Here is a 71,005-nt window from a genome sequence, read left to right on the forward strand (position 1 = left end):
CTTCAGATATTGCACATGTCTAAACCCTCCCAACGGACCTTTTACTGTTCACACCCTCAAAAATAACTGGCTTAGAGTGGTGAGATAGCTGGATACCTTCACAACATAATAAACTGGGGGCAGATCACAAAGATAATGATGACAGTGACTAAGGTAAATAAAGAAGAGAGCTTACCATAATACATTAGGAAATAAAATCCAGATTGACAACTCATCACAGAATCTGAGAATTCATGATTACTTATTAATTCTTTGTCAAGATATCTGTTCTCTCTTATTATTAAGATTTCTCTTTATCCCATCAAATTGAATTCTTTAATCTTTATTTTTATAATCTTTGGTAACTTACTAAGATGGGCTGAAACTGTACATATAGCTTATATAAAATGTTTGTTTTACTTTTTGCATTATTTATGACTTTGTGGGGAAAGCTGACACATATATCAACTAAAAATACATTTTTTTCCAGGGATACACTGCTTCACATTAGCTGATCCAACAATCCAGTACATGAGTAATCAATAATTACTAATAATTTATTTAAATCTTTGATCTGCTCGGTAATTATAAATTCAAACTGTAAGCGGAGAAGAGTGCATACCTTCAAAACTTTAAGCTCAATCTTAGTGATCTCCCGGCCATTTACGAAAACTCTTGTGTTCCCATTGCTTGCATCAGATTGAAGTTTGCCGCCCACATTCAATTTTGAACTAATTATCTTATCAGGCTTCTCTCCCTCCTGAAAAAAAAAAAAAAAAAGAACCATTTTTTTTTTTTTCAGAAAAACAATAAATCAAAACCCAAGAACAAAACTTGAAAACCCCATTTCTAATCAAATGAAGAACAAGTTTTCTTCCTACCTTTCCCCAGAGTCCAGAATCCTTATCATACCAATACCTCCCTGGTTTTATCTTCTGAGGAGGATTGGGACACCCCAAAAGCTCTGCCAATTCCTCTTCCCTCAGCTGCCTATCATTCACAACCAGCTGCTCAGGCCTTAGCTGATTTGCAGGGCATTCTTTCTCTGCTTTCATTATCTGCCTCACCTCCAATGGGCTACAAGCCCTCGATAAAATTCTCGAACACTTTCCCAAACTCGATCTTTTATCTTCATCTATCGGTTTCCCAATGCAGCTCACGCATTTTCTTCCTTCAGGCATCGATCCCATTGCCTTCAACAAGCAGTTGCTACAGTACCTCGCATCGCATACCAAACACGCCTCTTTTTCCTTCAATCTATTCCCTTTCTCACATCTATAGCAAATCCCTTTCTTATTCTTCTCCTTCTGTCTTCTCCGACTCTCCGAAGCCAGCGATTCCACCGCATCAGTAGCGCTCGACATTGCAGATGAATACCTATCGTCATCATCTTCTTCTTCTTCGTTTTCCGAATCTTTCGGAGTAGCGAAAGTGACAACGCTCGCTCTCTTCCCTTCGTTCGTAGCTGCAGGTTCCGGCTCCGAGTTCAAATTCGAGTTCGAGTTCGAGTCGCTTCCTGGCAACTCCGAGTTGAATCCGAAATTCGATCCGCTTCCGTTTTGAAACTCCGAAACCAAATTCGATGCCGGTTCTTTCCGAACACCGCCATTTCTGATCCTATTGAACTTCGAAACCTTCGGACCTACCGGCAACGCGACGGGAATCGAAGACAGTTCGGAGACGGAAACCGAGACAACCGAAGAAGTGCGATAGGAGAGAGAATCGATGGTAAGCGGATCGACCCTAGGGATTTCATAAGGCAAGGGAGGACCTTCGTATTCAACGGCTATCGAGTAATCGAGCTGGTCTTCGTCCGGCATTGGAGCGCCGGGTGGTAGCATCTTCGCCAGCATCTCCTCCCAGGTTTTCTCATCCTCTGTCTCCGACGCCATCATTGGAGGGAAAACCTTGAGTTGGAATGCTGTTTGGTTCCCGAGAAAAAAGCTCGGGAATTGAAAGAAAGTTGGGTGAGAGAATCTTTCAAGTAAAAGGTTTGCTTAGCAAACAACAAGCGAGAGAGAGAGAGAGAGAGAGAGAGAGAGAGAGAGAAACAGAGACCGAGTTGGAGCGAGTTGGCGGAGCTGGCAAAGGGGAGTTGACGGTGTGAGAGACTAACGGAATACGTGCGCTGACGAGTCGTGATTCCGTTATTATCTGACGTCATGGTGGCTCATGATTTGGCTTTTAATTTAGATTTTAAGGGTAATTTGATAAGACATCTACCGGTGCGTGTAAAATTGGTGCTTCAAATCACGTCACGTTTAATGGATTTTTATTAAATAATGTTAAAATTATTAAAACAGTAATTAAATTTTATTTACTAAATAATATATAAAATTTATAAGGTAGTAATATTTAATTATTTATTTTTATAAATCAACTGTTTATTTAAAATTATTTTTTATATTTAAATCATTCAAATATATCAATTAATAATATTTTTTATATAAATATATTAACTAATAAATAAAGTTGATCCACATGCAACGTTAATGTGTTTTTTTTCTTAGTGTTGAGAAGCATACACGTGGGGTTTAGTTATTAGGTTGCATAAGTCCTCCTCTGTGTTCTTTCTTTAACTTCTTCATCCATACCAGCCTGTCGTCTTTCAAAATGTGTTCTCCCTCAATAATTTTCCCTTTTTGAATTTGATGCTTATTAGTCACATTTATCTTTTGACTTTTAACTTAAACAATCTTATCTTAATAATAAAACAAAAAAATAAATTACCGATAATACATACTATTCAACTCACTCAACACAAAGCATGAACACGTCCACGTGGAACAATTCAAATGTGTAAATTCAAGACCTTGATTTGATCATATGTGAATGAAAATCTGCTCTCATGCCTGTTCAAAAAGTATTGGAAATTTCTGTACTTATTTCTTGTATCCTAGCACTAGCATCCAAAGAGCTTTACTCAACTTTGATGCAAAACATATTCACCACAGAAAAAAAAAAAAATGATACAAAATATCTACATCTACTTCAATCTTTTTGAATTTTTAAGGAGTTCATTTTGGAATATTTTCCTTTGTTATCTACAATTGAATTTGAATATTAGGTAATTTAAGACCTTTACTCAATATGATAATGTTATTTAAACAATGAAACAATAAACAGCTCATAAACTTCATTTTATTTTGAATTTTTTAAATTTTGATCAACACAAACAACATCGTAATCGAAAATTTATCAATCTTTAAATTTAATCATTCAAAATTTTACGTTTTAGAAGGATAATATGAAACAAAAGCAATTAATTATTTTGTGCTTGAAGAATATTAAACTCCTCTATATTCGGCTTTAACAAACTATAAACATACATTCGGGAGGAGGAAAAAATAAAAATAAAAATAAAAATAAAAATAAAAAAGAAATAAAGATGATGGATATAATAGAAAATATGAAAAGTAATATATATGTATATGAATGAAAAACCATTTTCATGCCTATTCAAAAAGTTTTGGAAATTTCTCCTTACCTACTCAATATTGCTCTACATAATTGCTCTGTTTCCAGTATCCAAGCAATAGCGCACTAAAAAGCTAACTCAACTTTGATACAAAGTATCTACATTTACTTTAATCTTATTGAATGTGTAAGGAGTTCATTTTGAAACATTTCCTTTGTCATCTACAATTTGAGTTTGAACATTAATTGGGTAATTTAAGCATCCTAAGTTCCATATATTAGAGTATATAATTTTTCTATTGACTTACTTTTTTAGTAAGGTTAATTTATTTCTTTATTTTTCTTGTTAGTCTATACAAACTCCTTTTGTATTGTTATTTTGTATATAGTTTTATAATGACAAAGCCTTTTTTTTTAATTTTTTCCCCTTCCTCTCTTTTCCCTTATCTTTAATATCTTAATATAGTATGAGAATCTTGATAACGAGAGATCTTTTGTTTGATTTTTAATATATCTTTTGTATTTGTATTAAATTATTCTTTGAATTAGTTGACTAGTTGTTTACATGATTTGGCACATATAAAGTTCAATTTGTTCTCTCTCTCTCTTAATGAGTTTACACATGAAGAAGTGAGTTTAGTTATAAACTTGACATAGTGATTTAACACCATAAACTTTTACTTAATATTCTTTAAAAAAAAAAAAAAGAACATTTACTCAATATAGTTAGGCTCTTTTAACAATGAGAAATTAAAACTTGGATGCTCCATTTATTTTTAGTTTTCTACATTCTGATCAAACAAATAGTTCCTAACAATAAAACTTATCAACCTTTAAATTTAATCCATCAAAATATAACATTGTTTTATAAGGTTAACCTCGAACGGAACTTATTATTTTGTACTTGCTCCTCTTATATTCATTTTTAACGAAATATAAACTTACATTCGGTAAGAAGGGAAAGACCAAAAACGAAAAAAAAGAAAAAAAAAAAAGAAAAGAAGAAGATGGATATAATAGTAGATATGAAGAGCAAATATATATACATATATATATATGTATATAATGTACATACACAAAAATTCTATAATACATAGGTCAGCATTTTTTTTAACATGTAGACATATTCTAATGTATAACTGCACTATAAAATAACTATGTATGTATATATATAATATCTGCATTATTTGGTACGATATATACAAAGGATAGACTTACCTTCTCGACTTTTTACCCTACCAAACAAAGTATAAAGCTAGCTCCAGAAACACATATAATGTATTTCTTATAAGAAATACATTAATCTAATCTTCAATTCCTTGAACACACAGATTACAAGCTGAGTCAATCTCTCATAGTCTAGATTGCTAGCTATGAGCCAAAACATAAGCTTCAACCATTCATGAAGTAATTTCAGCTTCCAAATTTTGATTTAAAAAAACATAGAATCCGCATAATTAGGTCCATGACTTAATTTGATCCATGAAATAACCAGATTTAGAAGAAAAATTGACTTCTCACCAGACTAATTTCACTTCTTTTCTTCTTTGTTAAAGAATACAATAATATATTATTTATTTATTTATTTATTTTTATTATGTCGTAAAATCACTCCATGAATTTCTTAATCATTCCATTCACTAGAGTTCTTTTTTAATATGCAAATTAACAATTCTAGTTCATCCATATATATCTCTACCCTCTTCCTTAGCTTTAAATTTCTCATTCCATGGTGTATTATCCATAAATGATCGTTCCACATCATATAAAATAATTATAACCAACTCTAAAATAAAATACCTTTAAAGCTATCAAAACTTCTATGAATGCCTTAGCTCTTCAAAATCCTAACCTGCCCACACTTTTTAGTCAAGAAAGCGTCATTTCCTATAGAAATTTGATATTTCTTGGAAAAAAATTGCTAGTGTTTAGGTGGATTTCTAAAAGATGAAAAATGTCAGTCTATTAGAAAATCTAATTTTAAAAATTGAAAAAACAATGTGGAAAATAATTTTTTTAAAAATAGTATCATTATGAGATTTACATGGGAAAAAATTCTATATTTTTTTAAAATAATTTTATCATTAATTTGAACACACAAATTAATTTAATTACTTACAAATTTTGATAATTTATTACAAATTAAATATTAAAGAAGGAAACTGATAATTAAAAAATATTTCATTGGGACGTTTCCCTTAAGACTTCGATATTTCAAGTTTTAGATAACAAAATTTGTTTCATCCTTAAAGCCATAAAAAATTTTTGAGTAGAAACTTTGGCTTGATCACATAAAAACATAATTCTAGCACTTTATTATTATTATTATTCAAAAAACATAATTCCAAAACTATGTCTTGAGCCTAACAGCTTGCTAAAGCATGATTAGATTCGGTATTCCTTGTATACTTAGAGTCGCACAACTAACCAAATAAATTGTAATCATCATATGAAAGTGAAATTTTTAAGAAGACTAACATAAAAAGAAATGACAAAAGCAGATAGGACTGTTTTCGATTATACAGTAAATAGGATTTAATGTTTAAAAAGTCTTATTTTGTTTTATTTTTCTTTTGTTACAACTTTGGAGGAGGAGCTCTTTTTTAAACACGTTGAGGTTTGAATCTTAATTTAGAATGGTACTTTTAGCAGTTTTATTGGTGGACTAAACCTTATGAGTTATTATATATATATATATATATTAATATATGGAGTATCTAAGATGCGAACGGTTCATATATTAATTATGAATATTGATGATGATTTTTGAAAAAATCGTCGTCGATATTCTCACATAGAGATGAATATTGATGACAGTTTCTTAAAAAATTATCGTTATATTCATGTTCTGTATACGAATCGATTGTATTGTAAAATTTATTTATTTCTATATATATATATATATATATAGAAAGGCCATCTACAGTGTGGATCGTCATCATGCGGATCCTCAGTATTATCGACGATTTTTAAAAAACCAATCGTTAATATTATTACACAAAAACAATATTAATGATGATTTTTTTAAAAATCATCGTTAATAGTATAAGTTTGTATACGGATGGTCCGCACCATGATATTTATATATATATATTATAAAATAAATAGTGTTATTGTTGTTATTATTATTATTATAGAATCCTATACTATTACTTATTATGGATTTAATCTCATTATTATGTTTTTACTAAATGGAGTGTTATTTTTGGGATAGATTGGCAAGGGAATTTTAGGATTATACTTATAAAACGAGAGAGTAGAGTGTTAGTCTATAATCTAGTTATTGTCATTTGAATTGCTCATATACATTACATGAAATAGGGTTTAATTTATAAATTAAAACTCATATAAAAAAGAAAATAAATAAGTGTAACAAGGCTGGAAGCCAATTGATTCATAGGAAAGAAAAAAAAAAAAAAAAAGACCTGAAGCAACTTGTATTGGCGAAAATCATAAAAGAAAAATAATAATAATAAATAAATAAATATTATAACGGTGAAATAATAGGCCACAAGGTCTAAAAATTTCCAAACGCAACGGAAAGCCACAATAAATGAAGATCCACTTAAAACGAGACACGTGTTTGACCGAGGGCTTATATTTCCACAAAAAATAAAATCAGAAATTTTTTTTTTTAATAAAATCAGTATTCTCGTGGGCGGTAGCACACCGCAAAAAATAGAAGTCAAATTTGAAAGCAGAAAGTGAACACGTAAGCTTCCTAAGTGGGACCTACTTTTGCTCAATCCTTTACGCTTCTCTCTCTCTCTCTCTCTCTCTCTATCCTAGAGATTTCGCGAACAGAGATCCTATTTGTCCATTCTTTTGAAAACTAAAAGGAAAAATCTTCTTCTGTCAAAATTACCACACAGCCCCTTTGTGTTTATTCATTTTTTATTCACATATATATATATATTTATTTATTTATTTATAAGAAACATAACCCCTATTTTACTCTCGTTACTTTTGTCACCATGTTCAATAAAATTATATTCACAAGTTCATTTATAAATAATATGATTAATAATATGATAATATTTAATTTATTTATTTATATATATATATATATATTATAGATTATATAAATATATTAATTAATAATAATATTATGATTATTTTTAGATAAATTTGATAAATATTTTAATATTTATAATGTTAATAAATAAAATTTAGAAATTTCAAATTTGTTATTTTTTGGATGTAACTTCTCAAATCTAATCAAGAAGAAAATAATATCCTACTAATGTTTTACACCATAAAATTTAGTTATTTTTTGATAAAAATATTTAATTAATAATTTTATCAATTATATATTAATTTGGCACTTTACTTCTATTTCAATATAAAATAAATTATAAGAGAATTCTCCCTTGTGTCCTAGAGATATATCAAATATATGTTATATTTCATTCTCCTTCATAAACACACTCATACAATCCACAAAATGTGTTTTTTTATTTTTATTATTTTTTTTTTCGAAAAACAAAATCCACAACTGTGTTTTGAAATAGGGAAAAAAAAAAAGAAAAGAAAATTCTCTCATGTTTATTTCTTAAAATACTTGAACAAAAAATTACTAAACAATTTGAAAGTTATGAAAACAGTCATAGACATACAATATAATTATCCAAACTTTATTCATGTTACTAACAATGTAATTTGGATCCTTTCGTATTAAGAATTGAGAAGGAAAACAAAAACTGAGGGTGAAATATAGTTTTGTAATTATTGTAAAGAATGAAGGTTAGTTTAGTGAAAACAAGTGTTTTGATTGATTTTGTAGGTTTCGACCGCGGATATAATTTTAACAAAATAAAAGACAAAGCTTTGATGTGTTAAACCGTGTTGGTCACTTCTCAGAGACCGAAGAGGCAAAGACAACGTTCGTATCCGTCTCTCTCTCTCTCTCTCTCTTTCTCTCTCACACACACTCCATTTTTAGGGCTTTCTCTCGCTTCCCGATCTTCTTCATCTTCATCTCCTTCCAAGGTACGGACTTTGGGAATCTAATCTCTGAATTTCTGAAATTATTTTAGCTGATAAAAATTTAGGGTTTTGCTTTTATTGATTATTATTTTTTTATTAAAGTATTTTAGTTTGTTATCTTTGTGTAATGAATATATATATATATATATATATATATAGCTCTTTGGGTTTTCAGAGCTGAGCATGGAATCAGCAACAGCAACTGTTATCCAATCTCAATTCGGATCCTTTAGGCCTGCGAATTCAGTTTCCAGATCCGGTATATTGACGGCCAATGGACCCGATTTTGTGCGCTTCGGTACTAAATTCCGCTTCTCAACGAAGGTACCTTACTCTGCTCTTTTTTCTTTTTCTTTTTTTCTTTTTTTGCCCCCCTAATTTTTATTTTGTTCTTCCGGAAAAGCAAAATTTTGATTCCTATGAGAGAAATCAGCTGGCTTTGGTTATTTATTGAGATATCAGCTTCTTTTCTGTATTTTATTTTTTATTTTTGTTTATTTATTTTATATTGTTCTTCCCTAGACTCAGTTTTCGTTTTGGTTTGTAGCTTAATTTTCGTAATTTTTTGCCAGCTGCATATATTTCTGCACCAGCACGTGTAAATATATAGAATAGAGCATGATATGTTCAGAAAATACTTCATACTGGTTCTTTTGGCTGTTGATTAATGTGCAAAAAGTGCATATATGACGTTCTTAATTACGAGTTTTGTGTAATTTAAATAAACAAGCAGTGGGCTCTGCTTAAGAAGTATTCATATGGTTTTAAAAGCTTTTTTTTTTTTTTTAGTTATTGGGTTGGAGCTTTAGAATTTTGATTTAGATTTTAGCTTAGGAAGTTTTCAGTTGGGTTAGAAGCTAATTTGGTTTTTGGTGGACTTGGAGCTTTAGAATTTTAGAATTTGATTTTTATATATTTTATTTGAACCGCAGCACCATACTTCTATTTCTCAACCAAAGCTAGGGCACAGGAGACTGGGTTTTGGAAGTCGGAGATTCCCTGTTGTTAGAGCATCGGCATCGTCTTCTGACTCGGAAGGGTCTGTTGCCTCCATCGCTCCATTGCAGTTGGAGTCGCCGATTGGGCAGTTTTTGTCTGAATACTTGGTATACCATCCCCATCTTGTGCCTGCTGCAGTTGAGCAGCTGCTTCAACAACTTCAAACTGATCGTGATGCTGACAAGAACGAGGAACCTTCTGCTTCAGGAACAGACTTAGTTTTGTACAGGTGAGTTGCATTTCTGTTATGTTCTTGTAAGCTTAATTACTTTGTCTTATTGATTTGTAAAAGTGTTGCAACTTCATGGGACTACCAGGAAAATTGGGGGGGGGGGAGGAATTGTTCTGAGAGCCTTGTTGGAAACTAGTTGTAAAGAGGCAAGCAGCTAATCATGTTTTTAAAAAGCAGCTAAACATGTTTTGAAAACTATCTTTTTAAAAGAATGATTTAGAGAATGATTTTAAAATATAGATGGTATCAAATTGATGTTTTTGGAGAATGAGTTTAAAATGTAGATGGTATCAAATTGATGTTTTCAAACACTTTTTTCTGTATTTTCTAGTTAGTCAGTGTGAAAGAAATGTAGATGAAGGCCAAACTGAATAAATTTTCTTCATTGTCTTGTGATGCTGAAAGCTTGTCTGAGAAAGAAGTTTAAAAGTCTGATTATTAAAAACTTTTTCTTCATTGGCTTCAAGTTCATCGCTTTTTTATTTTATTTTGTTTCATTTTTTTTTAAAAAGAAAAGAAAGTTTTTTTCCATTATTAAAAACTTTTTCTTCATTGGCTTCAAGTTCATCGCTTTTTTATTTTATTTTGTTTCATTTTTTTTAAAAAGAAAAGAAAGCTTTTTTCCTGGTGCTTGAAACTTCAAGGCAAAATGATAAGATACCAGCCTCTTCTCTTTCCCAGTCCTTATTTCTTGTAGGCTTGTGGGCATGCTTGAGAATTCAAGTTTTGCAGGAGAAGTGTTGAGCCTTTGAAACCTTTTATTTATTATTATTATTATTTTGATATTATCAGGAGAATTGCTGAGGTTAAGGCAAATGATAGGAGGAAGGCTTTGGAAGAGATATTGTATACTTTGGTTGTGCAGAAGTTCCTGGATGCTAATGTTGATCTGGTACCAGCCATTCCCCCCTCTTCTTCAGATTCTGGCCCTGTTGACTCGTGGCCTTGTCAAGATGACAAGCTTGAGCAGCTTCACTCTCCTGAAGCCTATGAGATGATCCAGAACCACCTGGCTCTCATCTTGGGAAACCGTTTGGTAGACTCGAACTCTCTAGCACAGATAAGTAAACTTAGAGTTGGGCAGGTTTATGCAGCATCTGTGATGTATGGGTACTTCCTCAAGCGAGTTGACCAGAGGTTTCAGCTTGAGAAGACAATAAAGATCCTTCCAAATGTATCTGATGTAGAAGAAAACAATTTCCAAACTGTGGGGGAAGAAATCAAACCCGGTGGTGCAGATGTATATTCTCAAGCTGCATCTTCCCATCCTGAAGTTTCTTCCTTTGAAGCTGGGGGCATCAGTCCTGGGGGTTTTGGTGGTGGGATGAAGCCTTCTCGTCTGCGGAGCTATGTGATGTCTTTTGATGGGGAGACCCTTCAAAGATATGCAACAATAAGATCCAAAGAGGCTGTTAGTATCATTGAGAAGCACACTGAGGCATTGTTTGGAAAACCTGAGATTGTTATGACACCAATGGGAACTGTTGATTCTTCCAAGGATGAGCTCATCAAGATTAGCTTTGGTGGTTTGAAGAGGCTCGTTTTGGAAGCTGTTACTTTTGGTTCTTTTCTTTGGGATGTGGAGAGCTATGTGGATTCCAGGTACCATTTTGTGATGAATTGAGTCAATAGTCTCTTCTATTGTATCTCTGTCATAGCAAAACCTGGGAAGGGAGGGGGAAGGGAGAGAGGCAAGGCTGACTAATTTCCTTGAGATAACTGAGTGTACATTTGGTGAAATAGAACTAGTAATTTGGTGCTAATTGTCTGTATATAAGAGCTTCTTTCTTAAATTAAAACGTATTAAACATATTTAAATTTTTTATTTTTATTTTTCTTGGTGTGAAATTATGCATGTGTATGAACCTCTCATATTAGAGTTTCATTTTTTGTTTTTTCAATTTGGACACTGCTTCACAATATCTAATGTATATTTTTTAGGTTTCCACATCTCTTGACAATCTCTGTTTAGTCGTTCACCTTATAATTGGTTTATTAAAATCTCAACTTATTTTCTAATTTGATAGTGAAAATTCACCAAAAAAAACTAATTGATAGTACGACTTTTTTGTCCATATCGGTTTAGTTAGAAAATCATCTTAAAACATAATGAATCAAGTTTTTATTACCTAATTGGATTTTTATCTTTTTATTATAGGTAAGTTTGGCTATAGTTGGGTTTGGTTTTGAGCTTAACCAAGAAAATAATGATGGCTTTGACACTTTAAAACTCTCTTACTTAGGAAATTAGACTGCCTTAATTTGCAATTGTTTTAAAGTTTGTATGTGGAGTGAATGAATGGAGATATGCCGAGACTGTTGGTGAAACAGGAAGGTCTTGGAAATCAGATTGATCTTTGGGCATGACGTGATGATGATTCAGGAACATTCTGCTGAGGAAAGGAAGGATGGGACTGATGAAGGTGTTTTTGGAGAAGCTGCTGCTGATGGCACTGTGTGTAAAGCTGAGGAACAGCCGGCTCTGTTGGAGTGAGATGATTTTGGATGGAGTCCTAGTTGGGTCTTTGAGGAGAAGCTTGGTTTATGTGGAAGCTGGGACTGGAAGTGAATTTGAGGATATGATGATGGATAGTCGGACTCTGGATAGGGATTATGAGATAGTTTGGGAAGATGATACTTGGAGCCTTTGAGACAGCAATGAGACACCATCCAAAATCATCCTACTCCTACAGAGCCGGCTGTTTCTCAACCGTACACACTGTGCCATTGGCGGCAGCTTAGCTTCTCTTGCCTTCGTCAGCGCCATCCTTCTCCCTGGGATGTTCCTGAATCATCATGATTTCATGCACACGTTTGATTTCCAAGACCTTCATCAACTGTGTCACAGCGTATGTAGAAATACTTACAAACCAAAACTTTACTGTCCGGTTGGTGGGTCTTGATGGTTTTCTTTTTTTTTTTTTTTTTTGGGGTTATTTTATTATTATTATTATTATTATTATTTTTGGTTAAAGGTAAACCGTTATGCTAGATTCTGAGCATAAACAGTTGTAAAAATGTGAGCAGGATGCATAGAATTTCTTCCTAATGGCAATATTATATATGTTACTTTTTTGAAGATAAATAATACTATTTTTCTGAGCAAAATCTCTACATTGCATAGTTGAGCCCCTTGGACAAATGCAGATCATGCAAAACTCTGCCAAATACATCATAGAACACAATCTTTGCATTGGCTTGTGTAAGTTGCACAGACATGAATCCTTGGCCATCATAGTAGAACTTCAATCCTTCTTGATCCAGCCTATAAAAATCACCTTTCCATGCTTTTGAACCACCTCCACTGGTCAAAAACTGGATTGGGCTGCACCAAAATTTTGGGATTTTTTGAGTTTAAAATGCTTATGATTCTGCTCTAAATACAAGTATTTATGATGGGTTTGAACGACTAACCTTGTGGTGCTACTCATGTGCTCCAAGCAATGATCATGTCCATTTATGTAGAGATCGACATTGTTTGCCTGGAAAAGTATATTTTATTTTTGTCTTACAACTTGAGAACTGTATTGCAGTTAATTAATAAATTTTAAAACCAATTGACAATTTATTATAATTTTGGAAAAATTTCAATGTAATATTACCTCTAGGATTGGTAGGACCTGCTCTACAAGCTCTTTTGTATTACCATGATGTCCTACACTTTTGATTGTATGATGCCCAATGACTATTTTCCAATTTGCAGCCGAATTTCTCAATGCTGAATCAAGATCCTATTACCAAAATCCATAAGTGAATTCTTTTACTCTTTGACACGAAAGTTTCTTATGTTATTGAAACTTGAAAGTACAATGTTGTAAGGAAGATCTTTTAGCTCAATACCTTTACGAGATTTGAAAGATACTCCTTCCTAGGTAGTACTCCTCTCCAATCATAATGATGATGTTTTGGCCTTAGAAAGTATTTGTCCACAAAAGGAGTTGTATCAACAAAGAAGAACTCTGCAACCTCTGTTAATATTTGGCATACCCCATTAAAAAAAAAAAAAAAAAAAAAAGAAGAAGAAGAAGAAAAACCAAGGAAAAGCATAAGAAGAAAACCAGTTAAGGTATATAGTGGAAGCTTGAAAAGAGACTTCGTTTGACCTGTGTTTAGCACAAAAGATCTCTGGCAAAACCATCTGCTGTCGAGTTTTCCTAGTGTGGGGCTCAACTGTGCCTCTACATTTCCTCTGTAGTCATGGTTTCCAAGAACTGAAATCCATTGTTTCAAGCACACAAAAAAATGGAGAAGACAAATGAAAAAAAAAAATCACTTTCAATCAAGAAAGACCTATAAAGACTTGTTGTAAATAGGACTTTAAAGACTCGTCGAGGTGACAAAATGGTATTGACAGATTCATTGTTTTGTAATAAATGAAAAACTGCCCAACAACTTGTGATGTGATGTGTAACAATTTTTTTAACATCTTTTTGAGTAGAAAATAGTGGGCCCAATTCACATCAGTCGCAGTACACTGCCATAAGGTTCCCTGTCCTGCCACATGGCAGCATGTGAGTGGTGATGCTCCAACAGTGAATTTCTGCACTTAGGCGAAGAAGCATGTACTGCCTTGTGCTTGTTCACTTACCACTGTACCATTGCTTTTGCAGGCTCTCAGCAGTGTAAATTTGTGTGAAGGACTTATCAAATGCATGGTCATTTATGCTGCGCAATCCATCCTCATAAAAATTGTCCCCAGTCGAGACTATAAAGTCTATGTTCAGTTCATCTCCTATTTTTCCCATCTGTAAAATATCAAAGTAAGAAATTCAATTATCAAGTAATATTCATAACTTTATCATAAAAAAAATTAAAAGTAATATTCAAAACTGTGGAAATTTAAAAGGGTTCAGTGACAACTTATTTTTTTTCCCATTTTGTTACACATCATTCAATACTGATTGGAGGGAGGGAAAATTTACCTTTTTCTCTTTATAACTCCAATAAATATGCAACATATAAGCTCATATAGTTTAAGCTGAAATTTACTAATTTCTATCCTATAAATAAGTGAGAATTGTTAATTATTAATTAATTTAGACAGTGAAATGTGTACTACACACATATGTTCACATGAAATGTACATATAGATATATTAAAAGTGAAAAGTACAGCATCAATATGACATGGACATATATTGTCCCACTCAAGGGAATATCCAAATTCCAAAAAGAATTATACTTTCCATCGCCATACTTGCAACTGTTATTCTCAGAAATCTGGACAAATTCTCATGCATTATTATTAGGCAGAGATATGACATAAGCCTCTCCTATCCTTTTTCCACCATGTCATTTAACTTTGGATGTTATATGTATCAATCTCTCACGGCCTTTCCAATCATGAAAAATCAATACATATTTAAAGCGAATAAAATATCGAATATATATTATTATATTCTTTCAGACTGTTTTTATTTTTTGGAATTAATTAATATATTATTCATTTATATGTATGCTTCTACGTGTAGTAATTTAAAAATAGTAATAAAATAGGGAAATTTGCATTCCCATGGTTGAAACTTGAATTTCAGCATTATTTTGCTAGTAGAAGTTGATGCAAATTTTGGATGCCAAAATCTAAAGAGAGAAATTTAAAAAAAAAATGCATCTTTATTTTAATATAGTGTTTGCAAAACTTTTATTTATTATTTGTTTTTTTGGGGAAGAAAATGAAAGTATTGTACAAAAACTAAGACTATTAATCCATGAAAATACATAGCGAGGATGCTATTTTCATTTGTTTCTTTTAATTTTTTATTCTAATTTTTATTTCTTTATGGTTTCCAAATATAACATAGTAAAAGATATAAAGAAATTAATGAGAAAACCTGTTGAGCGACTTGGGACTGATTGTAATCTCCTTTTCTTCCCCAATCTCCAACAACCAAAAAGCTTAGAGACCCATCACTTTTAATGGGTTGCTCTAATAGTTGAAGCTCAGCTGACACAGAGAAAATACATAGACATATCCAAAAGATGAAAGACATGGCCATGGTTTCGTTTTACACAGAGCTATATGGTTATAGTCTCTGATTTTCTTCAAGTTGATACTCTCTATTTGAGCTAGAAAATAAGAAGAAGAAGAAGAAAATAAAACTAAGAAAACTTTGCATGGCCTGCATTATTTTAGCTCATAAGGTATATAAGAAGCAATGCGAAAATGAAATGCTGGACCCATTGATGATCAGTTATCTCCCAATCAAAATCCTGACCGTCCAAACAGAGGATCAAACAATTAATGGAACATGGCAATGATGGTGCGGTGCTGCTTATATGGGGGCCCCTCCTCTCTAGAGCTACTTTCAAATGGGGGTTTCCTTGAAGCTTCCTAGCTTTTGTTTTCTTTGTCAATTATTTTACAGGTTAGGTTGGTTTAGGCAACTTCCTGTGGTTTGGAATGTAGCTACTTTTTTAAGTATTATTCTAAAAGATTAGTTCATTTCTCAGTATATGCTATAATGTAAATCTAATGTTGTTAGTTTCCTCAATCTAACATGAGACTTAGATAATTGTCATAATTGAGTACATTGCCTAGTGTTGTTTTATGGTACAAAAAAATAATTGAAGTTAAGCTTTTAAGGGACAAACTCCATGTTTTAAGTAATAGCAATTTACCCTCCAATTGCCAAAAAAAAAAAAAAAAAAAAAAAAAGAGGGTTTAGTTTTTCTTCTTTTTACCAAGGATGCAAATTAAAGAATTTTAGGCTCTCCCTGGGGGGACTCCTGCAACTTGCAGTTGATATCTTCAATTGCAGCTTCTTTTTCTCTCTGTTTTCTTTTCTTGTTTTAACTTTCTAAGTTTGACCTTGATTTATTTATTAGTTTTTTACTTTGAGTTATGGGTCTAGATGAAATTGTTGAACTATAATTTTGCACTTCTCCAATGAAGTTATTACGTAATAAGTTATCACTGTGACATGTATGTGAGACTCTGAATATCAGAAAAAAATGGTTTACTTCAACTTAAATATGTTTATTAGTAGATTTCTTTAAACAAATAATGAAATCAAACTTATATTATTGGCACTTCAAAATATTTGTGGTGGATAATGGATTTAGAATTTTATCCAACTCTGATTCATCAATTTCAAAAACATAAAAAACAATACAATTCTGGATAGAGATAGCACATGGTCTACCCTTTTTTCTAATTCCTTCTATTTTCTTTTTTACTTCAATTTCATTTTATATTTTGAAATTGAAACTTGCAGCATGGATTCAAATCAGGTAAAAGGAACACCGATTCTGGAGTTACAATCACCAAAAATCTCCTAAATCTAACAACAAAAGAAAAGTGTAACAATATTCTCTAGCTCCAAATTTTTTTTATATAAATGAGTGAAGCTGCTTGGACGTGTTCAATCTATGTAAAACATTGCCAAAAACATCATAGAATGCAATCTCTGCATCAGTTGGTGTCAAATTCACAGACATGAAACCTTGCCCATCATAGAAGAAGTTGAGCCCTTTTTTGTTCAACCCTTTAATGTCTCCCCTCCATGCCTTTGATCCTGCTCCACTGGTCAGAAATTGTATTGGGCTGCAACAGTTTAGAGCATTATGTTAATGATCAAGTACATTTTGTTTCCAGTGTTGCGGAGAAATTCAATGCCTTGCAATTAAAAAATTTACCTGTTACTGTCACCGATATGTTCTAGGCAATGATCATGTCCATTCATGTAGAAATCAACATTATTGGCCTATGATTCATGAAGAATTTAGCAGAGTTAGGTCACAATCTTAATTGTCTATAAGACTAGACTTAAGGTGGAAGAAACAAGAACATGACTCGAAAACAACAGATTCAAGTTGAATGTAAATGGGTTTCTATCATAAGTGGAACAATATGCTTTTCAAAAGAAATAATGTTATCTGTATATAGATACATAGTTATATATACCTGAAGGATTGGAAGAAGCTGGTCTATGAGTTCCTGTGTATCACCATGATGTCCAACACTTCTAATTGCATGGTGACCAACAACTATCTTCCACTTTGCAGATGATTCTCTCACTGCCAATTCTACTTCCTATAATGCAAAATTAACACAAACCCATTCCATTTTAATCCCTATTGTACCAGATAAAAAGCATATTTTAGTGCACAAAATGTATATCATTAATTTATTAGGAAGGAAAATTTTAAGTTTCATGGCATAAAACGCTTTCCAATTGCCAAACTATTAAAGCGTATTTGTCAATGTTAATGTTACCTTTAACAAGTTTGAAACGTAAGCCTTTTGCGAGTTAATACCGCGCCAATCGTACGTATGGTCCTCAGTCTCAGAAAAATACATCCCAACAAATGGAGTTGTGTCCACAAAGAAAATCTCAGCTAATTCTACAAGAAAGGAGAAAAGCCAAGAAAATTACATATTGTTGAAATTTTCATAGATTTGAATTCATGTTTTGATGAATAACTTGAACGTTAAGAGATAAAACCAACCTGCATTGACCACAAAAGATCTGAGACAAAGCCATCTGCTATCAATTTTCCTAAGTAGAGGACTCAGTTGAGCCTCTGCATCTCCCCTGTAGTCATGGTTTCCCAACACTGCATGAAAATTGGAAGTTTGAACCCAAATGTCAAAAACCGATTTATAAAACAGATTTATTAAAACAGATTTTGTTTAAACAAACAGAAACATAAAAAAAGATGAGGTTTTCAGAACTTGCCACTGTACCACTGCTTTTGCAAGCTCTTTGCTGTGTAGATTTTGGTAAATGACTCTTCAAAAGCTGTGTCATGCTCACTGGTTAATCCATTGTCATAGAAATTATCTCCTGTTGAAACTACAAAATCTATGTCCAATTTTTCTCCAATCTTTCCCATCTATGTGGGAAAAAAAAAAAAGAAAAAAAGAAAAAGGAAAATAGCAATGGTCAATTCAAATTTGCTTTCAAAGCACAGAACAGAAGCAGGGGGAAAAACAGAAAACAAAAAAAAAGGTATCCCATAATATGAAAATCGAATTTATATATTTTTCTTTTGATTTAGAAAAAGAAAAGAGAAAATGAAAGGGAAAAAAAGAAAAAGAAAAAGAAGAAGAAGATAATGAACCTGAAAAGCAACTTGGGATTGGTTGAAAGCTCCTCTTCTTCCCCAATCTCCAAGTACCAAAAAGCTAAGTGACCCATCATCTTTTGCTGGGTGTTGGAACCTTTGTAGCTCTGCAGATATGAAAACTCCACCATAGCCAATGCTAATGAGAAAGAGAAGGTGAAGAGAAATGAATTTGTTATGAAGAACTGCCATGGCTCTTCTTCTGTATTTCAACAGAAACCAAAAGAGAAAAATATAGAATACACCAGAGGACAATACTATTTGAACTAAAAAGGTTTGCTTCACTTAGAAGCGAAAGTATACCAAATTCAAAACCAAAGGTCACACTTTATATTGGATTTGGCTACCTTGTGACGGTTGAATAATTTTCGTCTTTTATACAGTATTATTAAAATTTATTACGTTTTTAATCTTTTTAATATGATAACATGGTTTGCTACTTGCTAGTTGCTCATGCAAGCTGTGTGAATGGCTTTTTCCTGTCTGTTTTCGCTTTTTAATATTATGTATTATTTATTTTTTTTCGAAAACTACTAGGATAAATGGTGGTGGGCGAATAGAATTTGTCTCCATGGACCATGGTACTTTTGGTTTTTTGAAAGTGATTCACCAAACTATAGTTTTCACCATTCAGGAATCGAAATAGCTATATTTATATTATCATTAATATATGAAAAAAAAATTTAGAATTTGAACAAATATAGTATATAAAACATGTAAAAAAATTAATATGATTTTTTTTACATGAATTTAGGATATTTTAAAAATTTTGGGAGTATGATAAAAGATGTTCAACTATATTGTACCAAAAAAAAAAAAAAAAAAACTTCATATATATATATATATATTTATATTTATATTGGAAGAAGTATGTACAAATTTATAATCTAATTAGTATATGTTGGATTTATGTGAATGCATATTGCATTAAAAAAATGGTATTGTTTTGTTTGATGAGAGTGAGATTGATTGGGGTGAAAAAGCGGTTTTGGGTTCACACAAAAATGAGAAAGGTGGAGATTTCAGTTTTGTGGCAGAGGAAGTGGGTTGAGATTTGAGAGAGAGAGAGAGAGAGAGATAGAGACACAAAGGAGCTGTGGAAGAGTACGTAAGATGCTGGTAGTGGATAACCAAAGCCATCAATAATAAAGATGCGAATCATGAGAATATCCCCTTTTGGTATTGGCATAAACTCTTTTGCCCATTAGAATATTCCCACAAAGCCTCCAACTTCCCAAATCATAATTTTTTTGCTTTTTAAACTTTTCAAATAACAATAATAATTGCAAGGTTTTAGAGGGGAAAAAAACAAATAAGAATATAAAATAGAATCCTATCGTAGGTAATTATAAAATAATTGAAAATTTTGTTAGTTGTCAGTGATAATAATTATTTTTTTATAAAATTCATATTTATATGATAATTGTTAATAAGTTGTATTTATTATTTTTTAAAAATTAAAAACCATATCAATGAACCAATCTCATTTGATTAAAAAAAAATCTTAATATTAAACATGAAATAGTAAAATAAATGTAGTAGTAAATATGGAAATTAATCATATATAATTACAAGAACAATAATGTGTTTATGAGTAATAACATATGATCCATGACTTAATAGTAATATGAGGTTACACATGCGTTCTCTGACCTAATATTTTAAAGATAACAAATTATTATAAGTCTAATATGTCATATCATCTTTGACTGTTCATATCATAATATAATTCTAATAATTCAAGCAGAAATTTTGGAAGTTGGAACTTTGTCATTATTATTGCAAATAATATTAATAAAAGCCAAAAAAAAAACATTTTTTTTTTCTCACAATGATTCGCAATTCAAATTTTAAACATTATTTATTTTTTAACATCGATGCAGGAAACAAAAAAAAGAAAAAAAAGAAAAAAAAAATTCAGGTCCAAAACATAAAAAAGAAAAAAACAAGAAAAAAAAAAAAACAGGTAGTTCCCTAAATTAGTGCATATAATTATGAGAACAATAATGGCGTTTATTAGCATAACATATCAAGATACATGACTCAATGGTAATATAAGATTACATGTCACATGTCCTAATATTTTAAAGATAGCATATTATTATAACTCCAATATGTCATATCATCTTTGATTATCCATATTATAACATAATCCTAGTAATTTATTCGCCCCCAAAAAAAAAAAAAAAAAAGAAAACAAAAAAAGTTCCTCTCTCACAACCAATGGTCAAATTGGAGATCTGCATCATATTGACCAATAATACAAAATTTATCAAAATGTTGATGAAATTTATTATTAAATGATATCATCATGTTTATTTTTTTAATTTATTTAATAATTTATATTTTTATATTTAAGATATATGAATATCTTTATTAATAATATTTTAACACGTAGTATTATTTGATAAATAAATTTAATCAACATTTTATTATTAATCCCATTGCTTGATATTATTAGACTTTGAAAGGAAATTGAATAGTTTTAGGACCTGAAATTTGCTCCCAATGCACACTTCACATGGTCAGCCGCCAACATTTAACCGAATTTGGAAACATATTTGCAGCTAAAGCATACTCCCATTCAACTTTCAAGCTTCCAGTATCCGTAGCTTGGCCCATTCATTAAACTACTTAGAATACACTTCCATGTTCATGCTTTAAATCTCAAGTTGGAAGAAAACCTCCCCTCTCACAAGTTCTAATAAACAAATAATTTCAGCTTCCAAAAAGCGAAAACAAAAATGAAAAACTTCCAGATTCCAAAATATCATGATGCAAGTTTAACATGAACCCATGATGGGCTGCTGTGCTGTCTAATTTTTAGACTGAAGCCCAAGACAACGTTATTGTTGCTTGACGTCTCCGGGGTTTTCTTTTTGCAGTTCAGATAAACTTTATGCACACCTCTCTTTGTAAAAATAAATTTTGAATGTGTATTTAGGTTTTCTAATTAATTTTTTTTTTTTTGAAAATAATATTGAAACATATTTTAATCTCTAAAACTTGATCACGACCCATTAAAATAGCTAGTTAGTTTCATTTGGGTTGGTCAAGATATATAAAAAAGGGTCATTTTCAAGGAAGGATATCTTATGGATGTTATATGCATTTTCTATTTTATAGAATAAAAAATAAAAAAATAGAAAATAAAAATCACTAACAAAAAAAAAAAAAAAAAAAATCAGATTGTATTATCTACTTTGACCAACCCAATCTTGTCATTGAAACTTCCAAAATAAACTATCCATATAATATATATATATATATATATATATTTTTTTTTTTTTTCTAGTCAACAATAGTGTTTTGAACTTTCATTTTTCTGGTTTTGATTTTTACGACAGATTGAAAAACGCGTTTTTTTTTTTTTTTTTTTTTTTTTTCCCTAGACAACATATATTGGCTTTGATTATTATTTGGCTTGACTCAGTAAACTACCAGACTTGGTCAGTCTAGGACACTAATACATTCTTCTCGAGGTTCTTGTTCATGCATCATCCCATGGTTTTCAATTTCATTTCCATTCTAAAATTTTTTTGGGTTTGACTTTTTTCTTCATTCCAATCTAAGTTCAATAGCTGATGAACTCTCACACAAAAATGAGCCTCAATGAAACATCTGTTATTTTGATTCACTTAGTTTTCTGGTCAAATTTAGGTATGTTCAGTGTCATTCATGGTACTTCGAGTGATGTACTTTGCTTGAGATCTATCAAAGGATCCATTGAAGACCCTTTGAATAGCTTGACCTCCTCATGGAACTTCGACAACCAAACAGAAGATTTTCTCTGTAAATTTTCTGGGGTTGAATGCTGGCACGTTGGTGAGAATAAGGTACTAGCTTTAAACATCTCCAATATGGGGCTTAGAGGAAAATTTCCTATGGGAATTCAATTTTGCAGCAGCTTAACGTCCTTGGACCTTTCCAATAATGCATTCTCGGGAACTATTCCATCAAATATATCTAAGTTGATCCCCTTTGTGACTATCCTTGATTTTCCCACAACAATTTTTCTGGAGAAATTCCAAGTAGCTTATCCAACTGTAGTTATCTGAATGTTCTTAAGCTTAATCACAACCAGATCGTAGGCAATCTACCTATGGAACTTGGTCTGCTTGGTAGGTTAGTGACATTTAGTGTTGCTCACAATCTATTGACAGGACCAGTTCCTTTCGTTTCAGCTGAAGTTAGCCCTGAGAGCTATGCAAACAATACACAACTTTGTGGGGGGCCTTTGGAACCCTGCCATCACCATGAAAGAGAATTGGATGATTCTTTCAAAATTGGGTTTGTAAATAGCTTTGTGGTTTCAGTGATAGTTGTGTTTATATTCAGTAATATGTCTATCAAGTCCATGTGTACGTCTCTGTTTAGTTCTTGGTTGCAAGCTACAGAGCTGGTTATGCAGATGATAACATTGTCCATGCTTGGGAACAAGAAGAAGAGAAACAAAGCTGATCAATGGAACCATTTGCAGACTTTGAAGGAAAAAGAGGTTTGCTTTCCCTCTCTGTCCTATTTATGCTAAGTTTTCTTTGTTACAATTGGGATTGGGATTTATTTTTTGTCCTGTAAGTAAGTATCAATGGGAAAGAATCTCAAATAACGATAGAAAGACATCCTTGAACCATGGTTCATTTCTTATGTTGATTATCTGATTTCGGTTTTATTTTCATGCATTAATGGGAACCATTATGATATCTTTTGACAGATCACTAGGCTTGAAAAATTGGTTAACAAAATAAGCTTTACTGAACTTATGAAGGCAACAGACAATTTCAGCGTCAACAAGTGATTGGAAGGGGAAAGATAGGGACAATGTACAAGGCAACACTTCCAAATGGTTGGTTTCTTGCAGTTAAGAGGTTGCAGAATGACTCTGAACAATGTGAGAGCCAATTCATAGCTGAATTATTGGCTTTGAGCAGATTGAGACACGAAAACTTAAACCCGCTGTTGGGCTTTTGCATAGAAAGGAATGAAAAGTTTCTGGTTTACAAATACATGTCAAATGGTAACCTTCATGATTGGTTATATCCTGTAGAAGGTGACAATAAGGTTTTGGAGTGGCCTTTGCGGGTCAAAATTGCAATAGGAATAGCTAAAGGATTGGCATGGCTCCATCACAAGTGCATATTTCGAGTAGTCCATCGTAACATTACAACAAAGTGTATATTACTTGATCGATATTTCTAGCCAAACATATCGAATTTTGGGAACTCGATCATATCAAACCATGGAGGGGCAATGTTTGTGTATCCAAATGACAATGATTCGGGTTTGTTAGTAAATAGTGGGGTCTGGGAATCTGATTTTGTTAAGAAAGATGTTTATAACTATGGAAATGTGCTTCTTGAGCTCATTACAGGAAGAAAAACAATATCTAGTTCTTCTTGTAGTAGTATTCACGTGATTTTGCAGGAATTATTTGACCATCTTCCAAATAGCAGTGCTTCTTCTCTTCTGAATGACATCATTGACAAATCTTTGAGTGGGATAGGAATTAATGGTGAGATCTTGCAGTTCCTCAAAATAGCATCAGACTGTGTTCAGCCATTTCCATATCAAAGACCAACAATGCTTGACGTGTACAAAAGAATAAGCAGTTTTGGAGAAAGATATGGAATCAAAAGTGATCCGAGAATATAGCTGCAACCCAATGAAAACAGATTAATGGCTGTAAATCTCTGAAAGGAGATACAAGCTGTGATAATCAAATAATTCTGTCATTTGCTGATATATAACAAATTCATGCTTCAATAGAAACAGAGAAGAGCATGTAATAATTGAAATATATGCTTACATTATTTTACACACACACACACACACATACATACATATTTATATATATATATATATATATATCATGCTTTAAATGTACAAAAAATGGTGGTTTCAAACAAAATAGCCCTTACCACATTGAAGAGTGAACTAAATTTTCTTTATGGATGAAAATTCAGGTTCATTCTTAATTAAAGAGATGTAAGAAAACTTCTTCTAATGGTCATAACTCATTAGACTAAGTAAACATAAATACGCAAATTCCTCATTGCTTGAATCAAGCAGAATATCGTAGCATATCGTGGATGATAATTTCTATTCAAACTTGGCATACTGCTTTAGTTATTTAATTTTTTCTAAGAAAAGACAACCATTGACCATCATGCTTAATTACACATTTTCAAAACAATAAATAGCAAAATTGAAGCTCCAGAAGAAGATTATGAAAGTACGATTTACTCAACAAAGCAGGGGCGACTCATTCCACTTTTGCATTACTTGTTTATTTTGTTGAAAGCTCAGTCATCCATTCTCATGAATTTATTTATTTTTTGAGATTAATGGATTACTGAATTTTTCCCAGGCTCATCAAATTAACACGTCATTCTCTATTTGCTTTCAGTCTCTTATATATCTAAGGGTTCTGTAAAATGAGCTTGGTTCATTTCCTTCTTTTCTTTTCCTTTTTGTTTTCTTGTTCATATTTATTGTTTACTAATATTAACGATTATTTTTACAGGGCTTCTACTTTCAAATTTCCCCTTTCTTAATTACTAGCAGCTCAAAATTCAATTCTTGACTTTGTCTCAACACACGATGCGAAAATTAAGATCTAGCGACACCCACTTAGTGATGCTACAAAATAAATGCATCTAAAAAAATAAAACCGCGACTCTGAGGTGAATGCGTCAGTAAAAATGTAATAAATAGACGACACATTTGAAAAATATCGACGTCAAGAAGTTGCTAGAAACAACAACACACGACGCATCCGTTAAGAATTGCTGAATATTCAGCCGAACAGAGTCGTCTTTAATAGCGTGCGTATATTTCATATGAATTGTATTGTTTAAATGCTACACCAATGAAAAATGTTAATCAATCTGATTTTTTTTCAACTTTAAAAACCAGTGAAAATATTTAAGAAAAATAATAGAGCTAGATTTTTAATTTTTTTGGTCCTCACATTATTGATATCTGGCCACGCATAACAAACTCTATGCGTCTCCTTTTAACCTATTAATTTTTTTTTTGGTTTTTTGTAAATATTAATCAGTTGATTTTCTTTCAATTTTAAATAACAAGTAAAAATATTTAAGCAGCATCACAGAGTTTTTTTTTTTTTTCCAAAAATATATGTATCAGGTGACGCATAGGCATATTGTGCGTTGCCTGATGCTCTTATATTTATTTATTTTTCTTTTTCATAAAATATTAATCAATCTGATTTTATTTCAACTTTAAAAACCAGTGAAAATATTTAAGAAAAATAATAGAGCTGAATTTTTATTTTTTTGGAACCCACGTTATTGATATCAAGTGACACATAACAAATTCTATGCGTCGCCTGTTAACTTATTGAAATTTTTTTTTTTGGTTTTTTGTAAATATTAATCAGTTGATTTTCTTTCAACTTTAAATAACAAGTGAAAATATTTAAACAGTATCATAGAGCTTTCTTTTTCTTTTTTTTTTTCAAAAATATTTGTATTAGGCGACGCATAGGCATATTGTGGGTCGCTTGATGTCCTTATATTTATTTATTTTATTTTTCATAAAATATTAATTAATCTGATTTTCTTTCAACTATAGAAAGCAGTAAAAATATTTAAGCAGCATTATAGAGCTTTCTTTTTCTTTTTTTTTTTTTAAAAATATTTGTATTAGGGGATGCATAGGCATATTGTGGTTTGCCTGATGCCCTTATATTTATTTATTTCCTTTTTCATAAAATATTAATCAATCTGATTTTCTTTCAACTTTAAAAACCAGTGAAAATATTTAAGAAAAATAACAGAGCTGGATTTTTATTTTTTTGGTCTCGGTATTATTGATATCAGGCGACACATAATCAACACTATGCATCACCTGTTAACTTAGTAAATTTTTTTTTTTGGTTTTTTGTAAATATTAATCATTTGATTTTCTTTCAACTTTAAATAAAAAGAGAAAATATTTAAGCAGCATCACAGAGCTTGTTTTAGTTTTTTATTTCAAAAATATTTGTATCAGGCGTTGCATATGCAAATTGTGCGTCGCTTGTTCACCTTCAATTTATTTATTTTTCTTTTTCATAAAATATTAATCAATCTGATTTTCTTTCAACGTTAAAAACCAGTGAAAATATTTAAGAAAAATAATAGAGCTGGGTTTTTATTTTTTTGGAACCCACATTATTGATATCAGGCGAAGCATAATCAACATTATGCGTCGCTTGTTAACTTATTTATTTTTTTTTTTGGTTTTTTGTAAATATTAATCAGTTGATTTTCTTTCAATTTTAAATAACAAGTGAAAATATTTAAGCAGTATCACAGAGTTTTTTTTTTTTTCCCAAAAATATTTGTATCCAGTGATGCATAGGCATATTGTGCGTTGCCTAATCCCTTATCTTTATTTATTTATTTTTATTTTTTATAAAATATTAATCAATATGATTTTTTTTAACTTTAAAAACTAGTGAAAATATTTAAGAAAAATAACAGAGCTGGATTGTTATTTTTTTGGTCCCCACATTATTGATATCAAGCGACGCATAACCAACTCTATGCGTCGCCTGTTAACATATTAATTTTTTTTTTTGGTTTTTTGTAAATATTAATCAATTGGTTTTCTTTCAACTTTAAATAAAAAGAAAAAATATTTAAACAGCTTCACAAAGCTTGTTTTTGTTTTTTTTTTTTTTTCAAAAATATTTGTATCAGGCGACGCATATGCATATTGTGCATCGCCTGATCACCTTAAATTTATTTATTTCCTTTTTCATAAAATATTAATCAATCTGATTTTCTTTCAACTTTAAATAACAAGTGAAAATATTTAAGCAGCATCATAGCTTGATTTTTTTTTTTTGGTACTAAATATTTGTATCGGGCAACGCACAAGCATCGCCTGTTACCCTTTTATTTTATTGTATTTTTTTTTTGTTTTTCTTAAAATATTAATCAATCTATTTTACTTTCAACTTCAAATAACTAGTAAAAATATTTAAGAAGCATAACTATTCTGGTTTTTGTTTTCTATGCATTATTTGTATCAGGCGACGCATAAGCGTATTGTGCGTCACCCATTACCCTTTTATTTTATTTTTTTTGGTTTTCTAAAAATATTAATCAATCTGTTTTACTTTCAACTTAAAATAACCAGTTAAAATATTTAAGCACATAACTATGATGGTTTTTGGTTTTTTATTTTTATTTGTTGCATTATTTGTATCAGGCGACGCTTAAGCATATTGTGCGTCATCTGTTCACCTCTTATTTTTTTTTTTGGATTTTCTAAAAATATTAATCAATCAGTTTTATTTTCTACTTCAAATAATCATTTAAAATTTTTAAGTGGCATAACTGTGCTCGTTTTTGTTTTGCAATATCAGGTGACGCACAAGCATCTTGTCCATTTTGTGTTTCAACTCTTTTAATTATTTTTAATATTGTTCGAATTTTTGTAAAATTGGTATGTTTAAAACCAAAGTTCATGCAAAACAAATATTACCTTATGAGCGATTTTTACAAATTGATCTACAATATTTTATATGTACAAACAAAAGCTATTAACAAAAGCTAGCTATTTCACTACCATGCATAGATATTCATTGGTTTGAGATCCTTGTGATCATCGCTGTTGCCCATTCATCTCTAAATTCATTGACATTTTCAGCTTGTAACCAAGTGACACCTTCATACTGAACATGAGAAACTTATGTTAATACATATACAAATAATCATAAATATTAATTATTACATAATAGAAATATGATGAAATCATTGAATTAATAATAATTTACCATTCCTCTTAAGTCCCGGGGAGGAACTTTGCACCTAATGATATCTCGCATTATCATCATAATATAGTAACCGCATTCTATACTCCCGGGCTGCATCAATGTCTAAATTTGCAAACAGTAAATTATGTGTAATATCAGATACGAATATATACAAGTATTTAAATTAACTAACTACTAATAATGTTAAGTTTATATATAATAATTACCTTAGTATTTTGCCACCGAAGTTTCTTTTCAGATGTCTTTCCTTGGTTCCATGCAACGAAGGAATTATATAGAAATATATATATTGTATAATATTATATTGTAGCTTCAAATGTACATATCCAATATAAGAACAATTAATTTAAAAAATTAGAGTTATTAACTTACTCGTCGATCAAAGTTTTTAGATCCTTATCAATTATATTCTTATGAGTCTTCAAAGAATCCAAAAACCTTGCTACTGCTTTGTATAAATCAACAACACATAGCATCCAATGATTCCTAAAAACACCAATAAATATTTTAGTTAATATGATGTTTTTTGAAATTAATATTTTCACAACATAAGTCAGTTAAAACTAATACAATATTACCTTGCACGGTAGGGAAATAACCATCGTTGATTATTTCTTGCATCTTGCCATCTACTCAATATATTTATCATCCGTTCATGAGGGTTTGGATGACCAACCGAAGAATTAATATCCGGATGAACAAAGCAATAATTCCCTTTGAAGGAGCCTGTCAATCCCTCACATAAATGCCTACATAATCCGATTACAAGTAATTATAGTGTTTATAATTAATTAAATTGAAGAATTAGTTGTAAACACATCCAAATTTAGGTTACCTTATGTAGACCAAGATGCATTCGGAAGATAATTCTTGCATGTAACAAAAATTGTTTATATCGCTCCTCGCTATGCCCAACTGTTGTTCTTCCCCAAATATCTCTTTTTTCATATTAAAAAACCATAAATGATTGCTATTAACGTTCTTGATCCGACGTAGCAACTCTCGGATCATTGGGGTAATGACTAAGGGATCAACATTATCATCTTGATCATTCTCAACATTTGACCTATTCGAGCTTCCCTACAAATATCAACAAACAACATTTAAAGTAGAACAAAAACGAAATTATTTTAAACTTCATTATTATATACAAAAAGAAATTATTTTAAACTTCATTATTATATATAGCTGCATCGAACAATACCTCCTCAGATGGAAAGATAACAAGATCTCTTGGCCATGCAACAAATGCACCTTCAGCATCATTGACACGTATACATTTTAGAAAATACTAATTGGAAATAGGTGATAAAACAAATTAAATATATTTAATTTAAATGCTATTTTAAAACTTTAAAATTTGAAATTTATATCTGAAAAATAATACTTGACGCACCACACTATATACCAATGATGCCCTACGATACCTAGTGTCTTGAGCACCGTCCGGGGGGAGGTTAAAAAGAGAAAGTTGCATACGATGGCGTGACATCCCACCGCACCACTGCAAACAGGCATCCTGTCCATGGCAGGGGGTGGCTACGACCGATATCAACTTGCCGATCCTCGGTCCGATGGCAACCACAGGACAACCTATAAATCACTTGCGCGGTACTCACACCCACCTGTGCGCTAGTCATATCCATGTGCGCACTAATCATATCCACATATACAGAACACCAGTACGTGTGTGGTGCATCTAAAAACTAATAAATCATAAAATCAATATTTGTATAAAATACTATTGAGTTTATTTTATCCATTTAAATGCATAAATTTTTCACATTTCTTTTTAAAATCATCATCATAAATCCATCGCATAAATTTCATAAATTTCAAACCCATCAATTCTCAATTTTGTCAATTCAAATATACGAATTTTCCCAATGGCATAAAGTCAAATCTTTAATATTCCAATGTATGAATATTTTTAAACATAATAATTTAAACCTATATCTTTCTCAAATTCTCAAAAATTAATTTAAGTAAGCATATCCTTTAAACCCACATAAACTTCATAAATAATTCAATTCCACAATTCCTCAATATATAATAAATTTAAAATAAATAATTTCCTTCAAATCCATACAATCAATCCATACCAAAGTAATATTAAATCACATAAATTCATATAGTATTAAAATCATAAAGTTATGCACAATAAATCTAATAATAAACATAACAATAAATTAAAAGAATTAAAACCACAATTCCTTTAAATTCACAACTATATTTTTTTGGCACCAAAACACACATTAAAATTTTCATAAATTAACAATATAAAATTAAAGAGTAATTTTATTAAATCACCAACACATAAAACATATTTTCCAAATAATCAATTAACACAAAATATATAATTAATCACCCAAAATAATTTTTGAAGGTGGGTCACTTACCTAGAGCATGCAATCCAGCCAAGATCCTCCATAGGATCAATTCTACGGCTCACACGTACTCCTAGAATAACAATATTATATAGGATTAAATAAATAAATATTTTATTCGGATAAATAATATCCGCTATCCGGGGGAGCGAACACAAACGACAACCAATATTTGTAAATAATATATTGAAACAAAGCTTACAACACAAGGATTAAGGATTGACCTTTACCTTCCGGAGATCGGACCCGAGGTGGCAGAAATCTCGTTAGGAAGGTTTCGGTCTTTAGGTTCTTGGCTCTCACAAACCACCGTGAATTAGAAGAAACCAACCTCAGATCTGGATTCAAAGGGTCAGAATTAGAGGGGAAAGGTGGGCGGTGCAACTGGAAACTCACCGGAAAATCAATTTCTCGACGAGCCACCGTGGTCACCTGAACCCATCACTGCCGGTGGCACGTACGGTGGCCAATGGTCATGATTTTTGGTGGGAAGGTAGATCGGAGAATGGGTGACTCAACGAGTCTGGCAGTGAGGCAAACGGAGATCTAGTTTGGGAGAAATCTGCCGGAGATGGAAACAAACTGTTCGTCGAAAAACACCCCGATCCGGGTGCGTCGCCGGCGATCTGGCCTTGATTTTTGGCTGGCCGGCCGATTTTGATGGGTGGGTCATGGTGGTCAAGCATGTGTACTGTTCTGGTGGTTGGAAATGAGTGAATGGTGGTTAGCCGGTCCTTCCCCTTTTTCTCTCTCTTTCTCTATCCTCTTTCTCTCTCCTCCTTCTCCTTCTCTCTCCTCCCTTCTCTTCTCAGCCAGTCAAAATGCCTGTGGATGTCACTGTGCACTCATGGGTGGGTCCACTTTTTGTGGCATGTGGCATCACTGTTCACACACATACAGATTCATGAATAGTAAATGTTGTCTCGGAAAAACTTCACAGGTTCGTAACTTTCAAACCACATGTCCAAGTTGGACGTGCCTCTAGTATATGAACTTGTATCAATGAGTACTTTACAACTATGTATGAGTCAAAGCTCAACTTTGCACGAACAAAAAGTCAACTTTGACATCCCTTGAACAGTTTGCACCTCAACTTGTTTTGCTCATAACTTTCAAACGGTAGCTTTGATTTCAACGTGCTACTAGTCTACGAACTCGGGATGACACATACTTTGCAATGGTGCCTCGGTCAATGCAAAATTCCATCCGAAACAATAAGTCAAAATTTTGACCCTCTTGGTCAACGGTCAACCTCGATCAACGTGCAAAAATTCCGACGTACTTTAGGACGGGGTGTTACAACTAGTCACTTATTTAAGGAAATATATCATATACCACCGAGGGTGGGAAAAATTTTCTCCTACCACAATTTCTAAAACAGAAAAAAAAAATAAAAAAAATGAAAAATAGAAAACTTTCAGGTTCCAAAATATCATAATGCAGGTTTAACACTCATGATGGGCTGCTGTGATGTCTAATTTTTCTACTGAAGCCCAATCTAATGGTGTTGTTGTTTGAAGCTCCCGACTTTCTTTTTGCACTGCCAGATAAACTTCATACACACACCCCTCTTTGCAGATTACATTTAAGAATGTAGGTTTTCTAATTAATTTTTTAAAAAAATTATTGAAACATATTCTTAATCTCTAAAACTTGATTATAAACCATTAAAATAGGTAACTAGTCACTCATTTAAGGAAACATATTATATACCACCAAAGGTGGTAGTTTAATTGAAGAAAATTGACTCACTTTTACATTTACATGTTCGAAAATTGAAGTTTAAATTTTGACAAGTTTCGTTAATATTTCGAATGGTTTTATGCCATCAATTAGTATGACGTAGGGTTTCGACCTGATGCCTATCATACCAATGAGATATCTTGTTTATTCACCAAAATAAATAAATAAAAAAATCTAGAAAAAGATTAAAAAAATAAAAGAACAAAAATCACTGAGAAAAATTTCTTTTTCTTTTACAACCAAATCAAGCGTGTTGAATGTTCCAAAAGGAACTATCCATATCTTCCTTTTTTTTTTTTTTTTTTGGATCAATAATAGCATTTTGAATTTCATTTTTCTGGTTTTAATTTATATGACACATTGAAATTATTATTATTATTATTTTTTACTAGACAACATATAATTGATTTGATTATTATTTATCTTGAATCAGTAAACCGCCAAACTTGGTCAAACAATAAATTCTTCTTGGGGTTCTTGTTCATCCATCATCCAATGGTTTTCAATTTCATTTCCACTCTAACATTCTTCTAGGTTTGATTTTATTTATTTATTTACTTATTTTTAATTTTTTAATTTTTTAATTCCAATCTAAGTTCAATAGTTGGAGTCTCACACAAAATGCTCTGCAATGCGGTATCTGTTATTTTGATTCACTTAGTGATCTGGTCATATTTAGGTATGTTCGGTGTCATTCATGGTACTTTGAGTGATATACTTTGCTTGAGATCTACCAAAGAATCCATTGAAGGCCCTTTGAATAGCTTGACCTCCTCATGGAACTTCGACCACCAAACAGAAGGTTTTCTCTGTAAATTTTTTGGGGTTGATTGTGGTACCTTGGTGAAAACAAGGTACTAGCTTTAAACCTCTCTAATATGGGGTTTAGAGGAAAATTCCCTGTGGGAATTCAATTTTGCAGTAGCTTAATATCCTCGAGCCTTTCCAATAATGCAATCTCAGGAACTGTTCCATCAAATATTATCTAAGCTGATCCCCTTTGTGACTATCCATGATCTTTCCCACAACAATTTTTTTGGTGAAATTCCAAGTAGCTTATCCAACTGTAGTTATTTGAATGTTCTTATGCTTAAATCACAACCAGAAGGTAGGCATGGAACTTGGTTTGCCTTGTAGGTTAACAAGATTTGGTGTTGCTCACAATCTATTGACAGGACAAGTTCCTGATTTCATTACAGCTAAAGTTAGGCCTGAGAGCTATGCAAACAATGCACAACTATGTAGGGGACCTTTGGAACCCTGCCATTACCATGAAAAAAAAATTGGATGATTCTTACAAATTTAGGTTTGTAACTGGCTTTGTATTTTCAGTGATAGCTGTGTTTATATTTAGTAATATTTCTATTATGTCTCTATGGTTATGTCGCTGTTTAGTTATGCAGGTAACATCATCGTCCTGGCATGGGAACAAGAAGAAGAGAAACAAAGATGATAAATATTGCAACCATTTGCAGACTTTGAAGGACAAAGGTGTTTGCTTTCCCTCTCTTTCCTATGTGTGCTAAGTTTTCTTTGTTACAGTTGAGATTTGTTTTTCTGTCCTTCATATAAGTATCAACGGGAAAATCTCACATAATGATGGAAAGACATCCTAGAACCATGGGTCTTTTCTGCTATTGTTTTCAGCTTCATTTTCGTGCATTAATGGTAACCATTTTCATTTCTTTTGACAGATCACTAGGCTTGAAAAATTGGTTAACAAGATAAGCTTTAAGGAACTTATCAAGGCAACAGACAATTCCAGCATCGATAATGTGATTGGAAGGGAAAAGATAAGGACAATGTACAAGGCAACACTTCCAAAATGGATGGTTTCTTACAGTTAAGAGGTTGATAACGACTATGAACAATTTGAGAGCCAATTCATATCTGAACTATTAGTTTTGAGTAGATTGAGAAATGATAACTTAATCTCCCTGTTGGACTTCTGCATAGAAAAGAATGAAAAGTTTCTGGTTGAAAAATACATGTCAAATGGTAACCTTCATGATTGGTTGCATCCTGCAGAAGGTGACAATTAAGGTTCTGGATTGGCCTTCCAGGGTCAAAATTGTCATTGGAATAGCAAAAAGGATTGGTATGGTTCCATCACAAGTACATATTTTGGGTAGTCCATTGTAACATTGCTACGAAGTGTTGGGCTTTGAAATTCGACATGTTTTTTGCATGAAGTTGTTGGGCTTTTGCCCATAAAAGAATGAAGGGGAATTTGGCCCAATACCCTCATAGGACCGAGGTTAATGAATTTTGACCCCTCACTTCATATCTTTTTTGATCTACCCCTTCAATCTTTTATAATCCTAAAATACCCTTATATTTTTTTTTATATGTTTTTTTCTTTCCTTTCTTCGACTTTTCTCCTCCATCTCTTTATCCATAACCAGACCATTAGGAGCCCTCTGTTTCCTTTCGCATAGGCCGGATTGTAAGCGTGGAGACTGTGCGTTTTGAAGGAGATGGTGAAGAGGCAACTCAGAGAGAAAACTGCAGGGTTTTAGAGAGCCCTAGGAGCAGAAGCAGAAGCAACAGGTAGGCAACAGCGAAGTAGGAAAGCATGAGGCTCATTCAATCAATCACTGGTAATCTTCTCCTCTCCATTTTCAAATTCTTAAGCTTTTCCCCAGACATTTTCTTACTTGTTTCGCTAATAATGAAATAGTTTTTTTTTTCAATAAATAATACATTTTAGATTGTTATTGGGACGGAGGAACTACGCAAGCAGTGTCTCTAATTTTGATTTTCTTTTAGTGGTTTTGGGATTTTCTTTTTTTTTTGGGAGAAGTTGTGAAAGTTGTGTTCTGTTTTTTTTTTTTTTTTTAATAACGGTGGTGGTAGGCATTTCTTGCTGAGAGATATGTATGATGATATGATGCTGGATGGAGTACAGCCAACTAGGGATACATTCCATTCTGTCATCAGTTAGTGGAAAGGTGCTTTCATGTTTGTTATCATGGACTTTCATTCTTTCTGGAATTTTCCGTTTGCTTGATTTTGTTTTGTTGCAGGTGGATAAGCAAAATGCTCATTTCTTTGGTGTTACGATCAATGAGCAACAAGCCGAGTGTGGTATTGTAGTAAGAGTTACTTCAAATGCACAAAGCAAATTTAAGGTATGTATATTTCATATTTTTGCATTTAAATTTTTTATATACCATGTTTGATGACTATGAACTCTCTCTCTCTCTCTCTCTCTTCATCTGCATTTTCTTTTGTGTTGCTGATGTGACATTAAATTTATAATCTAATTGCTTTGTTTTCCAGTTACTTTATTTCGAGCAAGATGTGAATGGCGGTTATGGTTTGGCCCTACAGGTACCATATCTTCTTTTCTATTGTGTCTCCAATCCATTTTCCATTTTATAGTGCATATGATTTTTGCATTCTGAAAGCTGTCATGGTTGTTTAAAAATTTTGAAGCATAGATGGAGTCAACATTGCCAATGATCATATACAATTGGTAGAAATGTTTTGTAATACTCTTGTCATGTTAAACTTTCTGCTGTTATATCCTTCAATTTCTAAGTACTATGCGTCTCTAATTTATTTTCAAAGCATAAAATTGTGGCTGTGAAATTGTGATTTTGAATATCACACATGGGTAGAACTTAAAATTAGTAACCTACCTGTGAATGTGAAAATGATGCTCAACTTGTCTTTTCAAGTGAATGCTTCTTCATCTAGCTTCCAATTTCCACACCACACCCCCCCCCCCCACCCCCCAAATGAAATCCATGGGTTTGGTCCCTGATGTATGTATTTGTATATATATGCTTCTTCTTTTTCTTTCGTTTTTGTTTTTTTTTTCACATGGATCTGCATTAATTTTTATCTGCTGAATATTATATTCTTTCAAGATTGGAAATTTTGTATAAAGTTACTTTGTGTTTTTTTTTTGGTTTTTTTTTCCCTAGCTATTACAATGTATTGTTTTGTGTTATAGGTTACTTTATACAACAGTTTAGTTTCTTGATGTAGTGCAGATGAACTCTGTCACTGTTGAGTCGAGGCCAAAGTGCTTGGTTGGCATTATTTTTTATGGTTACCCTTCTTATTCTAGAATGTATGCAGAAGAAACAAGTTACTACTTTTTCTCTAGGTGATTGATGAAATAGATGGAGCTCTTGGTGATGGCAAAGGTGCTGTGGAGGTTATTCTAAAGATGGTAATTGTGTGTTTTCCATTATTGAATGCTGCTTATTTACACGCTTATTTATGTTTTAATATAATTGTAGTTATATTTATTTTATTACTATAATTGCTGTTGGTGATTAAATATAACTGTTTTCGTTGTTATCAGTTATTGTTGTTATGTATAATTCTTGTTTTCCTTAATGTTTAATGCAAACTGTCAGTTATTGCATTTACTTCATTATCAACATGAGAATCATAAGGGAAATTTACTGTTTAAACTCCATGGTTGCACATTATATACGTTAACAGAAACCTCCATTTCTACCAAGGGTAATATATTCAGCTATGGTGGTTTTTATTTCGCAATGCTCATTATATTTTTCACTTTTATTTTATGTTGTTCATATATTTTTGTGTAGATAAGAAGTCTGATATAGGGAAGGAGAATTTGCCTTACATTACAGAAAATCATGAAAGTACATAGAAAGTTTATCATTCATATGGAGTTTCCTTTTCATGATTCCCTGGAAAATGGTACACCCGAAAGTTTATCATTCATATGGAGTTTCCTTCTCATGATTCTTTTCATGCAAACTAGATAGTATTTTTTGCTTATTGACAGCTACTTGCTAACTGCAGGGTTCATATATTTGTTCAACCAACAGTTAATCGTGTTGTCAGGAGGTGATCCTTGACTACCATGGCTGATGTTTAATTGCTGTGACAATTTCAAGCCTTTCCAATTCTGATGGGGAACATTGGGTCAAGTCGGGATTGATACCAACAGAGGCTTTTGTAGGAGCTGTAATATTATCTAGGAGCTGTAATATTCTCTAGGAGGTGTAATATTCTCTTGTTTTTATTCATAAAACACTTGTACAATTTCCTCTTGCTAATTCAGATTTTGTTTTTAGTTTTTGTACTTGATTCTCATGTCAATATGATGTGTAAGGATCCAATTTCATTATTAAATTCTCCATATTATTTGATATGTGGAGAAGCAATAAATAAGAAGGATGATAATTTAAATGGATGGTATCAATCACTTTTACATGAATGGCTCCATGGTAGTATGTCCAAATGAGACTTGTTAGGAGGGAATTAATTGTCTGGCTTTTGTAAACTATTTAAATACATGGATACCTATGAAAGTGTAAAGTAAAAATAACAGTTTTCTCATTGACTGTCTCGAATACAGGTGATAATATTAAAACAATTTTTTTGACCATCCCTCATTTCTATCTACCCTCATTAACTTCTGTCCCTGCTACCACATTAAATGTATACTGTGTCTTCCTCTCTCTTTCTCTTTTGTTGGTTAGGTACCTTTCAGCCTTCTTTCTTTGCATTGACGAACATTGCAGAAAATCCCAAAATCTCTTCAGTTCAGTTCACTCTCCCTGCATCATCTAAAAATCTTCATTGTGGAGCCCCTACACTTTAAAAGGATGTAATTAAATTGTACGTTTCTGCAGATCGGAGTTAACGATTACCTGGTATGTGGATATATATACATATATATATATATATATACATAATTTGGCTTTATGCTACTTCTTTACATAATTTTTTTTTTATCATTTATAATAAATTTTTTCCATCTTAATGTTTTGAAATCATGGACTCCCAATAGTAAACATAAATGGCTTAATAAGTAAGCCAAAAAATAAATACAATATACTTCATATTAATTTTGTTAATTGATTTTATGAAAAAAATTTCCTAAAATATATTTTACGTATAGGTGATAGATAAAGTCAAAATCAAATAATGACTTAGCCTTATCACAATACTAGTAGTGAGGAAAAAGTATGAATTGGTACGAACAAAGGAGGCGTTATAAACTATGAACAAAAAATTAAATATAATATTATAAAAATGAATCAAAAATGTTTTATTTGAATTCACAGAAAGATGATATCGAGGTCAAATTTAGAGCATTAGACCTTTCAATGGATCGATTTAATTAATAAATATATATATATATATATATATATTAGCCTAAGCATAAGAATTTAATTAGTCAATATTGTATTAAAAAAATAACATTTACATGGTCAGAAAGGGAAAACATTGACCAACTACAAAACTCGTTTGTCTTCTCTATCCAGCAGCTAGTACCTTCTATCAGATTTCACAGGGTGTGTTATAAATATAAATATGTGTACATATATGGCAACATTTTTCCCTTAAACAGCATTTGTACTCATTTACATAAAATGCATTCCTATTTTATCTTTACTCATTTACTGAAAATGCATTTGTATTTGTATTTAAAATGCTATTCCAGTAGGCGTTAATAACATAATTGTTTGGCTTATTTTATGTACTCATTTACTAAAAATGTATTTGTATTTTTTCATTACTTTTGCTTCAGGATTATAGTTAAACCTTCCAGCAAAGATTCTACGATTGCAGAAGTAGATACTTAGTATTTTTTGAATTGGTAAACTCTTTGTGCTCAATGTCACAAATTTCAGTTTTACTGTTCTAAGATGGAACATGGAGTGTATGTTCTGAAGGTACCTGGAGATACCAACGTCAAAGAACGAAGATTATACGTATCAAAAGGAATTGTACGTTGGCCGAACTTGAAGATGTTGTCTACAACGCTCTCAACTTAGATTCTACACAACATCAATTAATCTTCAAGTTCATATACCATGTGTGTTTGTCATGTGAGCCGTACGTTGTGGAAAATGATGAAGACCTACAAACTTTTATAGAAGAGTATAGTTCACACAGACCTCAAGATAGATCTCCACTTATTGTTGATGTGTTATCCAGGGTTCCAAAGAGTATTAATACTGCTGGATGTGTTGTGAATAGGATACCTACAAGTTCAGGATTTATGACTATTGCCCCACTATCTGCAGTTCCCGAGATAGCTACTTGTACCTCTGATGCCGACATGCAGTCCCCAGCGACCGAACTTCATGTGCCGGAAACTCAACTTAGATTCTCTGAAAATCAAATTTGTGAAAACAATGTGCAATCTGCGGAACATGATCATGATAACGAGCACTTCGACATTAATGATTTGAATGAATATCGTGGACATGATTATGATCAAGATGAACAATTTGAGGTTGAGGTCAACACTGATCGTAGTGAAGATGGGTTACGAGACATTTGTTGGACCCAACATTCGGGACTTTCAGCTGGTGATAGTCGACATGGTGAGTCTCCTTATGGTAGTACTCCAATTGATAATGTGAATGATGATGTGCTTGCCTCTCCTTGTACCGAAAACCATTTGGACATTCGATAGGATTCGACGGCAACCATGGCTAAACGTAGGGTTAACCATCGCTTCTCATCCGTCAATGCCCATGAAATCATTCGAATCAACCAAATCTTTGCGAGTAAGAATGTGCTACAGAAGAAGATTAGTCTTTATGCACTAAGGAGAAATTTTGAATTCAAGGTCAAGAAGTCGGATAGAGTCTGATATAAGGTTGTATGTGCAAACGACAATTGCGTGTGGCGAATGCGTGCTACCAAACTACGTGGTGATAATACAGAGGCCTTCATGATTAGGGCCTTCAAGGATGAGCATATTTGCTCTTTAAATATCATGAAAAGGGATCATCGTCAAGCAACAAGTTCAGTTATCGGAGACATCATCCAGCCAATGTTTGATGGGATTTCAAGGCAATACAAACCTCGAAATATCGTTCATGACATTCGCTCTAATTACGGAGTAAACATAAGCTACAACAAAGCATGGGCCGCTAAGGAAGTTGCACTATCGGGTTTGTGGGGCACGCCAGAAGATTCATATGCAAAACTTCCTTTATGGAGTCACGTTTTGAAGAGCAAAAATCCGGGCACATTTACTCGAATTGAAACTGATGATCAAAACAGATTTTTATATTTTTTCATGGCACTTGGAGCTAGCATTAGAGGGTTCCAGCATATGTGGAGAGTCGTAGCTGTCGATGGAACTACACTGAAGAATAGATATAGTGGTTTGTTATATATTGCATCATGTTTGGATGGGAACAATCAAATATATCCACTTGCTTATGGAATAGGCCCTGGGGAGACGGATGCGGCTTACACGTGGTTTTTTGAGAGCTTTAAAGAAGCATTTGGGGATGATCCGAATATAGCTTTTATATCGGATAGACACAAGAGCATTGCAAAAGCAATACGTACAGTTTTCCCTAATAATCACCATGGCCACTGTACATATCATCTTGGTACAAATTTACGTGCTAAGAAGTTTAAAGGTAATGTCAACGCGATTATATCAACTTTTAATGATGCAGCTAGAGCATATATTGTTGAGGATTTTGATAAGGCCATGCAGCTTTTAGAAGGGGTTAGTATTGAAGCTGTACAATATCTCAAGGATGCAAGTCCTTCAAAATGGGCTAGATCACATTTTCCGGGCAATAGATACAACATAATGACAACTAACATTGCAGAGAGCATGAACTCTGTGCTTATTGATGCTAGGGATAAACCTGTTTTGCCATTACTAGATCACATTCGTGATGTCTTGCAAAGGTGGTGGTATGAACGTCGAACTAATGCTGCTGCAATGTAAACTCCTGTTACTAATTGGTTGGAAAAAATCATGCAGGACCGCTCAAATAATGGCAGAGGCTTACGTGTTATGCCAATGAACTTATATGAGTTTCAAGTTGTTGGCCATGGCATGTTCGTTGGAGTTGTTAACTTAGAAAATAAGACGTGCTCATGCCAGGAATTTGACATTGATGGATTTCCTTGTGTCCATGCAATTGCAGCATGTAAGCATCGACATATTTCTCCATATTTCCTTTGCTCGGCGCATTACTCAGTTGACTCACTCCGTTATGCATATTCAGAAACCATATATCCACTTGGAGATAAATGTCAGTGGCATGCTCCAGATGATGTCATAAACCAGGTTGTACTTCCACCTCAAATTGGCAAACAATCAGGAAGACCGAGAAAGAAGAGGATTCAATCTCAAGGAGAGGAGAGTCATCAATATAGATGCGGGAGGTGCAAACAGGTTGGTCACACCAGCCGATCATGCTCCGCCGCCGTACCTCTTGATAGCACTAACAACCAACAGCACCACTGAAACGAACGCCCATCAATCGCATGATGCTATATTCAAACAATGGGGCCATGTTATGTGGTATGCGTGTGTATGAAATGTAGGTAGGAATGCAATTAGTTGCTCAACCGCGTAACATGTGTTTTGGCTTAATAGACGTTGGCTTTATGTGTTCTTTTATTGTCAAATTCATCTGTCGTATTGTTTTGATAACATATCATTTCGTCTTCAGTTTTTGGTTCAGTTGTTTGTATGTTTCTTACTATTGAATGGATGATATTACTGCCCAATGGTAATGACCAATGCATCACCGGTAATTGACATTTGTGCACTGTCGTAAAAGACTCACAACAATTCCATCCGGCAACTTCAATCATGTGTGTTCCAACCAATAACATGCTAAATGTAGCATTATTAATGATAAATTCTGGCAAAGTAAGTGATCAAACGGCATTAAAAAATAAAAACGTTCAATTTTTTTTTTGATTCAAGAATTACCGACGGTTTCGTCTGTAATTACCGAAACCCTATAGCAATCACATTTTACCAATTTTTTGGGCCCCACAAGTCCCCTAAGGTGTGTTGAATGCAAAAAATTGAAAAATATGGATTCTAAAATTATCCTAAGGAGAGAAAATCCCAAATTTCATAAAAGTGTCCCACATTTTGCAAAAAAATAGGATGACTGTATTCCCTCGGTAATTCCCGATGACACCGTCGGTATTCAACAAATACCCTATGGAAAAATTACCGACGCTTTCGTCGGTAATTCCCGAGGGTATACAGTCCATCACATTTTACCAATTTGTTGGGCCCTACAAGTCCCATAATGTGTGTTGAATGCAAAAACATGGCAAATAGGGATTCTAAAATTATAATAAGTGGAGAAAATCCCAAAATTTAATAAATGTGTATCAAATTTTGCAAAAAAATGGGATGTCTGTTCACCCTCGGTACTTCCCGAGGAAAACGTCGGTAACCACCAAATTCCCTCTGGAAAACTTACCGACGGTTTCGTCGGTAATTCCCGAGGGTGTACAGTCCATCACATTTTACCACTTTTTTGGGCCCCACAAGGCCCCTAAGGTGTGTTGAATGCAAAAACATGCAAAATAAGGATTCTAAAATTGTACTAAGGACAGAAAACTCCCAAAAGTTCATAAAAGTGTCTCAAATTTTGCAAAAAAATGGATAACCGTTCACCCTCGGTAATTCCCGAGGAAATCGTCTGTAAACTACAAATGCCCTCTGGAAAAATTACCGACAGTTTCGTCGGTAATTCCCGAGGGTGTACAGTTCATCATATTTTACCAATTTTTCGGGCCCCACAAGGCCCCTAAGGTGTGTTGAATGCAAAAACATGCAAAATAGGGATTCTATAATTGTACTAAGGAGAGAAAATCCCAAAATTTAATAAAAGTGTATCAAATTTTGCAAAAAAAAGGATAACTGTTCACCTTCGGTAATTCCTGAGGAAATCATCGGTAAGCTGCAAATCGCCTCTGGAAAAAGTACCGACAGTTTCATCGGTAATTCCCGAAGGTGCATAGTTCATCATATTTTACCAATTTTGTGGGCCCCACAAGGCCCCTAAGGTGTGTTGAATGCAAAAACATGCAAAATAGGGATTCTATAATTGTACTAAGGAGAGAAAATCCCAAAATTTAATAAAAGTGTATCAAATTTTGCAAAAAAATAGGATAACTGTTCACCCTCGGTAATTCCCGAGGAAATCGTCGGTAACCACCAAATGCCCTCTGGAAAAATTACCGACAGTTTCGTCGGTAATTCCCGAGGGTTAACAGTTCATGATATTTTACCAATTTTTTGGGCCCCACAAGGCCCCTAAGGTGTGTTGAATGCAAAAACATGCAAAATAGGGATTCTATAATTGTACTAAGGAGAGAAAATCCCAAAATTTAATGAAAGTGTATCAAATTTTGCAAAAAAATAGGATAACTGTTCACCTTCGATAATTCCCGAGGAAATCGTCGGTAACCACCAAATGCCCTCTGGAAAAATTACCGACATAGTTTCATCGGTAATTCCCGAGGGTGTATAGTTCATCATATTTTACCAATTTTTTGGGCCCCACAAGGCCCCTAAATTGTGTTGAATGCAAAAACATGTAAAATAGGGATTTTATAATTGTACTAAGGAGAGAAAATCTCAAAATTTAATAAAAGTGTATCAAATTTTGCAAAAAAATAGGATAACTGTTCACCCTCGGTAATTCCCGAGGAAATCGTTGGTAAACTAAAAAATGCCCTCTGGAAAAATTACCAACAATTTCGTCGGTAATTCCCGAGGGTGTACAGTTCATTATATTTTACCAATTATTTGGACCCCACAAGGCCCCTAAGGTGTGTTGAATGCAAAAACATGCAAAATACGAATTCTATAATTGTACTAAGGAGAGAAAATTACAAAATTTAATAAATGTGTATCAAATTTTGCAAACAATAGGATGACTGTTCACCCTCGGTCATTCCCGAGGAAATCATCGGTAAACCACAAATGCCCTCTGGAACATTTACTGATGGTTTCGTCGGTAATTCCCGAGTGTGTACAGTCCATGACATTTCGTCGGTAATACCCTCTGGAAAATTTGATGTAATGTACATCCTCGGTAATTACCGACGAAACAATCGGTAATTTTTCCAGAGGGTATTTGTAGGTTACCGACGATTTCCTCGAGAAGTACCGAGGCTGAACAGTTATCCTATTTTTTTGCAAAATTTGATACACTTTTATTAAATTTTGGGATTTTCTCTCCTTAGTACAATTATAGAATCCCTATTTTGCATGTTTTTGCATTCAACACACCTTAGGGGCCTTGTGGGGCCCACAAAATTGGTAAAATATGATGAACTGTACACCCTCGGGAATTACCGACAAAACTGTCGGTAATTGTTCTAGAGGGCATTAGTAGTTTACCGACGATTTCCTCGGGAATTACCGAGGGTGAACAGTTATCCATTTTTTTGCAAAATTTGAGACACTTTTATGAAATTTTGGGAGTTTTCTCTCCTTAGTACAGTTTTAGAATCTCTATTTTGCATGTTTTTGCATTCAACACACCTTAGGGGCCTTGTGGGGTCCAAAAAATTGGTAAAATATGATGAACTGTAAACCCTCGGGAATTACCGATGAAACTGTCGGTAATTTTTCAAGTGGGCATTTTTGAGTTTATCGACGATTTCATCGGGAATTACCGAGGGTGAACAGTTATCCTGTTTTTTTGCAAAATTTGATGCACTTTTATTAAATTTTGGGATTTTCTCGCCTTAGTACAATTATAGAATCCCTATTTTGCATGTTTTTGCATTCAACACACCTTAGGGGCCTTGTGGGGCCCAAAAAATTGGTAAAATATCATGAACTGTACACCCTCGGGAATTACCGAAGAAACTGTCGGTAGTTTTTCCAGAGGGCATTTGGTGGTTACCGACGATTTCCTCGGGAATTACCGAGGGTGAACAGTTATTCTATTTTTTTGCAAAATTTGATACACTTTTATTAAATTTTGGGATTTTCTCTCCTTAGTACAATTATAGAATCCCTATTTTGCATGTTTTTGCATTCAACACACCTTAGGAGCCTTGTGGGGCCCACAAAATTGGTAAAATATGATGAACTGTAAACCCTCGGGAATTACCGACGAAACTGTCGGTAATTTTTCCAGAGGGCATTTGGTGGTTACCGACGATTTCCTCGGGAATTACCGAGGGTGAACAGTTATGCTATTTTTTTGCAAAATTTGATACACTTTTATTAAATTTTGGGATTTTCTCTCTTTAGTAGAATTATAGAATCCCTATTTGCATGTTTTTGCATTCAACACACCTTAGGGGCCTTGTGGGGTCCACAAAATTGGTAAAATATGATGAACTGTAAACCCTCGGGAATTACCGATGAAACTGTCGGTAATGTTTCCAGAGGGAATTTGATGGTTACCGACGATTTCCTCGGGAATTACCGAGGTGAACAGTTATGCTATTTTTTTGCAAAATTTGATACACTTTTATTAAATTTTGGGATTTTCTCTCCTTAGTACAATTATAGAATCCCTATTTTGCATGTTTTTGCATTTAACACACCTTAGGGGCCTTGTGGGGCCCACAAAATTGGTAAAATATGATGAACTGTACACCCTCGGGAATTACCAACGAAACTGTCGGTAATTTCTCCAGAGGGAATTTGGTGGTTACCGATGATTTCCTCGGGAATTACCGAGGCTGAACTGTCATCAATGTTTTTGTAAAATTTGATATACTTTTATGAAATTTTGGGATTTTCTCTCCTTAATACAATTTTAGAATCCTTGTTTTGTATGTTTTTGCATTAACACCCGTTATGGGACTTGTGGGGCCCAAAAAACATGTAAAATGTGATGGACTGTACACCCTCGGGAATTACCGACGAAAACATTGGTAATTTTCTGAGGGAATTTGGTGCTTACCGACGTTTTCCTCGGGAATTACCGAGGGTGAACAGACATCCCATTTTTTGGCAAAATTTGATACACATTTATTAAATTTTGGGATTTTCTCCACTTATTATAATTTTAGAATCCCTATTTGCCATGTTTTTGCATTCAACACACATTATGGGACTTGTGGGGCCCAACAAATTGGTAAAACGTGATGGACTGTACACCTTCGGAAATTACCGACGAAACCGTCGGTAATTTTTCCAGGGTTTATTTGTTGGTTACGAAAAGCGTTTCTGTAATTACCGATGGTGAATCGGGAATTATCGATGCTCCATCGATAATCATCTTTGCTTTAATTTTTACCACAATCGAGGGTTTTTTTTTATCTTTTATCTTTTATCTTTTTTTTTCAACGGTTGTCATTAGTAAAGATAGGTTCAGCATATTAAGATAACATTAGTATAACATTAGTATAGACCGTCATAACATTAAACATACGATCTACGTTGAAAGTTTATTAAAGTACAAATCAACATCATATTTTTTTCTAAAAAACATAATGTCTTGCGGACCAAATGAAGGGTTCTCCTCACTACTCATGTATTCAATAAATTTCAGAGCGTAGACGCCACAATCACCCCTGCAGAATAGCATTAATGAAAACCAACCACGTGTATTTTCACACGTAACCACAATAAAAAACAGCAGCAATACAAGTTGTTTGAAATGACAACACATTCATACCCATTATCTTGGCGGGGTGCATCTTTGATCATGGTCATCGTGAATGGATCTAAAGTGGGAGGCACGTCCGGATTCTTCTCGTAATTTCCCCCATCCCTCAATAGGTAAGGCAGCATATACGTAAGGCATTCCGCATTCTTCAACTCTCTATTCTGGGCATATTTATTTCCCATATTTGGATCGTATAAATCAATATGCCGAGCCTTCAAGTCCACACATGCTGCCAACCAATGCGCGCCTCCATTGTTGACAGGGATGTACACCTGCAAATTAGAACATAACCTCATTATCCACGAAATGGGAAACTTAGTGAGAATTTTTTTCAATATATGTATGGACTTACATAATCACATATCCGCCACGACACGCTAGGTTTGGGTGACCTCCCACGCACATAGTTACAAAGGGTCGCATCACATGAATATGTGCTACGAGATGCCCTCCATATGGGATAACGCCCTTTGATGGATGACTGCCAAATAATGAAATATATACAATATAAAATATCATCAATATAACATTAAGCAACGCAGTAACATCCCATCATCTTACCCAAAATAACACGTCTAATATGGCATAGGTGTTGGTGAACATCTTCTCATTATCAAACCGCCTTTTTCGTATGAAATACAAAATAGTGTCAATATGCTGCAAAACCACATTAAAGGAAATAAGTAACAAGTGCGAGGTGATAAATAAAACATCATTCCAAAAGTAGGACCACAATGATTTTACATGAACATAAAGCATATAACTTACATCGGAATTCAACTATCCTTCATCGGTCAGTAGCTCAGCAAAAAATTCCTTTCCCACCGTCATATAAGATGTACACACGGTTGCTTCCTTCGGTGCCACCCTATACCACTCATCGAACGCCCTCTCCTTTGATGCATCAATAGGTAGAGTAAGATTAAATTTGACCTTCTTTTTACATGGGTCGGTGTAAGGAGAGATGACGTGATGTGACTGGTGGTAAACTCGACCGAATCGGCTTGTATCACCAACGTTATGCACCCGATCTTCCACCTCAATCTCAGCTGATTGGTCATGATGTGGACTGTCAGCTGAAGCACCGATATCCCACCTGAAATGCAAAGGCCGATATGGCACCAAAGCCCAGGAATCCTCCACATAGGGTCCTCCAGGTACGATAGGCTCAAACGGTGTAGTACAATCATCATCCTCCTTCCTACCATTGGAACCGTCTATGGGTGCATCAAATTCTTCAGCTTGCTCCAACAGACGGTGCCACAGGGGATGATGGTCTAACCGAAGATGACAGTGAATGGCTATGCATATGATGCTCGACCTGCAAAACACAATGATTATTTTTGCAGTTCCCAAACTCTAACAACAAATAATTGCTGAATTACAATATGTAATTTAATAATGCTGAAGCACTAAAGTAAAGTATACTAAGTTGTCTAAATGATACCTGATGCTTTTGTTGGTCAATAACAGAACTAAGCATCTTCCTTAACGCTGCCATCTCTTTATTTAATTCATCAAATTTTGCCTCCAAGCAAGCAAGCTAATCAATATCAATATCCAAAACATAAGTCAACATATATTAGTACAACATATGAAATACAAATTTGCGTGCAAGTAACAATTGCATACCCTGAAATTAGCATCTAGAGGGCCACTAGAATGCTCCTCAGCTTTGGACGCATCTTTAGCGCTAACATCTTTAGCCCCAACATCTTTAGCGCCAACTATTGGTGCTACAATTGGAGGTGACGTGTAGCGAACTTCATGTATGTCAACTGCTATTGTTCGCCAGTAATCCATAGTCTTCTCCTCATCGGTAGCATCTAACCTCCAGTGCACAACATACTACATGCAATGAAGAAAGGAAAAAAAAGTAAATTTGGAAATTGACTATGGTAATGTAACTTGAATGTAGTCGTACCATGTAGTCTAAACAAAATTTGCCTTACATTGCTATTGGAGGAGAACCAATTATGGACAGCAAAATGGTTCGGTTGCCTTGGAGTATGCCATCCAAGGATCCTCGGACAATGGGTTTCCAACCGGTCGGCAAATTGGTTACCAAAATCAGGGATTGCTTCAAACCCCCACACCTACAAAATACAAATTATAGGTTATTAAATATAAATTTTAAGTAAACGCTACATGTATTAAATATATTACCGTACCTGAAACACCAATGGAAAACCTTTTAGGTCATAATACTGTGATATATTCTTTACTGCACATCCTCATCCTCGTTGCTGGAATGAGTTGATCGTCTCCTTGTAGCTCAGAATGCCCCAAGGGAAGGAATTAAATACGTCGAGATCAGCAACCAAATCAATGAATTTTTTTTTTATTTGAACCTTTGGATCCATTCCGAGTACACCATGAACTAAGAAATATAGTAACGCAATTCTAACAGCATCCCAATCATCCACAAAAAGTGTATCCTTGAATAGTCGTTCCAGTTCGGGCGGTTTCAAGTCACTCCTGTCATCTAGCAACCTCGTGCGCAGCTCATTTCCTTTGGAAATTTGCATATCATACATCGAAGGGTACCTACAAAACTTTAACCCACTAATGAGTGCGAATTCCCACGTCGTAAACCGCACTGCAAATCCGCCGAAGTTAAACTCTAGTACTTCTGGATTGTTGGACACAACTTGTCTGCAAAGCAGGTGATGCACTAACTGACCAGAGAACCGGAGGTTCTTCATGTCAAGTAAGTGTCCAAAACATGTTTGTCTATACTTTTCGAGCTGCTCACTTGTGAGGACACTTGTAATTACTTTGTTCGCCTCTATTGGATTCCCGAATGAATGTGCCCTAACTTTATTTATATCGGCATCCTGCAACATCCGTTCCTTTGGAGCATCGATGGGCTGCAATATGAATTACATAAATGGAACTGACATCAACGATTTAATCATACCCTATTTTTCCACCCTAACTTGATAATAATAATTTCCAACTAAATCTTAAGACATATGGGTTCACATTTTTGCACAAGTGGTAATTACCGATGAAACCATCGGTAATCAACCTACAATGAACTAAAAAAAAGCCCGATGGCCTATCGGCAATTACCGATGGCTATCGGGTGAAGTTTTTCTTCAGTTTTCACATTCATGAATAAATACTGTCACATGTCTTATCATTTACCGCACAAAATAACATAAATGAATATAAAACTTACCATATCGGATCGGGGAGAGGAAAGTGGAACGTGCCCTCGAAGTTTGGTGCTTTCTGTCTCAGATTTGGATTTCTGCCTAGTAGTACATTGACGCTTAGAGTCGGGTGCTGCTGTGCTACCACCGCGTCTCTTACTTTCCACCTTCTTAACTCCCTTCTTCGGTTGACGTCGCAAGTTCCTCTTTGGTGCCATTATAAAGTACAACCTACAAATTTACATTGACAACATTAATAAACTTTTATCTACCTTTAACAACATTGTCAACTATGTAGACATACATGTATAAATATCCGCAATCCTCAATTTCATACGCTCTCTTCCTAAGGATATTGTGCATGCCATAACATTTACTGAACGTTTAATGTATAGCAGTGTGCATGCCATCTAAATCTTTCTATCTTCTTCTTCTTTAATTTTTTATTTTTTTCTTTTTTGGGGATAAAGTGTTTGCGTGTTTGCTTCTAGCTAACCATGTACCTAAAATTTTATGCATCGATCTTCTCTCTCTCTTTCTCTCTCTCTCTCTCTCTCTCTATATATATATATATATATCTATACCTTTAGAAAGTACTAACTCTGGAATTCTCAACTTCAATTCTAATTAATCATAAAGTATTTTTCTCTTATCTCCATGTACTGATTTTTAGTAATAAATTACCCTAGCAAAAAGGAAGAAGAAAAAACTTAAAAGAAAAAAGAAGGTCTGAAAAGCAACTAAGATTTCTAATGCAGCTATAGTCTAAAGTGAGGTTTTAATAGAGCAACCCACAATTGTGGCCAATTATGATGCTACATGCAGAAGCAGATAAAGTGAAATATTGAAATGACTGGAGAGGAAGCAGTCAATTCACCCAAAATAGAAAAACAAGAAAGTGAAGTATAGAGGTGGAAGACTAGATAGAAGCGACGCAACAGACAGATTGTTATAAGCCAATCAAAAGCAGTCCTTAGACTATATATATACATATCATATTCATGTTATATTTAATTATTTCTTACCATACAATATATGTCTAAAAAATGTGCACAGAAAGTTGCAGACTATAATCTGAACATATAGGTTAAGCTGGATTGCAACATGTCCACCACTTCTATATGAGTATGTCAACTAATGTAGCTACATCTCTTCCCCATACTGCTTGTGTTTAACCTGATTTGGTTGTAAAAGCTCAGACCTACCGACACCTATATATGCTATACAAATCATTCACTTCATATTTATTTTATCTGTATACAAATCCAAAAAGAAATATAATTAGTTTCCTAAGGGTCAAGTACGTTTTTAAAAAAATTCTTCTTTTCAACCCACAAAAGCAGTTTTCTAGACAGAGTTTGAGTATCATGCACTAGTGAGATAACACCTTTAGTTAAGGATTTAAACTTTGATCAGGGTAAAAATCCTTATATCCCTAAGTTGTAACAAGTACATATATATACATATGTTATGTTTTTTTATTACAAACTAACATTATTACAAACTAACATTATTCTTCATCAAATTCATTGATTTCCCTGCCTTCATCCTTTATTTATTTTCCATGCTCAGGGATGTCTGTCGATGGAACCCAAAAAAAAACATTTTTTTATAAAAATTTAAAAAATAAAAAAATAAAAAACGACGTGTCGTCTGGGTGTCATTCATCCCAGACGACATGTCGTTCAATCCATCTTCAACCCTTGTCCGGGTCGACCCGAACCCGCCTAAACCAGTCCCGACCCGATTCTTGACCCGGTTATTTCTTCCACCTCTGGCCACCGTTCAAGGCCAAACCGGTCCCATTTTTTTCCTCTCTTCATTTCCTACTAATGCCCAATATCAATCTATCCTAAAATCTAGGTTATAATCACTTCCATACGAAAACCTAAATCTTCAAAAATTCCACATTTTAAACCGGTTCTCAAACACTAAACAGAAATCACAAGTTTCAATGTCTCATTGTACTAAATTTGTAAGTGTTTAACGGTAAGGTAAGGCAACAAATAAACACAAAAAATATAAATAAAAACCCACACTCCACGGCAACGAAAGAAATAAACACAAAGCCAAATCCACACAAAAACAACCCACACCGGTCCCACGGCAACAAATAAACAAAAAGATTCAACCAATCACCTCGGACAGTGCTGAGATGAGATCCTAATGTTTGGCTTTTCCACGACAGCTTTGGTTTGGTTTTTTGTATTTGTGTGTTCGTGTAAAGCCGTTTGGTTTTTTGTATTTTTGTATTTGTATGAAAGTGTAAAGACGTTTAGAAAAGGAAAAGTTGATTTTTGTTTGGTTTCAAAAATAAGAGGATATGTAAGTAATTGTTTTTGTTTGAAGGTTATAAGGGATATTGAGGGGTAGAACAAAAAAGATATGAAGTGAGGGGGCAAAATTCATTAACCTCGGTCCCATGAGGGTATTGGGCCAAATTCCCCAAGAATGAAAGTTTCTGATTTACAAATACATGCCAAATGGTAACCTCTATGGTTGGTTCAATTAAGCATGGATGCTTAATATAGAGGGAAAGTTGTCTCTACTGTTTTAGTTATCTAAAATCATTTAATAACTTTCTAACAAAAGACTTTGACTATTATGTTGAATTGCACATAATAAAAAAGCAAAATAAAACTTATTGAAGATGATTATCAAAGTAAGATATTTCAGCATCTATAGTCAACAAAGCAAGAGTAAATTCAAAACAAAAGCATATTTGTACACATTGTCAAGATATATCTAACAAAATGCAAACCAAAAGAAGAAAAGAGGAAGAAAGAAAAAGGCGCATAAGTTTTTTTTATTGCAAATTATATCAAATAAATAATACAAAGAGAGGTGTGCGTATCAAATTTGAGATGTTCAGTGAAATATTTTTAAATATATTTAAAAGGTTCATATTGTTCAATCACATACTTTTTAATATATTTAAGATATTCAATTATATATTTTTAAATACAACTATGATATTTATATTTGAAATATATGATTTTATACTACTAAATATATTTAAGATTTTAATTGTATATTTTTTAACATTATTTGAAATGTTCAATTATATATTTCTAAGCACAAATATGTTTAATTAGTAAATATGTTTAATAGTAATTTTAAATGGGGATAAAAATATAAATTTATAATGAAATTGTACAGAGTTCGTTTGATAGTGTAATTAGAATTTCTCTTATCCATATCATAACATAATTCTAATAATTTGTGCACAAATATGCGAAGTTGGAACTTTATCATTATTATTGTCAAAAAAAAAAAAAAAAACAAAAAAAGGGGGAAAAAAAACTCTGTCATTGTATTTTTACAATGATTCATTTTTAAATTTTAAACATTATTTATTTTGCAATACCAATGCATAAAAAGGAAAAAAAAAAAAAAACAGTTAGTTCCATCGTCACCAAATCTTCTCTCAAAAAAAAAAAAAAAAAAAAAATCTCTTAGAACCAATGGTCAAATTGGAGATCCACATGATGCTTATCAACAATATTAAGCTTACTAAAATATTGATAAAATTTATGGCAATATTTAGTTGGTTTATTTTTTTTCTAATTCATTAATTTATTTAATAACATAAATATCTTTATCAATAATATTTCAATACGTATCTTTGATAAATAAATTTAATCAATATTTTGATACTTATAACATATTAATATTAATAGGTTTTGAGAGGAAATTGAATAGTTCTGGGATTATCTGAAATTTGCTCCCAATGCACACTTCACATGGTCAGCCACCAACATATTTGCAGCTAAAGCATAGTCGCATTCAACTTTCAAGCTTCCAGTATCCGTATCTTGGCCCATTCATTAAACTACTTAGAATACACTTTCATGTTCATGGTTCAAATCTCAAAGTTGGGAGAGAGCTTCCCCTTCCACAGGTTCTAATCAACAAATAATTTCACTTCCAAAAGAGGAAAATAAAAATGAAAAACTTTCAGATTCCAGAATATCATGATGCAAGTTTAACATGCAACTCATGATGGGCTGCTGTGCTGTCTAATTTTCAAACTGAAGCCCAACACAAAGTTATTGTTGGTTGAAGACTCTGGGGTTTTCCTTTTGCCCTTCCAGATAAACTTTATACACGCCTCTCTTTGTAAAAATAAATTTTGAAAGTGTATTTAGGTTTTCTAGTTAATTTTTTTTTCTAAAATAATATTGAAACATATTTTAATCTCTAAAACTTGATTAGCTAGCTACTTTCATTTGGGTTGGTCAAGGTATATAAAAAGGGTCATTCGTTCGAGGAAAGATATCTTAAGGATGTCATATGCATTTTCTATAAAGTAAAATAAAAAAAACAAAATTCAAAATAAAATCATTAAGAAAAATAAGATTGATTAATAACGTCGACCAACCCAAGCGCGTCGTTGAAAGTTGCAAAAGAAACTATCGTGTCAGCTTTTTTCCAGTCAACTGTAGTGTTTTGAACTTTTATTTTTCAGGTTTTAATTTTTATGACAGATTGAAAAACGTTTTTTATTTTTATTTTTATTTTTATTTTTTCCCTAGACAGCATATATCGGCTTGTTTACCTTGACCCAGTAAACTACCAAGAAACTTGGTTAGTCTAGTACACTAATAAATTCTTCTTGGGGTTCTTGTTCATGCATCATCCAATGGTTTCCAATTTCATTTCCGATCTAAAATTTTTCTGGGTTTGATTTTTTTTTTTTTAATTTATTTGTTCCAATCTAAGTTCAATAGCTGATGAATTCTCAGACAAAGATGAGCCTCAATGCAACATCTGTTATTTTGATTCATTTAGTTGTCTGGTCATATTTAGGTATGTTCAGTGTCATTCATGGTACTTTGAGTGATATACTTTGCTTGAGATCTGTCAAAGAATCCATTGAAGACCCTTTGAATAACTTGACCTCCTCATGGAACTTCGACAACCAAACAGAAGGTTTTCCATGTAAATTTTCTGGGGTTGATTGCTGGCACTTTGATGAGAGCAAGGTACTAGCTTTAAACCTCTCTAATATGGGGCTTAGAGGAAAATTCCCTATGGGAATTCAATTTTGCAGTAGTTTAGTGTCCTTGAACCTTTCCAATAATGCATTCTCAGGAACTATACCATCAAATATATCTAAGTTGATACCCTATCTGACTATCCTTGATCTTTCCCACAACAAATTTTCTGGCGAAGTTCCAAGCAGCTTTTCGAACTGTAGTTATCTGAATGTTCTTAGGCTTAATCACAACCAGATAGTAGGCAATTTACCTGTGGAACTGGGTCTTCTTAGTAGGATCACAAGCTTTAGTGTTGCGCGTAATATGTTGACAGGACAAGTTCCTGGATTCATTACAGCTAAATTTAAGCCTGAGAGCTACGCAAACAATGCACGACTATGTGGAACTTTAGAATTAGAATTTCTATTATCCATATCACAACATAATTCTAATAACTTGTGCACAAATATCCAAGTTGGAACTTTATCATTATTAGTGCCCAAAAAAAAAAAAAAAAAAAGGGGGAAAAAATTTGTCATTGTATTTTTACAATGATTCCTTTTTAAATTTTAAACATTATTTATTTTGCAATATCAATGCATAAAAAAAAAAAAATAAAATCAGTTGGTCAAATTGGAGATCCACATGATGTTGACCAACAATATTATTGATTAAGTTTATGGCAACATTTAGATGGTTTAGTTTTCTCCTAAATCATTAATTTATTTAATGACTCATTTTTTTTAATACTTAAATTATATAAATACTTCTATTAATAATATTTCAATACATATATTTGACGAATAGATTTAATCAATATTTTGATACTTATAATATAGCAATGTTAATAGATTTTGAGAGCAAATTGAATAGTTCTGGAATTATCTGAAATTTGCTCCCGATGCACATTCATTAAACTACTTAGAATACACTTTCGTGGTTCAAATCTCAAGTTGGGAGAAAACTTCCCCTCCCACAGGTTAAACAAATAGTTTCACTTCCGGAAAAGGAAAATAAAAATGAAAAACTTTCAGATTCCTGAATATCATGATGCAAGTTTAACATGTAACACATGATGGGCTGCTGTGCCGTCTCATTTTCAAAATGAAGCCCAATACATCGTTATTGTTGTTTGAAGTTTCTGTGGTTTTCTTTTTGCCGTCCCAGATAAACTCTATGCACACATTTCTTTGTAAAAATAAATTTTGAATGTGTATTTACGTTTGCTAATTAATTTTTTTTTAAAGATAATATTGAAACATATTTTAATCTCTGAAACTTCATTACAAACCATTAAAATAGCTAGCTAGTTTCATTTGGGTTGATCTAGGTATATCAAAAGGATCATTCATTCGAGGAAAGATATCTTATGGATGTCATATGCATTTTCCATAAAGTAGAATAAAAAAACAAAAAAAAAATTCACAATAAAATCACTAAGAAAAGTAAAGCGCGTCGTTGAAAGTTCGAAGAGAAACCATCCCATCAGTTTTTTTTCAGTCAACGGTAATGTTTTGAACTTTTATTTTTCTGGTTTTTTTAATTTTTATGACAGATTGAAAAACGTTTTTTTTTTTTTTTTTTTTTCCCAGACAACATATATTGGCTTTGATTATTGTTTACCTTGACCCAGTGAACTACCGAGAAACTTGGTAAGTGTACACTAATAAATTCTTCTTCGGGTTCTTGTTCATGCATCATCCAATTGTTTCCAATTTCATTGCTAATCTAAAGTTTTTCTGGGTTTGATTTTTTTTTTTTTTAATTTATTTGTTCCAATCTAAGTTCAATAGCTGATGAATTCTCACACAAAGATGAGCCTCAATGCAACATCTGTTATTTTGATTCACTTAGTTGTCTGGTCATATTTAGGTATGTTCAGTGTCATTCATGGTACTTTGAGTGATATACTTTGCTTGAGATCTGTCAAAGAATCCATTGAAGATCCTTTGAATAGCTTGACCTCCTCATGGAACTTCGACAACCAAACAGAAGGTTTTTTATGTAAATTTTCTGGGGTTGATTGCTGGCACTTTGATGAGAGCAAGGTACTAGCTTTAAACCTCTCTAGTATGGGGCTTAGGGGAAAATTCCCTATGGGAATTCAATTTTGCAGTAGCTTAGTGTCCTTGAACCTTTCCAATAATGCATTCTCAGGATCCATACCATCAAATATATCTAGGTTGATACCCTATCCGACTATCCTTGATCTTTCCCACAACAATTTTTCTGGCGAAATTCCAAGCAGCTTTTCGAACTGTAGTTATCTGAATGTTCTTAGGCTTAATCACAACCAGATAGTAGGCAATTTACCTCTGGAACTGGGTCTTCTTAGTAGGATCAGAGGATTTAGTGTTGCTCATAATATGTTGACAGGACAAGTTCCTGAATTCATTACAGCTAAATTTAGGACTGAGAGCTACGCACACAATGCACGACTATGTGGGGGTCCTTTGGAACCCTGCCATCACCATGAAAAAGAATTGGATGATTACTGCAAATTTGGATTTGTAACTGGCTTCGTGGTTTCAGTGATAGCTGTGTTTATATTCGGTAATATGACTATGATGTCTATGTTTGTGTCTCTGTTTAGTTCTTGGTTGCAAGCTATACAGCTGGTTATGCAGATAATATCATTGTCCATGGTCGGGAACAAGAAGAGAAACAAAGCTAATCAATGGAACCTTTTGAAAACTTTGAACGGCAAAGAGGTTTGCTTTCCCTCCCTGTCGTATATATGCTCAGTTTTTTATGTTTACAATATTGCTTCTTTTGTCCTGTAATGAAAGAATGAAAAAAAGTCTCCTTGAACTAGGATTCATCTTGATCTTCTGATTTCAGTTTCTAATTTCCTGCATTCATGGAAACTGATTATGATCATATTTTCAACAGTATACCAGGCTAGAAAAATTGGTCAATAAAATAAGCTTCACAGAACTTGTCAAGGCAACAGACGATTTCAATGTCGCTAATGTCATTGGAAGGGGAAAGATGGGGACAATGTACAAAGCAACACTCCCAAATGGTTGGTTTCTTGCAGTTAAGAGTATACAAAATGACTCTGAACAATTAGAGAGCCAATTCATATCTGAACTATTGGCTTTGAGTAGATTGAGACATGAAAATTTAATCCCCTTGTTGGGCTGCTGTATAGAAAAGAATGAAAAGTTTCTGGTTTACAAATACATGTCAAATGGTAACCTTCACGATTGGTTGCATCCAGCAGAAGGAGACAATAGGATTTTGGATTGGCCTTCGAGGGTCAAAATTGCCGTTGGAATAGCGAAAGGATTGGCATGGCTCCATCACAAGTGCATATTCCGAGTAGTCCATCGTAACATTGCAACGAAGAGCATCTTACTTGATCGTTATTTCCAGCCGAACATATCAAATTTTGAGAACTCGATCATATCAAACCACGGAGGGGCAATGTTTCTGTATCCAAATGACAATGATTCAGGTTTGTTAGTAAATAGTGGGGTCTGGGAATCTGATTTTGTTAAGAAAGATGTTTATAACTATGGAAATGTGCTTTTTGAGCTCATTACGGGAAGAGAAACGGTTCCTAGTTCATTTTCTACTAGTATTCAGAAGATTTTGCAGGAATGGTTTGACCATCTTCCAAGTGACAGTGATTCTTCTATTCTGAATGACATAATCGATAAATCTTTGATTGGTAAAGGATTTAGTGGAGAAATCCTGCAGTTCCTCAGAATTGCCTCAGATTGTGTTCAGCCATTTCCATATCAGAGGCCAAGGATGCTTGAAGTCTACAAAAGAATAAGCAGTTTTGGAGAGAGATATGGAATCCAAAGTGATCCAAGAATACTTATGCAACCCAATGAAAAGAGACTGATGACTGTAAATCTCAGATAGGGTATATAAACTGTGATAGTCAAATAATTCTGTCATTTGCTTATATGTAACAAATTCATGCTTCACTGGAAACAGAGAAAAGCATTGTAATAATTGAAGTGTATGCTTACAATATTTTACACAAACACGGACATACACACACACACACACACACACACACACACACACACACACGCACATCTATAATGCTTTAAATGTAACAAAAAATGGAAGTTCCGAACAAAAACAGTCCTTTGGCACATTGAAAAGTGAACTAAATTTTCTTTATTGTTGAAAATTCAGGTTCATTGGTTCTTAAGGAGATTCATGAAAACATTTTCTAAGGATCGTAAATTAAAGTATACATAAATACGGAAATTCTTCCTTGCTTGGAAAGAAGCAGAATACTATGTAGCATATCATGGATGCTAGTTTCTATTCAAACTTGGCATAATGTTTTAGTTATTTCAATTTTTTTTTTCTAAGAAAAGACAACCATTGACTGTCATGCTTAATTGCACATTTTCAAAATCATGCTTAATTGCACATTTTCAAAACATTAAAGAGCAAAATTGAAGTTGCAGAAGAACATTATAAAAGTAAGATTTGGTCAACAAAGCAGGGGAGGCTTATTCCACTTTTGCATTACTTGATAATTTTGTTGAAATATCAGCCATCCGTTGTCGTCTAATTATTTATTTATTCACGGAGATTAATGGGTCACTGATATCCTTCCCAGGTCCATCAAAATGACACGTCATTTCCTTTTTGCTCTCGGTCTCTTTCAACCATATATATAAGGATTCTGATGGAATGAGCTTGGTTCATTTCCATTTTGTTTTCCTGATCATATTTATTGTTCTCAAAAATTTACTTGTGGACATGTACAAGCGTTCTTTTCTTTTATGTTTTACAAATATTAGCAATTATTTTTTCAATGCTTTTACTTTCAGATTTCCCCTTTCTTAATTACAAGCAGTTCAAAATCCCTACTTTGTCTTAACATATTGTTTCCCATTAAATCTCCTCTGGTCAATTCTGTTTCATCTGCAGAAGGAAGTCTAGCTTGCTTCCAATTCATTCATATACTTCCTTTGTTGTTGGTATTTTTGTGCGTTTTATGCAAGTCATGCAAGAGATTTTGAAAAAAAAACTACAGCATTTCTTCTACCATGTTTTCTGAAATCTAGGATTACACGCACAGCCCCCCCCCCCCCCAAAAAAAAAAAAAAAAAAAAAAAAAAAAGTTCAAAACCGAAGCAAGTGTACACATACAGTAAACAAGGAAAAAAAAAAAAAAACTAACAAACATAGCAGAGAGAGTTCCCACAGCCTTCTATCTTCGAGTTCTTTGATATGTCCTCTGTCTTCTCCGTTTGCAATGCATCTTAACTGACCGACCATGCCTCCTTATGATCACCATGTCGCCAAGAGCTACTCCAGCAACTAACCCACTTATGAATCCTATCAACACCACTTTCCAAACTGATTCGAATAAAGACTCTGAATCATCATTTTCTTCAAAAACTGAAGGTGGCAGTGATAGAGGCTCTAAATCACCACATTTCTTAAGCAACAGATCACCACACAATCCTGGATTTCCCGCAAATGAACTGCTGTCAAATGCATTAAATTGGTTCCCTTGAGGTATACGTCCTGTAAAGTTGTTATGAGATACATTGAAGGTTCCAAGGAATCCAAGTTGCTTTAGTTGTTCAGGGATCTCTCCTGAGAGATTGTTTTGAGAAAGGTCCAATGATTCAAGCACTGTTAAATTCCCTAAAGACGATGGTATGCAACCAGTGAGCATATTGTTTGACAGGTTTAATGAGTAAAGGCCCTCTAAGTTCCCAAACAGTTCAGAAATTTCTCCTTCAAATCTATTGCTGGACATATCAATAAAAGTAAAGATATCTTGGACGGCTCCATAATATCTCTTCGCCCCTTTGGATGTAATCGTGATTGGATGACGAATTTCGACTTGGGCCCAATCAATCTTTGAAACAGTATAGTTAAACATCACATTCAAATATGTGAACGGTTTGGGGTTGATATTCTTCATAGCGTTCCAGCTGAAAATGTAATGAGATGGCAACTCACCTGTGAAACTATTGAAAGAGATATCAATCACTTGCAACTTGGGGAACTCCAAGTAGTTCTCGGGTTTACCAATTATGCCGTAGAACTCATTTTGCTGCAGTGTGAGAATCTTCAGCTCAGGAAGGGATCCCAACCAAGATGGGAAAACATCTCTGAGTTGATTGTTCGAGACAACAATACCTTCAAGCATCATACAATTGGATAGTGATCGTGGTAGCTTCCCCTGCAACTTATTATAGCTTAGATCGATTGTTTTCAAGTTACTTGCATTATTGCCGCATATTTCAGGAATGCTGCCTTGAAAGAAGTTGTTTCTTAAACCCAACACATACAAAGAACTGCTTAAGTTTCCCATACACTTTGGAATCATACCATTCAAGTTGTTACCAGACAAATCAAGAAAGTAGAGAGAGCTCAGATTGCAAAACACAGGTGAGATTTCTCCACTTAGCATGTTATTTAATGCAGTATAAACAATAATGGATGGTGGAGGAATTGGTAGTGCTCCTTGCAACATGTTAAATGCAACAATGTACGTCTTCAAATTAACCCAAGGAATAATGGCAGGTTGAGAGCCTGTAAGGAAATTGTTGCGAATGGAGAAGAAGGCCAAAGTGTCTAAGCTTGTATTCCACATCCATTTAGGCATTTCACCACTTATCCTGTTATAAGAAAGTGACAACCCTTTCAATTCATTTTGGTGCCTAATAAAATCTGGGAATTCACTTAAATTGCATGAAGCTAATCCCACATGAATGAATTTTGAGCTTGTTGAATTTTTGTTTCCCTTCTCAAAAAGCAGCGACAAGTTATTTGCATTTAGTTGTAGTTCGGTGAGAGACTTCATGCTGGAAAATATGTCGAATTTCAAAGCTCCACTTAATTTGTTGGTATGTAGATAAAGAGTCTCAAGATTCATGAGGTTAGATAATGACTGTGGAACTAGACCATAGAATTGGTTATGTGCAAGTTGGAGGATCATTAGTTTGGTAAGATTTCCTAGCCAAGGAGGGATTGGACCAGTTATATGATTATGAAAGAGACATAAAGCAGTGAGTTGGGTAAGATTTTGAAGAGAAGAGGGAATGTAACCACTAAAATTGTTATGCCCAAGTTGTAAAGTAGTAAGTTGGGTTAGTTTTCCTAGTGAAGATGGAATAGGCCCTGAAAAGTTGCAGTCAAAAGCATCCAATATATCCAATGAATCAAGCATGTGGAGTGAAGAAGGTAAGGTTCCTGAAAACCCACTTTCATAAAGTATCAATTCTTTAAGAGGACTTCTATGGTGAAATTCAGGCAAATAACCCTTGAGATTCCTATTGGATCCTACATCAAGAGTTCTTAGATTTGGCAATTGAAAAATGGCTGCAGGAAATTCACCATGCAGCCCACAATTCGTAAGATAAAGTGATCTCAAAGAATTGAAGTTTGAAAGGAAATCGGGTACTATGGATGAAATGTTTATACAACTGAGATCAAGAACTTCTAGACTGGTCAAATTTTGTAGTAGGCTACTCATACTTGGATTTTTAAGTTCCAAAACCTTGTGCTTAACATTATCATTGGAATTCACAGACAGGTCTAGTTGTGATAACTTAAACAAGTGTGAAATTTCTATTGGAATTTGACCACGAAAAGAAGAACTAGATAGGTTGAGATAAGTTAAACCGGAAAGTTTCCCAACAGCAGTAGGAATTTGAGAGTAATTGAAGTTATTACCAGCGAGGTTAAGCCTCTGAAGATGAACAAGATTGAAAAGGGTGCTGTTGGAGTTGATAGAGCCAAATAAACAACTGCTACTAATATCAAGGCCAATCACATAACCGGTTTCCTCATCACATTGGACCCCATCCCACGAGCAACAATTGCTTGTATTTACTCCAAGAGATTTCCATTGCAAAACCTTGGGATCACAAAGAGAACCAGATTTGTAAATGAGAAAGCTTTCTTTGAACTGCAACAGGGAAGATCTTTCATTATCATGGCAAAATGACTGAACAAAAGTAATATTTTTGTGAACCACAATGTGCAACACCAAAAGCTTCAAAAATACACAAAAAATTGATACTAAACAAGGTGACAACCCCATAATACTTTGATTTTCCCCCCCTTTCTCTTAGAAAAGCTTGGAGGTTCTAATGAGAGAGCATCTTATATAGAGGCGTGGAAAAGCTTCTTGCGTAGTCAAAAAGTTATTTCTTTCTTGCAGATTTGTTAATAAGAAATTTTGCTGGGAAGTTCTACTAACTAAAGTGCTTATTGGGCAGTCAAAATTTTATTTATTTCTTCAGATAGACAGATAGAGACATTTTACGACTACAAATTATAAAAGTTGAGTGTCGATGACGCATAGTTATTTTTTTAAGATGTACTTTGATTTCAAGTAATAGTTTGAAAATGCCAAGTGTATAAACCAATGAAAGATTTCCAGGAAAAACAAACAATCAAGAAATAGATCGGTCATCCCAAACTCTAAATAATTCATTTCTTATATCTTGCTACGTTCAACACAGGTAAGAAAGACTTATCTACCAAAGTGGACTTTAAATTCCAACATACACGTTTGGTCTCCTATTTTGGATTGTCTTTTGTGCTTTTCTATGTGGATGGCCCGACTTTCTCTAATTTCTATAGTTGTATGTTGAAAAAATAGAAAAAGACAAAAATAAAAACAAAAATTTTCGTACACCAAGAAAAATATACAAAAGTCACGGATTGTTACAAAAATTGTATGTTGACAAAATTGGAAAAAATAACTCAAATATTATTATTCAAGATAACTTTCTTGTTACATTTACCAAAGACATCTATATAAAGGACAGATAAAAACATAAAAAGAATAAATTAAAAATAATAAAAAAGGAGAACGTCTCCCAATTTCCTAATCTGATTAGGATAGCCGCTAATAAATTAAAATAAATGAGATTAAATATAATATATATTTTTCTATTTCCTAATTAAAACTAATTCAAATTTAAATCTAACAAGTAATGTTGATATACATCAAATCAAATACATCATATTTTCCTACTACATCAGCGAGCCTAGAAAATGCCAATATTTTAACCAATCCAATAAAGCAAACATATATATATATATGCCTGATTTTTTTTTTTTTTATATATATATTGTTTTTTTGAATCAGCTGCTATGTTGAATAATGTGAGAGACTTATTTACCAAAGTTCACTTTCTGGTCCAACTAGACGTCTCATGGTTTTCCATCTGCAACTTTATATGTGAAAGATTCGACTGTTAGAGTTGATGATTTGAATTTTTATTGATCTGATTCAAAAAATTCACGGTGCAACTTGTTTGGTGAAAATTATTTTGTGGAATCCGTCCAATATATATTTACATTTTTGGGGGTCAATTGTATCATGTGAAGTTTAGCCGCTCTATTCGCTCATCTCTTAAACCAATCTTTTTAATAAAAGTTTTTCTTCTCTTCACTCATTGTTTTTCCTGTTAAAGATTTTCCACATAAATTTGTGTGTTTTGTTTTCATTCTCATTCTTCTAATGCTATTGTTTTTGTCTTATTTTTGTAACAAAGACCTGACTTTATCAAACTTATTGAATATTATGTTGGAAAAAACAAAAAAGGAAAATTTTCAAACATGAAAAAGAATATATAACATTATATGCCTGATTTCTTTTGCAATGTTGAATATATATACATATATATATATATATATATATTTATTGAATCAGTTGGTATGTTGAATAATATGAGAGATTTATTTACCAAAGTTCACTTCACAAGTCATGGTTTCCCATCTGCAACTTCCTACGTGAAAGACCTGACGTTAACAAATTTATTAAATATTATGTTGGAAAAACAAAAAACGAAAAATTTCAAAGTTGAAAAAGAATATACAACATTCATAGATTAAAGTTTCATACAAAAAAGAAAATATCTTGATATCTTTTTAATAAGGTATATATGTTGAATAGTTTTGAAAGATAGGTGATTGCAACCCAATAAAAACCGAGGTAAACTGGTTTAATAAATTTTTTTTTTGTTATTTGCTAATATAATAAATTCATTATCTAAGAAACAGAAAAGAACATGTAATTATAAAATTCATGTGTATTACGTACATATATATAAATGATGTTGTGCAAAATCCAAGTGAGACAATACATCAAACATTTATCATGTCGTGTGCACAATTTCATCAACGATCCAACAAACAAACACATTTATCATGTTGTGTGCACAATTTCATCAACGATCCAACAAACAAACATATAAAAGGTTACACCACACATAGTTTAATAAACAGAGAACTCAGGAAATAAACTGCAGCAAATCATCATGATACAACATATAGAACTTAGGACACACACATCCATGTACAATTTAATTGATTACCATTATCAGTTCACTTTTTTCGACTATATTTATAGTTTTAAGGAGTAAAATAAATAAATAAATAAATAAAATTGAAACCAATTGATGAATAGCCACATCAATAGTTGATTTTACTGATGATGATGACCAATGTCAATAACTAGCAAAACTCTAGAAGACTTAGCAAACTACCAGCAACAAATCACAGTACTGGTAACTAAAGAAAGATATTACCACAAAGAATCATTTTAATAACTATGAAAGAAAAGACAACCAGGACTATCAAGTTCAATAGCATGGTTTCAAGAAATTAAATAGCAATATAAAAAAATGCAGAAGAAGGAAAAAATAAAAATAAAACAAAATAAGGTTTATGAGTCAATTAGCTAGCTAACACTATGAATTAGTTGGAAAGCATCTAATGAACAAAACAAGGGTGACTTTTTCCACTTTTGCGTTACTTATATATATCAATCACATTTATTGTTTTCATAAACTTAAATGCTTTTTCTTTTTCTTTTTCCTTTTTTTTTTTTAATAATATCAACAATTATTTTTTTTAGGCATTCAATTTAAGGTTCCCCTGTTATTCTTAGTAGTTCAAATTATGATCTTGTATAATACATTGTCCATTCTATTGCATTCGTAGATGGAAAAACAACAGATTACGCTTAAAACAAAGGCATATGACAAGGCAAGTTCTTAATTTGATTGCAGCAAACGTTAGGCTTGAGAGCTATGCAAACAATTAATGCACAACTATTGAAACCCTGCCGTCAACATAGAGCAGAATTGGAGGATTCTTACAAAGTTGGATTTGTAAATGGTTTTCTGGTTTCAGTGATAGCTGTGTTTATATCCAGTAATATGTCTATTATTCCTATGTCTATGTTTCTATTCGTGTACAATAATGAAAATAATGAAAGAAAGTCATCCTTGAACAGGATTATCTTGATCTTCCCATTTCAGTTCGAAATCCATGCTTCAATGGAGAGTGATTATGATCATTTTCAACCGATTGCTAGGCTTGTAAAATTAGTTAAATCTTATCACGTTAATGGACAATTTCAGCGTTGATTTTGTCATTGGAAAGGAAAATATGGGGATAATGTACAAGGTAACACTTCTAAATGGTTGATTTTTCTTGTAGTTAAGAGGATACATAATGACTTTGAACAAATTGAGAGCCAATTCATATCTGAACTGTTGGCTTTCAATTGATTGTGAAATGAAATCTTGAACCCTCTGTTGGGATTCTACATAGAAAAGAATAAAAAGTTTCTGGTTTACAAATACATGTAAAATGGCAACCTTCATGGATGATTGCATCCTGTGAAAGATGACAACAAGGTTGTGGAATGGTCTTTGAGGATCAAAATTGCCGTTGGAATAGCGAAAGGATTGGCAGTGCTCCAACACAAATTCAAATTTCATGTAGTTCATCATAGTAATATGGCAAACCCTATCCTGCCTGACTCTATCATATCAAACCATGAAAGGGCAATGCTTGTGTATCCAAATGAAAATTGTTCAGGTTTTGCTATGGAAGTGTGCTTTTTGAGCTCATTACTGGTAGAGAAAACTATCTAGTTCTTTTTGTAGGAGTATTCACAAGATTTTGGAGGAATTATTTGATCATCTTCTAAGTAGTATTTTTTTCTTTTATTTTGAATGACATAATTGATAAATCTTTGACTGGGCAAGGATTTAAAGGTGAGATCTTGCGGTTCCACAGAATTGCATCAGATTGTGTTCGGCCATTTCCAAATCAAAGGCTAACAATGCTTGAAACGTACAAAAGAATAATGATTTTGGGAGAGAGATATCGAATCAAAAGTGATTCGAGAATATGGGTGCAAGCAACCTCAATGAAAACAGAATAATGATTGTAAACCTTTGATAGCAAAGATAAACTGTGACAATTAAATATATCATAAATTTGCTGATATATAATAATTTCATGCTTCAATTGAAACAGAGAAGAGCATGTAATAGTTTAAATTTATGTTTACGATATTTTATTCATAACTATGTAGACATATATAATAGTCTGGACAAACATGATCAATTTGATTCCCAGTAATTATTTCATATATATTGGCTTACAATTTAAAGTAGGTTCAGTTGACTTTCACTTGGACTAATGTAATTGGTTTAAACACCACAAAACTCAAGATCCTCCTTCAGTTAGCAAAAGAATCAGTAAAATTTGAAGAAATTAAACACCAAATGGGAAAAGGGCATTCCAAAATTTCAACCTTGTTCTTTTCCCTGGAAGTTAAAAACTCATTTTTTTTCTTGAGAAGTAATTAATTATTCAGTATATGCTCAGAAGCACAGTACTTAAACAACGATATCTATATATATATATATATATATATATAAATGGGAGCATATGTGGATTTTACAGTGGAATCCATATTCACAAAATTCCCTAAAGACGATGGTATGCAACCAGTGAGCATATTGTTTGAAAGGATTAATGAGTAAACAGTTAAGAAATCTTTCCTTCAAATCTATTGCTGGACATATCAATAAAAGTAAAGATATCTTGGATGGCTCCATAATATCTCTTCTCCCCTTTAGATTTAATCGTGATTGCAATGGATTTTAACTTCGGCCCAATCAATCTTTGAAACAGTATAGTTCAACATCAACTTAAATATGTTAATGGTTTAGGGTTGATATCCTTCATAGCATTCCAGCTGAAAATGTAATGAGATGGCAACTCACCTGTGAAACTATTGAAAGAAATATTAATCACTTTCAACTTGGAGAACCCCAAGTAGTTTTCAGGTTTACCAATTATGCCGTAGAACTCATTTTGCTATGGTGTAAGAATCTTCAACTCAGGAAGGGATCCCAACCAAGACCTAAGAAACATCTCTGAGTTGATTGTTTGAGACAACAATAACTTCAGGCATCATATAATTGGACAGTGATCATGGTAGCTTCCCCTGCAACTTACTGTAGCTAAGATCGATTATTCTCAAGTTACATGCATTGTTGTTGCATATTTCAAGATGTTGCCTTGAAAGAAGTTGTTCTTTAAACTCAACATACATAAAGAACTACTTAAGTCTCCAAGACACTTTGGAATCATACCATTCAAGGTGTTACCAAACAAATCAAGAAAATGGAGATAGCTTAAATTGCAAAACATAGGCAAGATTTCTCCATTTAGCAGGTTATTCAATGGATTATAATTCGTGATGGATGGTGGAGGAATTGGTAGTACTCCTTGCAACATGTTAAATGAAAAAATGTATACTTCATGTTAACCCAAGGAATAACAGCAGGTTGAGAGTCTGTAAGGAAATTGTTGTAAAGGGTGAAGAAGACCAAAGTGTCGAAACTTGTATTCCACATCCATTTAGGTATTTCACCACTTAAGGAAAGATTGTTTTGAGGAACATCCAATGACTCTAGTTCTGTTAAATTCCCCAAAGAAGATGGGATGCAACCAGTGAGCATATTGTTCGAGAGATTTAAGGAGTGAAGGGACTTTAGATTCCCATAAAGTGTAGGAATCTCTCCATCAAATTTATTACTTGAGATATCAAGAAAAGCAAACATATCTGGGATGGCTCCATAGTGTCTATTCATTCCTTTGGTTGTAATTATGATTGCCAAATGAATTTCAACTTAGTACATTCCAATTTATGAAATAGTAAAAATAAAAATCACACTCAAATGTTAAAAGGAACGATGGTCTTCATAGCATTCCAACTGCAAATGTAATGAGATAGAAACTCACCTGTGAAACTCTTGAAAGAGATATCAAGCACCTACTTATTACAATTAGTATTAAATTAACATTTTATTAATATTGAATTAAGATTCATAAAGATTAATAGTAATCAATTTCTTTTCTTTATACTTCTTCCTGAAGTAGAAAATGTTCAGGTTGTTCTTGAATAGCTTCTTTCAAAAAGGCTTCTACTTCCTCAGTAAATGTCTTGGTAGAAGCTATGATTTCTTGTAATGGAGGTTTATTTTTTTTTCAGTACGTAACTCAACGAGAAATTTCTTTACCTATCCAATTTCTAATGAATCAAGATAACCATTGGTTCCGGTATAAATAGTCATTATCCGTTCTTCCACTATGAAAAGGGTTGGTTGAGATTAATTGAGCAACTCATGTAATCATTGACCTCAAAGTAAGGAACTCAATATAACTTTTAAGTTTCTCAATCACACCATAGAAGCCATTGTGTAGTAGTATGAGAAGCTTTAAGATTGGAAGGGACCCCAACTAAGATGAAAAAACATCACTCAGCTGATTGTTGGAGACAAGAATACCTTGAAGCATCTTGTAGTTGGACGATGTTCTTGGTTGCTGCCCTTACAATTTATTATAACTAAGATCAATTATTACTGCACATTTTAGGAATGGTGCCTTTGAAGAAGCTGTTTTTTAAATTTAGCACATAAATACTTTGGAATCTTCCCATCCAATGTGTTATTAGACAAATCAAGGCTGTAAGAAGAACTCAGATTGCAAAATATAATTGTAAGGAGGTTAAATTCTATTGGTTCTAACCTAGTTTGAAAGCTCAGCCAGTGGTTAGAAAATGCTAGTATTCAGCCAAAAACTCGGGCATAATAGAAATACGACCCATGTGAACTCTGGCCCAATTGATTAAAGGTCACCAAGTGTCGCAAAATGAGTGGTGCCACATGGTGCAACGAGGCGACGACAAGTGGCACATAGTGGCAAGGAAACATGGTGCACATTGGTGAGGCCACATGTCACACAGTTGGAAGACCACTGTCGTCTAATCGTGATGCCATGTGTCAAGCTATAAAAGGTGACACGTATCGACGTGTGATAGGTTACATGTGTCGTCCTCTTACATGCACCACATGTCGAATAAAGGAGATGCCACCCGTCAGCTTCATGGATTGCCAAATTTGGACATTTGATTAGAAAGTTATGGACTTGGAAAGTTTTTTCAGGACAACGTTTATAGCGCACTAATCTTTGTGTGTGCGCATAGTATCATTGTTAAAAAAATTGGGCTAACTCGTGAGTGTTCAGTAGCACCCATGGGTGTTTTAATTGGTGGAAAGCGTGAGAGAGGAAAGAAAAAGGGAGAAAGGAAGAGAGAGAAAAAGATGAGAGAGTGAAGAGAGAGTGAAAATTGATCACTACCATTTCATCACTTGTCAGCCACCCAACCCTTACACAAGCCTAACTAACACCACTGATGTAGGAGCTCTCAATTAAACAAGTAAAATGGGTTTAACATTCATAAACAACCAGCAAAGAAAGCTACTAGAAACTTTGCTTGGTCACTAAGCTATTTCATATATTGAAGAAGATAAAAATTGTCTAGCCCGAAAGGTGGCAAACTGTTACATATATCGACCTAAAATGAAAATGGTGCTGTTGCTGGTGCTGCCATTATTGCTATTGCTGTCACTGTGTTGCTGCTGGTGTTGTTGTTGGTGCTGCTGTAACACCCCGTCCCGAACCATGTCGGAATTTTTGCACGTTGACCGAGGTTGATTGTTGACTGTTGACTTTGACTGTTGACCAAAGGGGTCAAAAGTTGACTTTTTGTTCCAGTTGGAATTCT

General features: G+C 33.3%; 10 protein-coding genes across 13 annotated transcripts in view; 6 read left to right on the forward strand and 4 right to left on the reverse strand.

Moving 5' to 3' along the window:
- Positions 1-2,022, reverse strand: part of LOC107419422 (extra-large guanine nucleotide-binding protein 3) — a 7,041-nt gene extending 5,019 nt beyond the window's left edge. The window contains exons 1-2 of the mRNA XM_048473502.2: positions 861-2,022; positions 602-739 (exon numbers count right to left, since the gene is read on the reverse strand). Coding sequence (XP_048329459.1) covers positions 602-739; positions 861-1,874 — 1,152 coding nt within the window. The 5' untranslated portion in view covers positions 1,875-2,022. The remainder of the gene's footprint in view (positions 1-601; positions 740-860) is intronic.
- Positions 2,023-8,219: 6,197 nt separating this feature from the next.
- LOC107419446 (UV-B-induced protein At3g17800, chloroplastic) lies at positions 8,220-11,559 on the forward strand. Of its 2 annotated transcripts, none has more exons than XM_016028199.4 (4): positions 8,220-8,385; positions 8,542-8,706; positions 9,315-9,610; positions 10,406-11,559. In XM_016028199.4, the coding sequence occupies exons 2-4, from the start codon at positions 8,566-8,568 to the stop codon at positions 11,235-11,237; spliced, it is 1,269 nt and encodes a 422-aa protein (XP_015883685.3). In that variant the 5' UTR covers positions 8,220-8,385; positions 8,542-8,565; the 3' UTR covers positions 11,238-11,559. The 2 variants fall into 2 exon arrangements, with proteins under 2 accessions (XP_015883685.3, XP_024929288.3); XM_025073520.3 differs by having other exon boundaries at positions 8,227-8,385; positions 8,558-8,706.
- A 960-nt stretch (positions 11,560-12,519) lies between these two features.
- Positions 12,520-15,825, reverse strand: LOC107419447 (purple acid phosphatase 3-like). The gene is made up of 7 exons (XM_016028200.4): positions 15,444-15,825; positions 14,202-14,358; positions 13,717-13,824; positions 13,454-13,581; positions 13,216-13,344; positions 13,028-13,095; positions 12,520-12,938 (listed from the first exon to the last, which is right to left on the reverse strand). Exons 1-7 carry the CDS (start codon positions 15,606-15,608, stop codon positions 12,725-12,727), a joined length of 969 nt encoding a protein of 322 aa, XP_015883686.2. The 5' UTR covers positions 15,609-15,825; the 3' UTR covers positions 12,520-12,724.
- An 826-nt stretch (positions 15,826-16,651) lies between these two features.
- On the reverse strand, positions 16,652-19,080 carry LOC107419438 (purple acid phosphatase 17-like). Its single transcript, XM_016028193.4, has 7 exons — positions 18,676-19,080; positions 18,291-18,447; positions 18,061-18,168; positions 17,828-17,955; positions 17,516-17,644; positions 17,248-17,315; positions 16,652-17,155 (listed from the first exon to the last, which is right to left on the reverse strand). Exons 1-7 carry the CDS (start codon positions 18,868-18,870, stop codon positions 16,942-16,944), a joined length of 999 nt encoding a protein of 332 aa, XP_015883679.3. The 5' UTR covers positions 18,871-19,080; the 3' UTR covers positions 16,652-16,941.
- Positions 19,081-22,132: 3,052 nt separating this feature from the next.
- LOC107419439 (probably inactive leucine-rich repeat receptor-like protein kinase At5g48380) lies at positions 22,133-24,595 on the forward strand. The gene is given in 3 exon segments (XM_048473099.2): positions 22,133-22,674; positions 22,677-23,176; positions 23,393-24,595. Coding segments are annotated over 3 exon segments (996 nt in total). The 5' UTR covers positions 22,133-22,262; the 3' UTR covers positions 23,477-24,595.
- Positions 23,500-24,330, forward strand: LOC132800783 (probably inactive leucine-rich repeat receptor-like protein kinase At5g48380). Its single transcript, XM_060815062.1, has 2 exons — positions 23,500-23,793; positions 23,878-24,330. Exons 1-2 carry the CDS (start codon positions 23,500-23,502, stop codon positions 24,328-24,330), a joined length of 747 nt encoding a protein of 248 aa, XP_060671045.1.
- Positions 24,596-35,410: 10,815 nt separating the features above from the next.
- LOC132800656 (chaperone protein dnaJ 15-like) lies at positions 35,411-36,280 on the forward strand. Of its 2 annotated transcripts, XM_060814859.1 has the most exons (3): positions 35,444-35,549; positions 35,625-35,729; positions 35,881-36,280. In XM_060814859.1, the coding sequence occupies exons 1-3, from the start codon at positions 35,496-35,498 to the stop codon at positions 35,980-35,982; spliced, it is 261 nt and encodes an 86-aa protein (XP_060670842.1). In that variant the 5' UTR covers positions 35,444-35,495; the 3' UTR covers positions 35,983-36,280. The 2 variants fall into 2 exon arrangements, with proteins under 2 accessions (XP_060670841.1, XP_060670842.1); XM_060814858.1 differs by having other exon boundaries at positions 35,411-35,729.
- Positions 36,281-54,684: 18,404 nt separating this feature from the next.
- On the forward strand, positions 54,685-55,678 carry LOC107419445 (probably inactive leucine-rich repeat receptor-like protein kinase At5g48380). Its single transcript, XM_016028198.4, has one exon. The coding sequence runs from the start codon at positions 54,868-54,870 to the stop codon at positions 55,666-55,668; it is 801 nt and encodes a 266-aa protein (XP_015883684.3). The 5' UTR covers positions 54,685-54,867; the 3' UTR covers positions 55,669-55,678.
- Positions 55,679-56,771: 1,093 nt separating this feature from the next.
- LOC107434788 (probably inactive leucine-rich repeat receptor-like protein kinase At5g48380) lies at positions 56,772-60,179 on the forward strand. 2 transcript variants are annotated; one of them, XM_048474275.2, is made up of 3 exons: positions 56,772-57,824; positions 58,006-58,138; positions 58,340-60,179. In XM_048474275.2, the coding sequence occupies exons 1-3, from the start codon at positions 56,910-56,912 to the stop codon at positions 58,987-58,989; spliced, it is 1,698 nt and encodes a 565-aa protein (XP_048330232.2). In that variant the 5' UTR covers positions 56,772-56,909; the 3' UTR covers positions 58,990-60,179. The 2 variants fall into 2 exon arrangements, with proteins under 2 accessions (XP_048330232.2, XP_048330230.2); XM_048474273.2 differs by having other exon boundaries at positions 58,006-60,179.
- On the reverse strand, positions 60,168-63,214 carry LOC107419421 (receptor-like protein 7). The gene has a single exon (XM_016028177.4). It carries the CDS (start codon positions 63,155-63,157, stop codon positions 60,305-60,307), a length of 2,853 nt encoding a protein of 950 aa, XP_015883663.2. The 5' UTR covers positions 63,158-63,214; the 3' UTR covers positions 60,168-60,304.
- Positions 63,215-71,005: the final 7,791 nt, after the last annotated feature.

This window comes from Ziziphus jujuba, chromosome 2, assembly GCF_031755915.1.
Source record: "Ziziphus jujuba cultivar Dongzao chromosome 2, ASM3175591v1".
NCBI classification, from domain to species: domain Eukaryota; kingdom Viridiplantae; phylum Streptophyta; class Magnoliopsida; order Rosales; family Rhamnaceae; genus Ziziphus; species Ziziphus jujuba.

Bases quoted from the DNA above. Each gene is read 5' to 3' on its own strand.
- LOC107419445 (XM_016028198.4), top strand. From the start codon at position 54,868: ATGAATTCTCAGACAAAGATGAGCCTCAATGCAACATCTGTTATTTTG.
- LOC107419447 (XM_016028200.4), bottom strand. From the start codon at position 15,608: ATGGCCATGTCTTTCATCTTTTGGATATGTCTATGTATTTTCTCTGTG. The intron at 13,825-14,201 runs GTAAGTGAACAA...AATGGATTTCAG, and splicing joins GCAAAAGCAATGGTACAGTG to TTCTTGGAAACCATGACTAC. The intron at 12,939-13,027 runs GTTAGTCGTTCA...ATTTTGGTGCAG, and splicing joins CACATGAGTAGCACCACAAG to CCCAATCCAGTTTTTGACCA.
- LOC107434788 (XM_048474273.2), top strand. From the start codon at position 56,910: ATGAATTCTCACACAAAGATGAGCCTCAATGCAACATCTGTTATTTTG. The intron at 57,825-58,005 runs GTTTGCTTTCCC...TATTTTCAACAG, and splicing joins AAACTTTGAACGGCAAAGAG to TATACCAGGCTAGAAAAATT.
- LOC107419421 (XM_016028177.4), bottom strand. From the start codon at position 63,157: ATGGGGTTGTCACCTTGTTTAGTATCAATTTTTTGTGTATTTTTGAAG.
- LOC107419438 (XM_016028193.4), bottom strand. From the start codon at position 18,870: ATGGCAGTTCTTCATAACAAATTCATTTCTCTTCACCTTCTCTTTCTC. The intron at 18,448-18,675 runs GTTCATTATCTT...TTTCCCACATAG, and splicing joins AATCCCAAGTTGCTTTTCAG to ATGGGAAAGATTGGAGAAAA. The intron at 18,169-18,290 runs GCAAGTTCTGAA...ATTTTCATGCAG, and splicing joins GCAAAAGCAGTGGTACAGTG to TGTTGGGAAACCATGACTAC.
- LOC132800656 (XM_060814858.1), top strand. From the start codon at position 35,496: ATGGAGTACAGCCAACTAGGGATACATTCCATTCTGTCATCAGTTAGT. The intron at 35,730-35,880 runs GTATGTATATTT...TTTGTTTTCCAG, and splicing joins ATGCACAAAGCAAATTTAAG to TTACTTTATTTCGAGCAAGA.
- LOC107419446 (XM_016028199.4), top strand. From the start codon at position 8,566: ATGGAATCAGCAACAGCAACTGTTATCCAATCTCAATTCGGATCCTTT. The intron at 8,707-9,314 runs GTACCTTACTCT...TTTGAACCGCAG, and splicing joins AATTCCGCTTCTCAACGAAG to CACCATACTTCTATTTCTCA. The intron at 9,611-10,405 runs GTGAGTTGCATT...TGATATTATCAG, and splicing joins ACAGACTTAGTTTTGTACAG to GAGAATTGCTGAGGTTAAGG.
- LOC132800783 (XM_060815062.1), top strand. From the start codon at position 23,500: ATGTACAAGGCAACACTTCCAAATGGTTGGTTTCTTGCAGTTAAGAGG. The intron at 23,794-23,877 runs GCATGGCTCCAT...CGATATTTCTAG, and splicing joins TAGGAATAGCTAAAGGATTG to CCAAACATATCGAATTTTGG.